Genomic DNA, 72089 nt, shown 5'->3' with positions numbered 1-72089 from the left:
AAAAGCTCCCAAGGGAAAAGGGCACGGACCATTGTGAAACAGTAACTTATCTTAGCCAGCAAAATGACAGACACGAATTGTTAAACAGTAGCAACACTTTTTTCTTACCCACATGCTCTGAATTTGATGCTGGATACATTTTGACTTTATTTTACTCAATTTATTTTATTGACTAAATTTAATTTAGTTTAAAACTAAACTTTAAAACCAAGTAAACTTTATTCATTGAAACAAAAAATAGTAAAACACCGACCCAAAATGTTACTAAAATTCATGCCATATTTCATTGTCTTGTTCATACGAAATCTCTTACAGTAAAACTCGGTAAATAAGTTGAACTTTGAGGTATACCATGATCTCGATGAATTTTTAAAACTCAACCCACCTAAATTGTTAATTTTTTTACACAAATTATTAATAAGAAAAAAAATATATACCCAAGATTATATGAATAACCCATCCAGAAAAACAACTGAGTAGAGCAAACATTCGCTTAAGTTCTCATTTTGGTCTGGAAAGTTTGATACTAACTTAATTGGACGTAGACTTATGAAATTTTAAGAATTATATAATTACAATATATAATAGTTAAATTTTTTTAAAGATTATGAAAACTATTATATATATATATATCAAAATGTAACAGTATAAAATATATTTATAATTCTAAAATCATAACTAATTTTTAAAATTGAAAGATATTTTTAAAAACAAAATTATTTCCTAAAACCTAGTTTAAATAAAAATATATATTAAGTAGGTCATAGAATAAATTCTATATTTGAAAAAGAAAAAGTAATTGAAGAAGCAATTGTCTTGCAAAAGATGAGTCAAGGTCTACATCGGAATGATTATCAATCAGTGTTTAGATATTATTGTTTTGTTAAAACAATCCAAACTGCAGTAGTCCATGTGAAGTATTGCTTATCGAATCATTTAAATCAAGCTAAGAGTATGCTCTTCATCCTTCGTCACATTTTATATAAAATGATCAATCAACAATCACACGCAAAGAAATTGTAAATAGTTATAAAATGACTTTATGTTATCTTTTTTTAAAATAAAATTATAAAATTATGGATCCGATAATTTTCTGTTTTCAAATACAAATTTAAATGAATGCGGATTTAATTGAAACGTCTACTGTAATGTAAAAAAGGATTGCTAAAGACTACAAAAGATGCCTTTAAAATTATGAGAGTCAAGACAATATTTAAATTCAAATGTAATATAATTATTTATTTTATTTTATTTTATGTGTTAACTGTAATATATAAACTAAAATTTTACAATTAAACATTTCTAACATTCGACTGTTAATATAAAATAATAAATTTATTTGATATATCCTTTACCATAAATAATTGTGGAAATTATTTAATTAATTTGAGTTTGAAAAACCTATTTTGAGCAATATTAAAAGTAATGAACTATATTGTCAATAGTAATATAATATTTTTAAATGATGTAATACATGCCGCGAAATGTAATACATATTTTAGTAAGTTAATCTTCATCAAACGTTTTCAATTTTGGGAATTCAAATAAAAATTACAACTGATTGCATATTTTGATAATTGTTTAAATTAGCATTCAATTAAGTACGTTAACTAATCATATCAGTACGAAAAGAGGATTTTATTAAACTTTATTCTAATTATCAAATTTTTTACTTAAATATTACTTTTATTTATAAATCTCTTAATGAAATATTAGAAAAAACTTATTCAAATACTCTCGTATTCTTTTTCTACGGTGACGAGCGATGGACTCTGAAATAAATACAAATATTTTTCTTAACTTTCTAAAATAAATAATAAGACTGCACTCATTGACATACAGATTCTGATTGATGAAAACTAAAAAATCATGAGGTTATAACAAAATTGATGATATAATAATTAAATAATTATAAAAAATAATGTAAAAGAAAATGAAGCCCACAATAATTGGTCCCAGCAAATTTCATATTTAGTAGGGATGGCCCACTGCCAAAAGTATGCAAACATGGCCAAACACGAAAGCTGGAATGGTTGTACGAGGAGATTTGGTATGAAAGATAGGTATGTTTTATTCAAAGAATAAAATAAGGAAATCATTTGTGTCTCATTTCATACTTAGTTTTTCTCTCCCAAATATGAGTCACGTGCTGTTCTTTCATAATTCTAAATTAGAAAGTCCATTAACTTTGTTTTAATCAAGTTAAAAAATAATGACTTAATAATATAGGATGACAAAGGGTTACTAACCTTACTTTAAAAAATATTTTTAAAGTCAAATCAAATTATTTACTGATAAATGTTAATGTAATACAAATTTGAATGAGCTGTACCAATTAAATATTATAGTATTTTTACCTATTAGATGTTTGGGATTCTTTTACATCCCTACCCTAATCACACTCTAAGCTTATATAACAAATTGTTTTCTCCCCATAAATTGATCCAATTGAAACCGAAAATTATGACCTTGTAGAATTGAGGCTTTTATTCAAACCAGCAACGATAAATACAAAATTCATTTATGTAGATAAGAATAAGCTTTTTGTGCAGTATTAGGATAGGTAAGATAATAAATGCAAGAAGGAAATTAATACGAAAGGAACAACATAGAAAACGAAACATAAAGTAAGGCATGATTGTGACCCAGACAACTATCATTACCTTTGTAACGAGATGTCGAATTGTATTTTTGTAGTACTACTTTATTTTTTCTTTTATCTCTCTTACTTTAATTTTAATACTGTTTTAGCTACAATTTTTAAAGCATATATAATTTTTATTTAACTTTTTAATATACTTAATTAATGTATTATCAAGAAATAATTTAATTAATTAATTAAAGTATGTAATATTAAAAATTAGACAAAAATATGAATCTTTTAAAATATAGAGACTAGTAAAAAAAAGTAATACAGTAGATGATGGGAAAAGAAGTAAGTGTGAAGTGATGAAGTGAAAAGAAAAGGTGGGTTTCAATTCAAGATTGCGTTGAAAGAGAATGTTGAAAAATAATGCAAATTTTGGGTCTGCCATTATCACGTTCACATTGTACATGTAGAAATGTGAAAGATTGGTTTTACCAAGAAAAAATGTACCCTAGAATTAGGTGTCTGGAATGTGATGCCGAAAACAAAAGATGCGTCCACTAATAAATCAAGTCCAATCAGAAGATGTTTTACATAACATTTATAAACTATAAAGATGAAATATTTTATAATTTAAGTTTGATATCGTGAGACTTCTTTTTTTATTTTAAACTCTTAAAGAGAGGTTGGGCTTAATTATTTAAGGGTCCAAGTTCAGCTTATTTTGGACTCTCAAGACCCTCTCACAGTCACTTACTCTTCATTCTGCTACTTTTATAAAAAATAGTCCTCTTTGTTTCTCTTATGCTAAAGCAGAAAGCTCTGTTAGGGCTTGAACAAGTTCCTTGATTTCTATAGTTGAAACATCTTTCTACCATGTAAGTTGATTCCTTCCCTTGCTTCCTTTTATTTTCAGCTCCTAAGTTCTGGTCCTACCTTAATCTCTATCAAATCTAAGTTCTTTTTCGTGCTCGTGCGTTTGTTTTCAGCTCATTAAGCTGTTATTGGTCTTGGTTCTCTTCTACCAAGAGTTCTTAAGAACGTTTAGCTCCATTTGAGGTAAGGAAAACTAGAGTTTATGTTTTTTTAAAGTTATTATGCTTTCTATATAGGCATCAGATTTATGTGACAGAAAGCACCTTGTAATTTAACTGTTGCTGGACAAGGGGCATCATTTGTGTACTTTTATTGGTATAATATCTGACTGTATTTAATATTTATCCTTTTAAGGGTATGTTGTTTTCTGTACATAGTTTCCTTGGTTGAAATTTTAGATGTTGATTGTTGCCCGCATTGAATCATTGACATTAGATACTTTTATTTATTTGTTGAGATTTTATTCATGAAAATAGTTTGCCTTTGGTCTCAATCTCTGAAGACTTGGGTTTATGTTGAAGTATGAACTAAGTAAAATTGTTTTTTTTTAAAACATCTGTGGATTGATATCTTGTTTAAATTATTCTTTTATTGAAAATTTCCCCTGTGCAGGATTTGTAGAAAATAATTTAAGGTGTTGATGCTTACATTAAAAATGGCATGTCCCTTGACAATTTTCATATTGCATCGAGTACATTTTATGTTTTGTAAAAATTAAAAATCTAGATAAAAGTATAAATGTGAGGAGTATTCCCTTCTGGGTAAATTATATTTTGATTAAATAATTTTTAAATTATTATATATGTAACTATTTTCACCAGAGTAAACTAGTTTGATGAGAACATAATGCATTGTTGTAAAAGACATTATTTTGTTGCAAGTGTTATCATGAATCCATACATGTATTGATTTTCAGACCTGTTACTTTTTCCTTCATCTCATAATTAGTAATGTCTTTCCTCTCCTAGTAAAGGTCAATATATATATATATATATATATATATATATATATATAATAAATAATAAATATTCTTTTAGTTTTCTGATGAAATTTTAATCATTTTGTTACATTTTAGAATACCAATATCTTTGATCCTTGTATAAGAATAAATGACAATAATTTTTATTCTCATTATTATAAAAGAAAAATGTTTATTTTTAAATGTATTAATTACCAATTACCAATTTAACATAATTTGTTCAAAGTCTTTCACATGCAAGTTTAACAATGGGTTTTAATTTTATATGCTACTGTCAAATATTATTAAAACTATTTATATATTTGTAAGTTTAAAACAAATGACAGATTTTCAATGATAATATATGTTTTTTTTAAGTCATTCCTATGAAACTCAGGTAGGAGACGCTGTGTTGACTGTTGTTTGTTTCATGATGGTTTTCTTTAATTTTCCCTTACTCAATATAGATGATCATGCTTGTTTGTATGCTTTAATGAGATTGATAATGAAAATGTTAGTATGGAAAGCATGACTTGTTTTATGGTTGGTGGTGGAATGACATGAAAATTGAATTCTTGAGATGGCATGTGGAAATTTATTGGTAAAAGAGTTTCAAGGGAAACTCTTGGTAATGGTAGTTAGTGTATACCTTGATATAGAAGATGTCTAGATAAAGGAAGGTATCATGAACTCTAATAATTGTTCACGCTCACATAGAGCAGAATGATTTATGTGGCGAGAGTGACAGGAGGTCCTAGTCTTGGGACATATTGGGCCTAAGACATTAGAGGATTAACCCTGTGTGTGGTTGGGTGATAACCCCTTGCGTCTAAACTCTGCAGAGTTTAGAAACAACACAGGTGCATACTTCCTTTAGAATTCTATATCAAGAGTATGATCCGGATATTGAGTCATAGAGTCTTGCAATTGTTTGCTTTCACATGATTTGGGTGCCTACTGCTTTGTTTGATTATAACCTGTTTTATCATTTGGTTGCTTGATAACATGTTAAAATATTTTACTCTAGCTTACCCTTTCATTTTTGTCTGTTCTTCGCTTTGCTTTCTCTTTTGCAGTGATCACCAATTTATTGGTGTGAGCAGATGTGGAAACCCTTGGGTTTAGGGTTTAGGACTTAGGACTTAGGGCTTAGGGTTTAGGGTTTAGGATTTAGGGTTTAGGGTTTAAAACATAAGTATAATCACTTATTAGTATTAGAATAACTAATTATATATAAATAAAAATATAATGTAATATTTAAATTCATAATGGAATATTACGTTTAGAAATATCATAGACGGAACATGTTTATCACTTAGGTTTCCAAAATATTTTAATTTTATTTTTTATATATATTTATATTTTTTTAAACTATATTCATATATTATTTATATATTAAATTTTGGAAAGTTTGTCGTGTTTTATTATTATTTTTATATATATAAAAATCAATTTGATAAATTGGTTAGATTTTTTTTTCTTTTCTGACCATCAGGTTTTTTCACATTAAAGTGAGAGTAAAAAAAAAAATAAAAATAATGAAGATTGAAGATTAGAGAGATTCAGGGGCGGATGTTTATGGGGGAGGGAGAGGCCATGGCCTCCAAAAGTTTTAAATTTTTTTAATTTTATATATATATATATATATATATATATGTATTAAAAATTTATTGAATTTTTTAAATTAGATAATATATTTTAGGAATTGATGAAAATTAAATTATGTATTTTTTTTATTTTTTTATAAAGCACAATATTTAGTGTCAATAGATAATAAAGAATAAAAATATTTAGGTTTAATTTCTCTTTTGTTGGTTCCTGGTTTTGTCAAAAAAAAATTGATATTAGAATTATATTAATTACATTAACAAAGCAAATCATTCATACTAAAATTCATACTAAGTGTTTCAATTTTAATGAAAGAATTATCGACTCGTTTCAAGAAAATTAAAAGACCAAATTATTAGTTTTTTAAAAATTCAAGACAATTTGAGACTAAAAAAATTGGAAGACCGACTTAACATTTTTAAACGAAAACATAAATAAAAAAAGTACTTAAATCACATATTTATTAAGATAATTTTTATTTTCCTTCTTATTGTCTTTTTAGTTTTTTTCACAAATTGTAATAATCTCTCATTCTCATATATTTTCTTTTTGTTTTTGTAAGAAAAAAAAAGTTACACACAAACTCATTATTTTTGTTTTCATTTCTCAATTATCCTCTTCTTTTATTGTCTCTTGTCTCACTTGATAATGAAAATATTTTTTTTATCTCATTAGCTTTTTGTCTATTATTTTTTATGAATATAGAAAAAAAAATGTATCAAGTATTTTTTCATAATCGATTTTTTATTGTAACTTAACTATAATATATTTTTCTTTTAATAATTATTTGTCTCAATTTTTTATTAAATTATGATAAATTATTTTTTAATATTGTGTACAAAAATATATATTGATAAAAAAATAAAAGAATAAATTCATTATTAAAAAATGATAAAAAAAGAAATTATTGATGAAAACAAGATAGATTATACTTCTTAACATATTTTTAAATATTATACTAATGATCAATTTGTTAGTAGAGAAGCCATTTTTTAAAGTATTATACTAAACTAATGACGAAATATAATGATCTCAAAATTATATTACTTTGACTCTTCCGACATTTTTAGTCAAGATTCGTCAGTGATTGAACACATTATCATAACATCTCTCATGAATCAAGTTAGTATCTTATTTCTCCTACGATGTTTCTTTCAAATTATGTTTTTCCCAAATTAATATGAATCATAATTATGATTTCAGATATTAATTTTACAAAATTGGCATGAACCCTAATTATATTTTCTCCCAAATTAGTATAATAATTTAGTAATTTTGTACTTTCAATTGCATATGCAGATATTTGTAAACTTTTATGTATGTATTTAGACTTTTTTACGAATTTAATTACACGTAATGAATTAATTGAATAGTCTTGAATTAGAATAAAAATTAGATTAGAACGTTGTGTGAATCTAATAGTTATGAAGAAAGATTTAAAGAAAAATGTTATAAAAGTAATAAATTTTATAAAATAAAACTCAACTAATAAAGATTTCTACTATAATTTAACTTTTTAATAATCAAATAATCTAAAAATATTTATAAAATCATTTCTACTCTTAAATAATATTTTACATCCTCACAAATATAAAATTTATAAATATTTAAAGTAAATAAACAAAAAATATTTATTTAATATTTTTACATGTTCATCCTTTTTTTGTTGTAAATATCATTATATATACAGTGGGCCAACTAAATTGTGCGTCAGCGTCCTTCTACCAGCCGCCACCCTTGACTCTCCATTTCACTTAGATCTTTATTTTAACAATGCATATAAAAAGGCATTCCTAGATAATTGTAGACTTAATTGAACCTTGAGCTAAGATTTTCATAAATCTGATAATAAAATATGGATCTTGTAAAAAAAGAAAACTACCTTTATCACACGGAATTCAAATAATCACATTACTTTAATTGTATCAAGGAATAACATATCTTAATTAATATTATAATATACTAGCTAATACTAAATTATAATTATTAATTTTGAATATCTTTCGGTCTATACTAATACTAAGGAAGGAATGAGACATAAATTTAATTATATTCTAATTAAGAATTCAAGAAATAGTTTCAACTTAGTGTTGTACTCTTGGATTGAGAATATATTATAAGAGGATAATTTATTTTTACATAAAATTTATATTTTTAATTTTTTTAAATTGGTAATTTATCAAAATTTCGAATTTATTTAATTCTTTTTTTATTCTATATATTCACAATTCAAATTTGATTGGGATGTCATCGATTTGAGTAACATCGAGATTATTGGGTATGGTTCTAATAAATCTGGATCCATAAATCAATTCATATATAACATTGCTATAATAGTAACCAATATATATTTATAAAAATGTCATCTCTCTCAATTATCATGATTATGGTTACTTTCTCCTCTTTTGTATGCAGTGTCATTATAACTAAGTTTAGAACTAACTCACCATAGGCACACAATAGTTTCATCTATATTTATCCCAACTATAAATAACATAATCTTACGTTAGCGCATGACGTGTGTCAAACATGACATGCGTAAGTCACGTGTCCATGAGTTGGTGTTGGTGTCCATGACAAGTGCCTTAAACTATTAACTGAAAGTATAAAGAAATTTAATGTTATTAATACTAGAACCTTTCAAGGTTGAATAGATACACTGAATTGAAAGGGAAAAGGGTGTGACTTTATTTTGAATTTAATTCAATTCTAATTATTTAGATTGATATAAGATTTTTTAAAATAAAATATAACACTAAAAACAAATTAAATTTACCTACTGTTAATTACTTGCAGATTTAGATATGTAGGTAAAATAGATATTTAAAAATATTATAACTAAGTACTAATATAACAAATATAATTCCAATAATTTTAACGTAATAAAATAATAGAAAAAAGCGTGTGTACGGAGAGTATAAAACTTCTAGAATATTAAAACTGGTGCACATAGAGTGACAGTTGTTAGCAGTGAATGAATGATGAGGAACATTGGTATGGTACTGCCATAATCACACGAATGAATAAAAAATAAAATATTATGGCATCTTCACCGTTCCCACTACATAGTTGACGTCAAATTCAACGAGTAAAGGTGGTCATGCTTTTTTACTTTTTAACTTTTGAAAGTGTTTAATATTTAGAAATCCTTTTAAATATAATATTTGGACAAATAGCGAAACAAAATCAACAATTAATATATATTGTTATATTTATATGCTCCATAAGAATATAATGGATGTAAATATGAGATAAGCACATAATAGCTTTCCCACAAGTGTTCATAACCAACTAAAACCACACACTTAAAACATTAAAAATTTTACAGTTTTGTGGAACATTATTCGTTCATAATCCAGTCTTACTGATTGACTATGATATGACAATTTGTACAGCTAACATGAAACTGATAACTAAGTATGCATCAGAACTACTGTAGGTGCTGTTATCCTTGAGAAGAGAAATAAGTTACGTAACCGGCTCATTATCTGGCGGATGTCAGCAGTGTTGTACTTTATGACGCATATTAAATACAATACGATAAATATTCGATAAGTTAATTCGTTTATTTTAAAAATAATATAATATGATAAATAATGTAGGTATATTAAAATATATATAATAATTATTAAAAATATAAATAAATATATTATTGTTGTCGTATAAATTTAATATTAAATATATAATATTTTATTATCATAAAAGTATTATTATTTTATAAATTAGATATTTAATTGATAAGTATCGAGAGAGTATCTTAAGTATTAGACACGAATATGTGTTGGACACAAATACGTTATCTAAGTTGAAGTATCTGTATATTATGGGTTGTAGGCCATGAGTTTTGGAAAATTGACGAATCACAAACAAAAAAACATACAATAGGAACTTTTCAGATTTTTTGAATTTCATAACTAGCAAGAAAATACTTCTCTTTATAGAGGAAGTAAACCAAGACAACAGAAAAAAAAAAAGAAAAAAAGATAGAGACGATATGAAATTCAATCAATTATGCTCTTTTACTTCTCTTCTCTTCCTCTCAGTTTTGTTCAATCTGATAACTAAAAAGTTCAATTTAACGAAGGGGAAATATAATTTGGTCAGATTACTATTGCATTTTGTAACACTTTAGTTACTAGATAGGTTAAAATGTTGCCTACTGAGTCTTTAATAAATTTATAGTCAATTGAGTCCTTAAAATATTTTAAAAGTTTTCAATTGGGTCCTTGTAGTTGGTTGTGACTATTAACTTTGTGATGTAACAGTTAGTTTGCATTGTCACTCTTCATAAATTTCATCCCATAATATTTGTTATGAGAGGATCTGATCAAGATATATTTCAAAATATTTATTGTATTTAATTTTTTAAAAATTTATTTTAAAGTATAAAATTACAAAGTTTAAAATATAAAATATAAAAAAATACAAAATTACAAAAAATATAAAACATGTAAATGTAAATTTATGAAAATTAAAATAAAAAAAATGTAAAATGTAAAATTACACAAATCAACATATTACAAAATTCTAAATTATAATTTATAATTTCATAATAACGAAATTATAATATATATATATATATATATATATATATATAATTATAAAAATATATAATTATAAAACTAGATACAAAATTAAAAAATTAAAAAATTGTGAAATTGTGAAAATATGAAATTACAAAATTATTGAAATTATCAAATTATCAAATTGTAATTTTTTTTTGGAATTTTACAATTATATATTGCACACTTTTTATTTTATAATTCTATAGTTTTATAATCTAATAATTTTTATATTTTGTAATTTCTGTATTTTTTTAATTTTAACATTTAATATTTCACAAATTTATTCTTTAATTTTATAGTTTTATAACTTTGAAATTATAAAATTGTAAAATTTTGAAATTATAAAAATATGAAAATACAAAATTACGAAATTATCAAATTGTAAATTTTTTATTTTTATTTTTTTGTAATTTTACAATTTTATATCTCACAATTTTATTTTGTACTTTTATAGATTTATAATTTTATAAGTTTATAGTTTATAGTTTTATAATCTAATATTTTATAATTTTATATTTTTTTTTGTAATTTTAATGTCCTATATTTCACAATTTTTTATTTTCTATTTTTATAGTTTTATATTTTGAAATTACAGAATTGTAAAATAACAAATTTACAACTTCATCATTTTATAATTTCATAGTTTTGTATGTTAATAATTTCATAACTTTTGTACCTAGTTTTATAATTATATAATTTTATAATTTTGTAATTATGAAATTATATATTTTTGTAATTTTAGAATTTTTTTATTTTTGTAATGTATATTTTTTAATTTTAATTTGTTATTTTTTTACATACTTTTACTGTTACATGTTTTATAGTTTTTAAATTTTTTTTAATCTTTTCTAATTTTCTAATTTTAATTAAAGTTAAAATAATTTAATTACAACAAACATTTGTACTAGTGAAAACAAGACATAAAAATGCGATGACATTTTTTTAATATTTGAGGAAGTTTATGTTTCGGTTTTATAGACAATCAAAGCATATGCATTTTTATGTCTCGGTTCTATAGAAAATTGAGGCATATATGTCCCCAAATTTTTTTGCTTTCCTGCTATTTTCAATTTTTAAAATTAAACACATAGTTTTATGTGTCGGGTGGACACTTCATTGAGGCAAGTAGTATTTTAGGCCTCGGTCCAATTTTAACCGAGACATATGTGGTTACATTTATGCAGCAGGTGCTACTTAACCGATGCATATACTTGTTTATGCCTCGGTTTAAAATCAACCAAGGCAATAAGCCTTGTTAGTGTTAAAAATAGAATCGCGCACTGTTGGAGCGTCTTTGCGTGGTGCAGCAACATTGTCTCCTTTGTTGCGTTTCGTCTCCAATAGTTGCAGAATGCGCATGTTCTCTTCTTCCACGCAGGTTCCTTTCTTTCATTGTTGCAGAGCATGCATATGCATCCCTTATTCATTGTTGTAAAACGCGTGGAGCTCTGGCGCTGCCTCTATTGTCGTCATTCATGCGTGAGTTAGGGTTTGAATTTAATGGTGAAGTTACGGTGGCCAACGGTGGTTTGCTATTGAATCGTTCTTGTACATGCGTGGTGGTTGGTTGCAGATTTGCGACGAGAAGGTATGGTGCGTGAACTTAGACTTGCTTCGTTTTGCAAATGTTGCTCGTGTGGAAGAAACGTGACGGTGGTGGTTTGTCTCAGGTGGATACCTGCAATGGTGATTGGTGTGAGTTTCTCCATGTGTGTGGGCATGGTGGTTGATGAATCATTTTTTGGTGACGCGACTGCTGGCGTCAATGGTGGCTCATTTACATATTCTGCTCACAGTGCCTGGATTTTGGTGGCCATTCAGTTTTTTTTTTTTAATTTTTAAGGCATATTATGCCTCGGTTGACTTCGAAACTGAGGCAGTAAGGGTTAAATATGTCTCGGTTCATAACTGATGCGTAAATGAATTATTTTTTACCTCGACTGGATATGTCTCGGTTCTTAAATCGAGGTCAGATGACCAAAATAACTGCGGCAAAAACACTTGCCTACACTAGTGTTGGAAAGATCTGTCACCACACTCTCTTGTACTAAAACATTATGTAATAATATTTATGGAGAGTGATAGTGTAAGATAACTGTCACATGAAAAAGTTTAACATTCATAGTCATACGTAACCGTAGGTACTTAATTGAAAGTTTTAAAATTTTAAGGATTCAATAGACCACAAACATTTAGTAGAGACTCCGCTGAAAGTAGACTCAAATCATAATTAAGTTTATTTTTTACTATTAAAATACTGTCAAATAGATTTAATTTATAGACATTACTATTAATTTATTTTCTCTCTCAATTTTTTTACCAATTAATTCTTTTTTTCTCCCTAATTAAAATCTTCTCTCAAAATTTTATGCGAACTAAAATGTTAGACCTAAACTCAAAATCCTTTCCTCGAAACTCTACACAAACTAAAATTCCTCTCAAATCTTTCATCACTACCCATCTAGGAATCTAACTCTGTTCATCAATCATCATTGTCGATCTTCCTTAGTGTTTTGTTTGAGATGGTCATAATTTGATTTTTCGTCGTAATTCAACTTGTTATCGTGACTAATCTTGTTTGTAGATGCTATCTTCATTTTTTCTTGTCTTATATTGTTTTAGAAGATTTGACTTACTAACTTACCGGTCAATTGGATTCGACCACCGTGAGGACGATGATAGAAGTCGATAATGTATTTTTTTTGTTGATATCGTTGTTTTTGAAGCTAATATGGTTGGCTTCATACTTAAACAAATGTTTTTTATTTGCCATATTCAATGTGTCAATTGAAAAAATCAGGATCAATAAAAAATATAAACTTAACTAATTTAACAGTAATTTAATCAAACATGAATAGCGTTCACTCGTTCTGCGCCTCTCTTTTTCTGTATATGCTGGACACTATTAGATTAAATCAAAACATTAAGCAGATAAGATCACCAATAAATGACGTCCTTTAATATTATTATCTTAATAGTATTCTGAGTCAACTCTTGCTCCTTCCATTCCATAGACCTAACTTCGGTCTTCCCAAAACATGGTTTTCTAGATTTTTGATACATGTATGTTTCATAATGGTTTTTCAAAAGTGATTTTAAGGGATGATATTTGTATTTACATTTTTATTATATTTGATCACAAGCAAGGTTCTACGGTGACACTGTGCAACAGCAAGGGAAGGATTATGATATCCATCTACAATTAGTACAATCACTTCTAGATTAAAAAGAAAAAGTAAATAAACAAAAATTACAGTTCACATGTGCCTCTGATGATGAAGGTTTTTTCATATATAATAAATTATTTTAAATATATAATCCATGAAGTTTTGGTCAAAAGATTCAGAAGAGAATTGGTCACGTGGTAGTCAAACGCCAGGATTAAAAAAATCATAATGCTTGTTGGAGTTTCATATTCAATTAAAATAGACACTTTAAGTAATACATTAGTAAGACAAATTGATAAATTTATTGTTTTGATGTTTTAACATTAAGGTTTTAAGTTAATATGGGGTTAGATTTTTTTAGGCTGTTGGTATCTGACACATCGATGAAAATGTCGATCTGGTTTTAAGGTTTTAGGTTAACGATGGTAATGGATATTTTTAGGCTGTTGTTGTCTGACACATTGATGAAAAAGTCAATCTTGTTTTTACCATTGGAGAATGATTGCATCATATGCACTGTGTAATGAACTGTGAGAAACAAATTAATAAATAAATATTTTTAATGGGAAAAGAATACATGAGGGCATTAGAGTTTGGATAAGAATTTTCTTTGTGGGGCCATGTTCTTTCTATGTCTTTTGATCATTATAGTGAAATCACAAAAGGAATTGAAGTGAAATCCAAACTTAAAATCCAGGACAACCAATGACAAAACTCAATAAAGTAATTATAATATAGCAATTATTTTATGCACTACTACATTAAATTTTAAGACTTTTCACAACGAAACAAAACTGAAGAAAATGAATGACATTATTCCTAATGTCTAAACTCAGTAAAGATAAGATGGTCAACATTTTCTTTTTGGATCAAATCAAATGTGTGAACGAGAATATACTCAAACTTTGTCTGCCATTAAGAATTTAAGACCCTGATCTAAATGTATCTTATGTGAACCTCAGCATAATAATTAATTAATCAAATTTCACAGAAGGTTTGTTATACTACTGACATAATTAACTAAAGGTTTTGCTCTAGGTGATGAAGAATCACAAAACGGATTCAGAAAAGTAAAAGATGACTGCAACACAATGATTTATCTTTATCATGATTGCGATTTATTCTACATTATGACATCAGCATTGTGGTAATGCACTTTATGAACTAAGTGTTTCAGCAAAGAAAAAGAAAGAACAGAAAAAAGTTGTAAATTTGCTAGAGACGTAATGTAATAAAAAAAAAAGGAAAATGAAATAAGAAAGGATAAATATCTACCGTATACACTGATTGTAATGGATTAGAAACAAGATTTATTTATTCATTTTGATTTTTTTTTCATAAAAAATGTTAATTTAGTTTTTTAATTTTTTAATTTTAATTTAATCTTGACGTATGATAATTAATGCAATTTATTTTCGATTTATGATAATTTATATGATTTTGTCATGATTTTAAAAAAATTAATACAATTTAATCTTTTTACTAAATTTATTAAAATAAATTAAATTTTTTTTATCAAAATTAATATTAGAATTATCTAAATTATATTAATAAAACAAATCATTCTTATTAACAACTTCAATTTTATTAAAAAAAACATTAATTTATTTCAAAAAATTTATCAGAAAAAACTAAATTACATATAATTTTTATTAAAAAATTAAATTATATCAATTTTTACATATTAAAACCAAAATTAAGACTACAAAAATTAAAGAATCAACTTAACATGTTGAATCGAAAACAAAGAAGAAATAAATAATTAAATCAATAAACTAAGACAGAAAAAAATAATATCTATTGAAATCTTGAAAGTGGGATTTTTATTTATTATAAAGCGAACATTGAATTCTATACAAGAATAGTAAAAAGTGAATTGAAGAAAAGAACAGAAGAGAATATGAGACGTGTGATGAAAACGCAATTGCAATACATGTAGAGGAGAAAAATGATGAGAGAGAGACAAGAGAAGAAACTGAGAAACCCAGAATACCATCTATGCCCTCGTTTTAAATACACACGTGGAATGACACGTGGATCAGTTTGAGCTATCCGATTAGGCTCCCATTTCCTTCTTACACAGATACACGTGCTTGAATCTAATACGTTAACGAAGCAGCGACAGTGACAGAATATATGTTTCTTAACCCATACTCTAACTGGGTGGTTTATTAAATTTGGAAATAAATTTTATTTTTGAAGCACCTTTATTTAAACCTCCAACTTGGTTTGCGTTCTCAGAATCACTTCATCACTGTAATTGTAAACACAGAGACAGTGAGGAAGCTCGGGTCGGGTTGGTCAGTGGCTGAGACGAAACCATGGAAGGTGAAAACGGAAAGGGCACAGAGGGAACAGAGCCCTGGCACAAACCCAAAGAAGGGAGCATCTTCCCTAAAAAAAGAAGCTCTGTGAAGGAAATGATGGTCCAGAAAATGAAGGAGGTGGTGGTCGATATTGTTGAGTCCACGCTCAACAAAGCTTCGACCAAGGTTTCGCCGGCACGTGAGGCGTCTGAGACCACCCACGAGTGAAACAACTACTCTGTATACACCCGTTCTCCACAATCCTTTTTGTAATTTTATTCATCATCTTTACTTCATTGGTTTAGTATATCTCATGTATTGTTTTGCCGGTCGAACCGATCCAGATGCTCTAGGATTCTAGTCTTTTTTTTTCGTTTCTTTGTATCTCACTTTATTATCTGGGTTTAGGTGATCGGCATTTACGTATCCATGTTTTATGTTCTTAACACGACCTACTTTTTCTGCGTACCGTCTTCTGTTCTGAATTTCTGAGCATTCATTGTGGTCAGTCGCATAAAAAGAGAAGCAAAACACTATTCCCCGTTTGTTGTGGGGCTTGTCTTTCACGAAACATTTGTTGTTGAATGAATTGAATTAAAGCACCTGCCATAGAAACAGAGAATTTCGGGAAACAGGACATAACCAAAATCTCAGAATCTAAGTATAGTAGTGTGGGTACAGTTAACTCGATTCCGGTGAACCAGTTGGACCGGTTTAGCTGAACCGGATATGTGATCAGTTATGTGAGCTGTCACTGAATGGAGTTACTTTTTTACAGTTAATGTAGTTTAACTTGCCGAACCAGTAATTGATCGTTCAAGTTAATTGACCTTTTATAAATGTAGATGTGAGTGGCGGTATGAGACGGAAGATGGCTCACGATTCTGATTTGTACGTGCTGACAGTAACGTGCTCTGCGCGGAATCCGCGTAAAAATGTAACTGTAGTACTCTACACTTTTTACTTTTTTTTCTTGGTACTATGATTATTTCGCATGAGAATTTACTCATTTAAAGACGCTTTATGAAGTGATCTAAACTAACTAAAACCCTCTTTGCCCTATCATCACGTTCAACCCTTTTTTCAATTTTAGGATAAAGCAGTTATCCCAGAGTGAAGAGACAGAAAGCGAGGTAAAATACCTCTTTCGGTGTCTAAAATAAGTTAATGTTCCAAAAAGTTAATTAATGCAGAATTTGGTCCATTTCTATGATTACGTTTCCCCAATCTCGATTCCATTTATCTTTCCTCTTTTCCAAGTAGTTTTTTTTATCCTTACTTTTGTAGCATCTAATTCAGCGAAAGGAAGATAGAGATAGTGAGCTAGGGAAAGTGGAAAATTGAAAATTCGATTGCCGGAGAAAGGCTAACAATTCTTTACCCTCTTGAACCCAAATCTAAATCGATTCCACACAAATTTCTGAGCTCGGGGTTTATGTCCTTCAAAAGACAAAATTTATTAAAAATGGTAATAATGTAACATCTATATCTTGTAATAAGAGTGACCGAATATTGCGCATCATTAATTCGTTTGGAAATTTTCCATACATAAGCGAGTGGTCGATTGTTTTTGTCAAATGTCTGAAATTTGTCTTTTCTGTTGACTTCCATGGAGTTTATTAAAATGCAAACTATATGCTAAACATGTTAAACAAAAATCCATGTAAGTCACAATTTTCTTTATTAACAATCGCATTAAGGAGAATCACGATCACATCACTCATACGTTAACTCAGCTATATATTTAAAGATATACTTAATCCCAAACTAGAGTTGAATTTGTATGTTTTAAGATTGTCGTGTTTGGTGCACTTCATTCCAACTCAACCCAACTATGAATAAACAAAGAGTAATTATATATTGATCAATAGTCATCAACTATTCGTATGTCACATAATCTTTATCACATATTTTAAACAGACCCCAGAAGAAAAGGGGAAAAAATCAAGCTACCGGGACAAACGAATCATGCAAACATCATCATTTGTATAAACAAAACAACCAAATCGGAGTTGTGCCACAGAAAAAGAGAAGGGACTCTGTGTTGTGTTGGTTTAGAATGTGTAATGTGTTCTTCAAAATACCTCAAAAGATGAGAAAACAGGAATTAATGCAAGACACAGATTGCAAGAGAAATCTCTATTATTGGTTTTTCTCTTTAGTTTAGCTTAGAGAAACACCATCTGTTGAAAAGTCCACAATCAGTGAAGATTCGAAATTCAGTATTCTAATGGAAACAAAATATTAGAAACTTGAATCGTGTTCACACTGACCGTAGACAATTGAGATAGAAAATAGATAATAGATAGTTTGATAAAAAAAAAAAAAAATTCTCTCTCTCTCTCTCTAATTCATATTAATGGAGCAATCCTAACACCTAATCTTTTGGAATAAATATAGAACTGAGAACACATTTTTAATTCAGTTTTATCGACAACTACTTGTTTATGATAATTCACTGTATTAACAAACAACATGTATTCCTACTAAATTTTTCCTGATTTTAGAATGGAGATCTTCTATTATAAAAAATGATAATGATGGTGATGGTAACTATAATTAGGTATATGTGTCTAGTTCAAATGGATGATTTTGTAATATATTGAAATGATTTCAGCATATTTATTATAATATAAAATACATCACAAACTTGTCAATTGGGCGTGATCTTTATTAATTAGGATGTAACCGATAATTAAGATAATGGTTCGCAAGAATTTGATTTACTGTTTGTAGGATTTGTTGACGTGACCTGGAGAAAATTCAAAAGAGGCACATTTGACAAAGCTAGAATAGAAAGAAAAAACAGCAATGAAATCAACCACTAATGTATGCAACACACACACAACACACACACATAATGGTTCGCAAGAATTTCACACACACACACATGTGACTCTTGTTTACTCGAAAAATTTTCGTACATGATGAATATTAAATATGGATTCTTTTACTAAATAAAGTCACCCCTAATGTGCTAATACTGTTTAAAACACTCATAAATTATTCGAATTTTTTTTTATGAAATAATACTTATTTTTTTATTGTAAAACTTTAGTTTTTTAATTTTTGTAATTGTTTATTTAGTTTTAGTGAATGTGCTATTTTTAAATAAACAAAAAAATGTAATGTAACTTTATTAACACATGTTAAAAAATTAAGGTAAATATGTTTTTCTTTTAAATTATATTTTTATAAATTTTAGAGGTTGACAAATCTGTATGAGATGCTTTAACTTTTCTATTTTCAACTTTTTTAATATGTAACTTTTTGGAGATTTTTTGATAAATGTTCTAATTTTTTTACTGACACTCGTTATCATAATATATGCAATATATAACATATATAGGTTTTAGATATAACATATATAGGTTTTAGTAGAGTTTCTATACGTGAGTGTAAATCTCACCTTATCAAAAAGTTTTATAGGATTAAATTCGATTTTAAACTCATGAAACTAACCTTATATCTTTTAAATGTTAGTGAGAGTTGTTGAACTCACAACCTCTCCCATCCTCCCTTCCCACTTTTACTACTAAATCAACTTTATAACTCCTCCCATATAGGAAATATGTGGTTTTGATCTATACGATGTTGTTTAATAGTAATAACTATGACTTATTTGGTATAAAAACATGTTTTCATACAAATTATATTGTGCTTCTTAGCTAAATGTTGTGTCATAATTGACACCTAATTAAGCTCTATTATTGTGATTTATCCAATCGTGCACTTTCTTTTATTCATGTGTATCGCACGATCATAGTAGATAGACAACCAAAACACAAACAATACACTACACAACTCCAACACTTAGAGTTATTCTATTTACAAAAAGTAAAAAATCTTGGTCAATAATGAGTGTACAATTGTATGATCACAAACAAATTGAGACTAAAATTCATCATCTAAAAGCCACATGCAAAGAGGAAACAAGCTGCTCCCAAAGGAAAAATTGTAAACATAAACTTACTTTAAAAAAGAAATTGATCGGTGATTTATGAAGTACTCTTCTTCTTAATGATCAATTCTACTATCTTTAATCTTTAAAATATGTAGATATAATTAGAATTTCTAAAGAGAAGACATAAAATAGTCTTTAGAAATAAATTTTAGAAAGATAATTGTTTTTATAAAATAAACTTGATTTATTGGAATTATATTTATGGTATCGATATTTTATTAATAAAATAATTGAGAGTCATCTTTGTTAAAAAAATAAATAAATACTACTATTAAACTATTTTTTAAGTCTTCACATTTTTCTTTAATTTCATTTTTATACGACAATTTTGTATTTTATAATAGAAGAGGAAATGCTTTTTAAAATATTTTCATTATAATTTTTAGTTAAATAATTTTATGTGGTAAAATATGTTTTTGCACAATTATTCTCCTTCTAAATGTGTAAGTTCTCATTTAAAACAGTTAACACACACACATAAAGATTTATTTAAAAAAAATATATAAATACACATGTTTTCCACACGTGTTTATGCTAATACTATGAACTAGAATTATAAAATGATTGAATTGTAAAAAGTGGACTTGGAACTTATATCTAACTTTTGACAAAAATGATTCTTTTGAGAAGTTTGATCCACAATAATAATTTTAGCAATTTCTGAAACTCACTGTCTCGCACTTCCACGTCTAGGAAGAAAAAAAAAGTGAGGTAGGTCCCACTCGCGACATCACTTCACTTGCGTTGCGATAAGGAAATGTGAATTTTTAGCATGCGTAACTCTGACCATTTGAATTTCATTTTGAAAAACACTTTTTTTGACCCAATTTCTCCACCTAGAATATCTTCTTAAAACATAGAATTTCTGCATATCAAATAATTATTTTTCACTTATAATACATATATTTATTACAATAAAACTATTAACAGCCATTTTTTATATGGTTGGTGATCATCTTAAATTAAAATAAAAAAAATTCTATCTAAATTACTAAAAATGTGTATAAAAATAGGATAGAGATGGCCCACTCCATCCACTTGTGTTTGAAAGGAATGAAGAATCAATCTATTGAATTCAAAGGGAACGAAACTACCACTTTCCGTTCTTTTATAACGTAAAAGACAAAAAGATGCACATCATAATGCAATACCGTTTAATAATTACATCTTCTTTCCTTTTCAAGTTTTGGGTCTTCCATTTCCACATGTGAATTGAATGAAGACAGTTTATGAATCAACCATTGCTCACGCCAAGGCCTTGCTTTTAAAAATTACAATTCATCAATTCTAATTTTAATAAATATCTCTCCACATAATCTATTTTCATATACTCATTTATACAAAAAACTTTCATCTTCTCACTATCAACTATGCAAAAACTACGTAAATGCTGCCATTAAGGAAGGAAGATACTGGTTTTTAATGAAATATTCCCACTTTATTCGTATAAATTCTTTCAAGAATTTCTCTCACCATACAACAACAATCTTCAATTTATAAAAAATATATATAATTTATAAAAAAAAAAACTAAATTAATCATGTGTATATTTAAAATTTTAAAGAGTTTAAGTATTCTTGCATGTGTATAATAGAATTGAAATTAAAAGTAAATAATATTAATCTGATAATTTTTATAAATGTTTTAAAAACCTGAAATGTAGTGGGTCCAATAAAAGCATATTCCGGCGTCTTTTGTGATTGATGACAGAAGAAACTGACGCATCACCGTGACGTTTCATTTTCGCGTCACTCTTCACCATTTCTCCCTTTTCAATTGGATCCAACTTATAAATATATTTTAACTTTTATACCCAACTTAGTGATATACTCAGAAATCAATCAATTAATCAACCAACTATTTAATTGCAATTTAAGTATTTTAAACTTTTATACCCAACTTTTATGAAGTACTTAAAAGTCAAACAATTAATTGAAATTCAAGAACCTGTATCAAATGTCTTGACTGCTTTAGCATATAATAATTTTATTAAAAGAATTAAAAAAAAAACAAGAATACAGAAATAAATATAAAAATAGGATAAATTATTGAAGATGAAGTAGACATATAAGTAAATTAAAATCCATAAGAGAGAGGAAACTTTACTTTACTAAACTGATTTATAGAAATGTAATTAGAAGGAAGAAAATTGATAAAAGGAATGATGAAGAAACGTGGCACAAACACAACAATGATATTCGTTTCTTTTCTAATATTTTGTTCGTTACTTTGTATAGAATGTGAATATTGGAGTCGATACTTTAAGCTTTTTCAGTTGAGTAACTTAAACATATTATGGATAAAATAAAACCTTTTCTGCATTATCTTCAAGTTCAGGAGTTGTTGTACTTCACCAATCATTATGTCCATCTTTCCAAAACTATAAAACTATTACTTAGTTTTCTTATCTTCCTCACAATTTAAACATCTTTCCACAAAAGTTTTTTTCCTTATATTGAACTTTCCTAAAAAGTTCTAAGCTTATATTTTTAATTAGTATTGGGAAAAGAATTTGACTAAAGGTAAAATATATAATCATTTTGGTTGATATAAATTAAAATTATTACAATAATGTTGATGGTTGGTTTTTCTATCAATTTTTTAATTAATATAAATTGAAATTTTTGCTCAATTAATATTGTAAAAAATAATCTGAATTAATATTACTAACTCTTTTAGTGATGAAAAAATTTGAATGCGCCAACTCAAATGGACATCATATAAAGTCACAAAAATGACAACAAAATATACGAGTTAAAGGAAACTCTTTCAAGTTTAAGCGATTAAATTAAGTTCTAAGATATAGATAAGGACCATGCTGAAGGGTTAAATTATGCATGGTATAGTTTATTTATTTATCGTTACCAAATAATGGTTGAAAACACAACACAATGCTGGGCCTCGAACCCTTTTCCCATCTTGAAAAAAGAAGAAGACAGAGATAAGTTTTTGAGTAGGGGTTTCTTCTTGCACCCCCAATATTTTTTTCTGCACCTTCAAAGTTGTGTGCTGTTCCATTTTTGCCCTTTAAAAATTAAATTAAAATTACGAAATAAAGAAGAGAATTAGGTAAAAGTAATAATTAAGCAATTATAAAGTTACAAAGTTTTAATATTGATGGTTACTTATGGGTACGTGTCAGTGTTTAGAAAAAAAAATTAAAATATTTAACAATATATTTTAATAATAAATTCAAATAAAATGCAATACTTAAATTCATAAATCTCAAACAAATTCAAATAAACAATTTAAATATGGTTGAATAACAGTTCACAGATAAATCAAATATTTTTAAATCAATTGATAAAGAATAATCCATTCAAAATCAATTTATTAATAATATTTTTTTTAATTTAAATTAGAGTATAAAAGGTAATAACCGTATATGATACATGTATCATTCTCTTATTGAACGGATATAAAAAAAAAATAATAATCATACCCAATATCCATAAATATCTAATTATAATGTCTATATTTTACCGTTGCAAATTTTATTTGAAGATACCACTTATTTTTTGACATTCATGTGTGGAACCAACTTCAATTCCTGATTTAGCAGAGATTCCATCTGCTATCGCACGTGATTGTATTTGGTAAATTTATATTGCTGTGTGCACAACACAAACTCATGATGCCCTAGGGTTAAGGTTACTTAGCCATTAACCAAACCAAACGTTGTTAGTCATGGCGGACAACCAACGTAGCCTGTACAATAAAATAATACAGTCCTATTTGGAAACTTTTTGGTTATTACTGCAACCATTAATTATTTGTTTAACGTTTCCTGCGTCTCTTTTAGTTTCTTCGTTCAACAAAGTCCCCAGTTATGGTTGTCCATCAAATAGACAATGAAAACGAAAAGAGGTCCACATATTGATTCAAGAGTAGATCACATATCTAAAATATTTTCTTGTTAAGATTGTCATTTTGTCAATTCCTGCGGGTCCATACAAGAAGGAACGTGTGATATGTTTGATTGGGATCTCTTCGTTTTGAGTAGAATCGTTTACGTGTGGTCGCAGTAGGGCCATGTATTTCTTTTTACAGTTTTAGTAAATACGATGTGGTCGCCAACCTTATTTTTTCACCTTATCTAACTTTAAGAAAAATAACCTGTTATAGAAATTCACCGTACATGATCTAAATTTGTGTCCTACTATTTTTTTTACCATGAAACCGTCACAACAATATCTTGTGGCAAAGGTTCGGTGATGGACTTTTTCAGTAGATCACACTTTTCCGGAAAGTTGCTGACAACCTATTCCTATATATAACTTTTTTTTATGTTTTTCTTCAAAATATGATTTTTTGGAAGCATGTACACTGACAAGACCAAATGGGTATTTAATAGACGTTGTGAAGTTTCATAAAACCACAATAATAAACAGACTGTGTTCTAATACTCGTACAAAGTAAGAACGATCAACAACGTAAGAATTCCAACAAAATTTAATGCGCGTGCAACCAAGACATGAGGAGAACATGTACTGAAGTCGTAACATGGTAGAAGAGACAGACAACGAGTGAAAAAGACAGATTCGACTCTGTTTTTTTTTTTCTACATTCACATTGAACGTGCGCATTGGTGACCCTACATAATTAGACTAGGAATTTACTCGGCAATATTACTATAATCGAAACTTTTCGCGGATACTTCGTTCGTGATAACCTTTGGTTCACAACTTGAGCACCCTCTGCTTATTTATAAGCGCGGTTAAGCAGTGCACTGAATACGAAGCACTCAGAAATACAAACCCAGAGAGTTATCAGAGAAGGAGATGGGGATGAATCAAGGTGCAAGAGTGAGCAACAAGTTCGAGACAACGATGAAGAACAAGAAGAAAGCGTTTGCAACGGTAATTCCAGCTCCAAGGAAATCCGTGAAGAGAATGGTTTTTGAGTCCTTGCTCCAATTTTTCCTTCGTTTATTTTCGTTTGATTCAAGAAAGAAACCCAAGTAGCCCAAGACCAACGAATCACAAAGAAACCCAATTGATGGAATTAACTAAGATCAACGCATTTGTTTGCAGTTAGGAACTTAGTGCTTCTCGTTCTGCACCATCGTCCAAGATCTCGGATAATGCTCTGTATTTGTGCGTTTTCTTTTGTCGTTTGATTTAGTTTTAGTAGTTGTATATATATATATATTAGCAATTAATGTTTCAGATTCCGTCATCAATTGTTTCTTTTGTTCTTCTTTCTTCCCTTTGGAAGCAATGTTTTAAATGGAGGTTGCAGTGGTGATGGTAAAAATGTTGCGATATTGTGAAAAAACCCTATTGAGAAGAGTAGCACCCAAATAACTGTTTGTTCATGTGATGAGCACACACAGAAGCAGAGAAACAGAGTATGTACGAATTGAAGCGCACGTAATCGGAAACTGGCAAATCAAATCTAGTGTGTGATGACAGAATCCTGCGACATGGGACATGAATGACGTCACTTCACGTGGCATAATCTTGCATGTTGCCCACATACGGAAAAACGTGTGGGGTCATGATCGATATTCACGTTGGAATCTTGATAATTCCTTTTTTTGGGATATCCACAAGACTTTTTGTCGAGGTGCCTAGCCATTCGAGGGAATAAAATCTTATGTTCCAAGTACCACTGATACAAATCACAAATCAACCACGTCTCTCTGCTCTCTTTATAAACTTTGAGACATTGAAATAAAATAATGAAAGAAACGGTGAGAGAGATGGAAGATGTAATAAGATGTATATAGTAAAATAATTTGGATAAGTTATGGATGATAAAATTTGAATGTTCTAATGTTGTTTATGGTTATGAGTTTTGGACCTTTTTTACTCTTACATTAAGTTATCGCTACACTTGTTTACTATTGTTTTACTTATTTAATTATTTTTTATTCACTTTTAATGAAACACTTTTAATTGAGAAATTACAACTATTTTAAATTATTATTTATTGATTGGTTTTTAAAGGAAAAATAGTTTAAATGATTGAAATATTATGAGAAATGTATGTGAGCAATTAAAGTTTGAGATGTCAAAATCACGTATAACGTAAATATGCGAAATAAAATTTCAGTTAAGACTAATTGGTTTAAATTTTATAAGAACTTGTGAAATTTAAGGGTGGAATGTCTACGTCTTATTATTGATTTGTACTATAGGTTTTTAAGAAAATTAGGTACTAGTTAAGTTAAGGGGACTAACTTAAGTAAGATGCATGACTTTACATTGTTTAATTCCCACGAATAAAAGCTACTAAATTCACATGAAATGGACTTTTGCAAAAAACAAGAAGAGAATGGGTAGGCCAACCTTTTAACAAAAACAAAATTGTTTTGAAAGATCTTAGGCCCAATATATAAAATAATCCTCATACTTACTATGTACATCTTCTGGTTTACTAAATACACCTGAATCTGCAATATATATTTTTTCCCTTCAAATGTTCACTTTTCGCTGCTTTTTCTTTTGGTTAAAATACCTTTTTTGTCCTAATTTTCGTTAAGTTTTTTCAAATAAGTTCTAATTTTGGTTTTGTGTTCAAATAGGTCCCAATTTTCGTCAATTTTGTTCAATTGGGTCCTTTTTTGCTAACACCGTTTAAATCATTAACGGCCATGAACAATGACTGCCACGTGTCACTTCGTGGTTTTTTCGAATTTTTTTAAAATTTTTTTGAATTTTTTTTAAAATTTTTTAAGAATTTTTTTTAAATGTACACGTGTCAACCTATGAGCATGCCACGTGTCACTTCGTGGTTTTTTTGAATTTTTTATTTTATTTTTTTTGAATTTTTTTTGAATTTTTTTGAATTTTTTTTAAATGTCCACATGTCAACCCAGTAGTGTGCCACGTGTCAAAGTCAATATTCTATATTCAATTTGGTCCCTATATTTGTTATTTTTGTTCAATTAGGTCCCAATTTTGATTAACATTAACCAATTTGGTCCCTATTGAAGATGTGACCAAATTTAATTTTTATTTCAAAGTTATAATGATGTGAATTTTAATATATTATATAAAAATATTTAATAAAAATGTGAATTTTAATATAAAAATTAAATTTGGTTTTAATTTGGAAAGGGACCAAATTGGTTAATGTTAACAAAAATTGGGACCTAATTGAACAAAAATAACAAATATAGGGACCAAATTGAATTTAGAACATTGACTTTGATACGTGACACGCTACTGGGTTGACACGTGGACATTTTAAAAAATTTTTAAAAATTTTTTAAAAAAATTCAAAAAAACCACGAAGTGACACGTGGCACGCTCCTGGGTTGACATGTGTACATTTAACAAAATTTCAAAAAAATTTCAAAAAAAAATTCAAAAAACTAAAAAAATCAAAAATCAAAAATCAAAAAAACCACGAAATGACACGTGACAGTCACTGTTCATGGCCGTTAATGATTTAAACGGTGTTAGCAAAAAAGGATCCAATTGAACAAAATTGACGAAAATTGGAACTTATTTGAAGACAATCAACATTATAACTTATTTGAAAAAACTTGACAAAAATTGGAACAAAAAGGTATTTTAACCTTTTCTTTTCTTCCTCATTAGCAAGTTCTATTCCTCTATCATATTTCAACTCCTTCTCCTGTTTATGTTCAGGTGTCTTTTCCCTTTTCTTCGTTCATTTTCTATTTTGGAATTTATTTGTGTTGTATACTAAACTTTATTCAAAACCAAATAAATGTTGCTTTATTAACATTACAGGTGGCATTAAAACATATAGAAACATATTTTAAATAGCAATTTAAGTTTAAGTTTGAATATTATATTAACAATTAATAAAAAAATTAAATAATAAACATTTCTTTTAAATGTAGAAATCTATTATTTTAACATTTTAAGTTAAAAATATTATAATGTTTTTACAAGAGATTTTTTCTTTTCCTTGCTGATAGGGGTGACAGGTTTGGCCCGGCGGGCTAGTCCACATGCTCACGAAAAAACGCAGGACGGGGTTAAGGTAGTAAGTCTGCAGGCCCGCAGTGGTCCAGCTTGCAGTCCGCACGGGCCGGCATGCAAGTCTGCATAAAAAAGAAACTTGCACTTGTGTATATTGTTTACTTTTTTTATGGACTCTTGCATTAACTTTTCAAATTCTTGTATAATTGGAAAAAACAAGTATTATGTATTTTTTAATGTGCTAAAATTTAAAGAATACATTGTGCATGTCATAGTATGAATATGATGAAAATGTTGAATTATCAATTTATCATCTAATTTCCCAAAATCTTTACTTAATTTTGTGAACATCTTAAAGTTTTCCAATTTTTAAACATTGAAAGTTTTATTATAAAAATTAAATTTTTTTTAAAAAAGCGGACCAATCCGCGGACCCGCGGACTAATGTTTACAACCCGCATAATGATGCGGGACGAGCGGATCAGTCCGCATTGTGCAGACCTTATGCGGGTCCAACCAGCTCGCATTGCCACCTCTACTTACCCACAGTGAAATTATATGAAAACAAAAATATATAAATATTTGGTAGAACGATGTGACATAAGCTAAAGAGACTTTTTCTTTGTTATTGCGCGATGACTTTAATTTAGATTCAACGAAGGTGACTTTTTACTCATCAGAAAATTAGTATTAGCTTTTGGTTTGTTTGAGGGTAGAAAAATACATTAGCAATTGGGAAAGGAAAATTATACCACAAAATAACCAATCCAACACGCCACTACTATATTTTACGTTATCTCATTTCTAACTTCGATTTCATACTTGATGCAATATATTCAGTTATTAGATATTTATTGTCGTACTAAAAATTATGATAATAATAAATAAGTCTTCTATAATTTTAATCTAAACCAATTTTAATTACAACACTATTACGAATATAATTTAAATAAATTTGTAGATATTCGATAACATTTATTAGGTAATTATTGATAAATTTCATTTACTAGTTTTCATATATACCCAGACAATGTGACAATGTACGTTTTGAAGGAATAATTGAATAGATACAATTAAAAAAATCATAATAGTTAATTTATCTTAAATTGGAATTTGATATTTCTAAAAAGTTAATACCATCTTATATAAATATAAAAATTTGTAAGAGAAAATGTCATAATTAATAAAATGTTCATTGTATTTTAATTTCAAACACTTAAAATTTAAGAAACTAGTTTAATAAAGATAAAAAATTGTTAAATATTTATAAAATTTATTATTGATCAATAAAAAGCCCATCAATGAGTAATAATGAATTTCAACTTAATAATAAAATTAAGATATTAATTATGAGAAAAAAACTTGTTTTTTTATTATTCTTGTAGTTCTTGAATGTAAAAAAAAGAGAAAAAAAAAACTTGTTATTATTCTTACATTAAATCGTGTTAAAGTAAATTAATTATTATATATAGTCCACTCATTATGTGGAGTAGGACCCAGTTGGAAGTTTCTTGGTAAAATTGGTGTAATTTCATATCCCTATTGAACTCAACAAAAATAAGGGCCTTGTCTTTAATTGTCTAAAATCTATCCTTTGACCACAAGATTTATTTTCATTTGACTTCTACCACTAACGAAGTTAAACAAATAATGTTCACATGTTTCCATAGGTTGACTTCGGCTGGTTTAGTTATTTATTAAAAAAGGCTTTGCTTGTTGAGAATTTAATGAAAAATACAAAATTAGATTTTATTTACCACAAATATCAAAATCGCTTATTATTAAAGACGTCATATTTTTTGTTTCTGTTTAAAATTTAGTACAAAAACAACTCCTCAAATTATTGCAAATGGAGTTTTTCGTAAGTAAATACCCTGGTAATATTATATAAAACAATATTTTTTCATGGAGAAAAAATAAGCAAGGGAGCTCTTGACATGTTGCAGATGAAACCTAATATAATAGAAAGGTCAAAAGGAAAGAGGATTTGATTACAGACAAACATGAAAAATCATTAGACATAGTTGACAACACCAATCAATTTAAAATATGATTAATCTTCACACCACACGTGGTTGAATTTTTCATCAAAGACAGAACCTGTTTGATAAAAACTAAATATATATAAGATTATTCCTGGAAATGGCCACTACGTCAAGATCGGGAATACGAATGAGACCTGTATCTATTCTCGTAGCCTTTTACGTCGTAAATATTTGTTTTCTCTTCATTAGAATTTTATTTTTGTGAAAAATTGTTGGTTGATTTTAGACGATTGATCGAGTTTTACTGAGAACCCGTTTCAAGCATATTTGATAATTCACGTTATAATTTTTTTTTTTTTTTACTTTTTATTATTATCTTTTTAAATATTTTAGATTTATTTAATAAGATTAAAAGAGATAATTATTTGCTTTACATATGTAATATCTTGGTAGAAATATGATTTTTTTAAGGAGAATATCAATAAATTTTGATTATCAGAGTTATTATCAAGAAGAAATATTGATAAAGTTGATTACTCCAATACAAAATTAACTACAAAAGTGCATAAGAGGCTAGTAAGAGGTAAAAAAAAGAACCAACCCTTTTAAAAAATAAATACTCCTTCTGGGTAAAGATGTCAAAATGGGATTCAACTCGTGAACTAATTCGGCTCATCACGGATTCGAACCAGGTTGGGTTGAGAAAAATTAACTTTTTTTAAAAGTAGGTTGAACTCAACTCGGCTCACTTAACTCACGGGTTAAACGGATTGAGGGTGGGTTGACTCACTTAACCCACCAACATTTTTTCACATTTTTTTTTATAATTATTTACTACTCCTAATTATATAGGTTCGTAATTTCATATTTTTAAATGCTAGAATATTGCTTAATAATATTTGAATAGTTTGATTGTTTAATTATTGATTGTTAAGTTATATAAGTTGATACTTTAATATTTAATTATTATCTTTATAATAAATTACTCAAACAACCTTCTTATAAACAAATTTTTCTAAATTAGCATGACAAAAATGTATAGTTTTTTCATTTATATTTTATTGAATAACATGACAAAAACTTTGTAATATTAATCTTGGATTATATGGAAACTTTCTTGGAAACTATTCATCATATATTGGTGTTGTGTATGATGAAGACACTAGTTCTTGATTTTATTGTGATTGTCATGGGTTACTTAAAAATTATTCAAATATTTGAATACTTAAAAATATATATTTTTTATGTGGGTTGGTGAGTCAACCCACTTAACCCACCAACCTATGGTGGGTTAAACCGAGTTACAAAATTTCTGGCTCACCATAAGGACTCACTCATTTTTAACCCGACTTGTGGTGAACCAACCTGTGTGAGTCAGATTGCCTCACTTTAACATGTCTAGTGTTGGGAAACTCATTTGGCGGTAGAAAGAACAAATAATTTTTTTTGGAGAAGGACACTTGACATAAAAGTAGAGAAGATAGGAACGCATTTTGTAGATTGAGGTCGAGGGTATTTATATTCATTCTTACTATAGTATTCATAATGTTGATGAGTACTATCTCCTGATTCATGAGGGTTGGGTATAATGTTAGACATGGATGTGTAACATTTAGTTATTAATAACTGTTGCATGTGACATCAATTGTTTCATTGCCAGAGCCAAGTGGGTCGAGTCATAATTGAATATGGCGCTTGGGTTGTTACACTCTTAAGTACAAAGAGTTGCGTTTAACTAATGATGACTATAGCTTTTTACCAAGTGGTAAATACTCAATCCTAACAATTAATATCAGCGTCAAGGTCACGGGTTCAATTCTTAGTGAGTAATGGTTAAATGGTAGATTTTTTCGGTGGGTACCATTTTGAAACCAAACTGAGTATGTTCCGAGTAATTAAACCAAGTTTTTATCATATATTGCATACCATATGTTTGATAAAAATACAAAAAAAAGTTTTATTTTTGTTTTTGTAAATATTGTCTAGTTGACCTATGAATTGTAAGAGTTGTTGAAAATTTCTTGACAAAAAATACTCAAAATTTTCACTTTATTACTTGTTCGACTTTGTACACTTATCAATTATATAACAACATTCTTGTAATAAATATGATCTCTCTTATTTATCGATATTGAGATTTTGTTTAATGATATGAAATAATCATCTGTCAGACTCATTTAACATATTGTACTTCCATGACATTCTAGATTAATCATCCGTCTTACGCCAAAATATATCAACATTAAATAAAACAAAAATCAATAATGTTTGTAAGATAGTTGTCTTTATTTAGACACTACCACAATACCTTAGAATCGAATGGTAATTTTGTTTGTTTTATATTTATATTATAATATAAAATAAATAATAAAAAATAATATATGTATGCAGATAATTATTTTCATTAATGTTTTGTTAAATTAAGTATTATTAAAATATATAATATGTAATTAGTCAAATATATTATGTTAAAAAACATTCATTTTATTTTATAAAAAAATTATGTTTGAGTAACGAAAAGTTGAATGTTAAATAAGTTATTATTATATGTTGATTTAATAATAATAATAATAATAATAATAATAATGCAATAAAAATAACAAGAATTTTAATGATAGAAAGAAAGTCATTAACTATCTAAAATATCTTTAAAAAGATACATTAAGTATAAATAAATAACAATTATTAATAAAATAAAACTTTAGCAATTAAACATCACTATCATTAGTATGTATAAATAGAAGTTCTAACAGTTTTAAATAAATTTATATAAATCGACATTTTCACAAAAATTCATCTTCTATGGCAATGTTGAAGATGTACCTCAAAACAATTATTAGTATAATGGATAGTTAGGATATTCATGAGAGAAAATATATTTAAAATATATTTGAAAACTATATTAAGTATAAGTAAACAATAAATAATAAATAAAATGTATAATGAGTACTAATAAAACAAAAATTTAGCAATTAAATATGAGAATGATTAATATTATAAATGGAAGTTCTAGCTAAACTTATAAAAACTTGAATTTGTAAATTCTTACAAAACATTCATTTTCTATATCAATCTTAAAAATGTACCTAAAAAAATTGATATGAATAACTAGAATATTTCGGAGAAAAATAATGTTACTAATTATCTAAAATAATTTTGAAAATTTATAAGTACAAGCAATAAATAAAAAAACACGTGTATTGAGTATTAATAAAATAAAACGTTAGCAATTAACATATAAGTATAAGTTATAACTAAACTTACAAAAATAAAATTACCATTCTCACGGAAGAATTCATTCTATATGTCAATCTTTTCCTGAAAATTAAAATTGTTGGTATAATAAAATAACAAAAATAATATATATTTCGATGATAATGAGTTGCATTTTTTTTATAAGTATACACATATGTATTTAAACGTTAGTATAATGGTATGAAAGCATGGTGTATTGGTCCATTTATATATCATGTAGCCTTAGCACTTATTTTCTTCTAATTAAACTATGAATTAGGTATGAAAGCATGGTGTATTAGTCCATTTATATATCAGGCTTAACACTTCTCTTCTAATTAAATAATAATCTGCTAAGGTTAAAATGATCCAAATGACAAGTGGAAGAATATATTGTAGGAATAACTAGGAACGAAAAGTATAACAAATAGAAGTCACAAAATTTTTGGATCATTTACTCACTAAGACAAAGCTTCTCTAGCTCTAATGTTGCTAGTAGTATTATATCTTTTGTAAATTACAAGTAAATTAATTAATATTACATATAGTATATCATATTGCAGTAATAGTTGAAGTATCTTTTATATATATATATATATATATATATATATATATATATATATATATATAAAGACTGGTAATATTTAAATAATTAATATATTTTTTGCATTTATATTGAATGAAAAAAATTAATGTTGAAGTTCTAAAATCTATTTTTTGCATTTATATTCAATGAAAAAAATTTAATGTTGAAGTTCTAAAATCAACAAAAGTAGAAGATGGAGTTAGACCATGTATTCACCAAAAAGATAAATGAAAAAAAAATTAAAATACATTTGTAATTAATTAATTATCTTAAGCACTTTCTAATTGTAGAATGTAGCTATTCAGGATTAGGGATATCAACGGGCAGGTACGGTAGGGGTAGTAGCTCCCCCATACCCTATCCGTTGGATAAATATCTGTCCCATACCTGTATCCATATCTATCGGGTATCCGTTATGCGGGTACTCGTCTATTTTTTTATATCCGCGGGTATCCACGAGTACCAGCGGGTATTTGCAAAATTATTTAAAAAAACAAATATTTAATCATAAATTCAAATAAAATAAAATAAAACATATCATTGTCATAAATTTTAAATAAAGTTCAAATAAACTCAAGTTGATACAACTCCAAATAATTGTAAAAGTAAATATAAAATGACGTTCAACACAATAAAAATTCTTTAATTAGTGCTTTGATCAACAAACTCACTTTCTCCGATTGATTCCTGAAAAATAAATAAAATAAACAAATAATAAACCTCAATTGTCAGGTACCAAGTATTCTTATTTTGATTCCATCATTTGACAATAATCATACCATCAAAGTCATTGTCTATATAAGGTTTGATGTATATGTCCAATTTCAAAGAAAGGAGAGAGAAGAATGTCAAGGGGGTAAGTTTAGCGGGTACGGATATCCACGGGTACGGATACTATGATACACGTACCCGCTCCGTTAACATGCGGGTATCAAAAATATCCGTACTCGCGGATAGCGGGTATCAATTTTTAATATCCGTTTTCTACCCGTTGCGGGTTTTATCCGCGGATACGCGCGGGTACGAATTTTTTGACATCCCTATTCAGGACATCAAGAAGTAGAGAGATATTATCTGGGACACTGTAAGTCATTGTGCAATCAAGAAATGTGTTTTGAACCATCGATCGAAGTTTATGAATGGTTAAATTTTATAACTATGGTGTGCATGTCGAAATGCATTCATTGTCTTTTACATGGATGGTGTAATAGATAACTGAATTTGACAAAACTTAAAGAAAATAAGGATTAATGTGTATTTTAACCTTTTAAGTATTAGTAATAGATTCTTTTAACATTTTTTCTTATAGATTTTATTTGTAGAAAAATATATTATATATGTAAATCGTCAAAATTGTAAATTTTCACAAACCAATCAAATATAGAACAAAAACTAAAAAAATATCCAAAATTGAAAACTTATCAAGCAAAAAAAGGAAAAAAATTACAAAAAAAAAAAAACAATTATTTATTAGATTATGTATCATATTTTAAATTTTATTTTAAAAATTGATCTTCCGAACGGTGTATAAAATTACAACGGTACTTTTCCTCTTCTGTGAAGATTTTGACTTACTGAAACATCTAACAAGTAGAATATAAATTACATTTAGTGAACATGGGAATTTTATCTTGTATTCCTACAAATCATAAAATAAAATAGACTATGATACTTTGACAAATTTATTTTTGATAAAATTTGTTTTTTAATACACAACACACTATTCTCTTTCAAATTACATCAAAATTTCTTTTATCTATTGAAGTGTTGTTACATATGTATTATCAAAAGATTGTTAACAAAACTTTATTAAAAAATAATTTTTCTTTTTTCATAACGAAACAGAAGTATGTTATGTACGTCGAGACCAAAAGGAAGAAATAAAAAAACTAAATGTTGAAATGTTGAGAATGCTCAGCTTTTCTTGATGGAATCAAGTTGAGTGTTTCAACGTTTACGGAATATAATATTGCACTAATGCATATCAGCTCCCTCGGAGAAACCACTTTATTAGGATCTAGAACTACATTTTAGACATTCCCTCACACTTTTCTTGTTATTTATTCCGCGGAATTTTATCCTACTTTTGGTTCTGTCAAATAGACATATACAACAGAGTACAACGAATCTATTTGGTGAAATTTAAAGGTTGTCATGTCGTCAATTTCTAACCGGGCCAATAGAAGACGCGTTTACTGTGATAGAATCAACTTCAGTAAGATGAAACTTGACCACGCTTCTTAAAATTCTCTTAGAAATAGACATTCATAACCTCCATTTAGCGTTAAACAATATTTTAACTAAACTAAAATTTTCTGAAGAGGACTGTTTAAACTAAATTGAAGTAGTATAATATATAATATGGAAAAGGGTGATTGTTGCTACTTTTTCCACATTCACATTGAACCTCAGCGTCGCGACCCCACTCAAATTAAATAGGAATTTACTTAGCAACATTAGACTATAACTTATAGAAGCTTTGATATTTCCATGATATTTCCCTGTCTTGTCTTTTATGTTGTGTCGGCCCATAGCTAGGAAACATGTGGTCTATATATACGCAGGAAGCAATAGGGTTGTTATAGAATCGCAGAGAAAGAGAAAAAGAGAGTGTGCGTTGTGAATGAGAAGACATGGGGAAGAATGGAGATGCTGCAGAAGTGAGTAAAATGTGCGAGGCAAAGGTCCGGAACAAGAACAATGCATCGGTAATACCAGCTCCAAGGAAATCCGTGAAGAGAATGGTTTTTGAGTCTGTCGTTGACTTTTTCGTTCGTTTGTTTTCGTCAGGTTAGAGGAAGAAACCCAAGTAAGTAGCCATGCTTCCAAATGAAGGTGGTGGAACAAATGAACACCAGACGCCTTTACCGTACTTTATACTGTGCTGCAAATAACTTCAAATTTAAATTACAAACTTAATCAACACATGTATTACTTTAGAAGTGCACTAATATGTTTTATTTATCGAATCGATTTGTTGCAAGTTTTGTTGGGAAAGTTTTGTGGTCAAATTTAATTGGAGACAGCTAAATATGGTATGTGTTTAGTCTTTGAGATTACGATATTCTTGATTATTCTTATTTTGTAAGTCCCGGGAGAGTGAATATTTGCAAGTATTTCGATGCTCAAGAGAGTGATGAAGGTGTATGTGATACTTTTAGTAATAGCAAAGAGATCATGATATCTTTTAATGATATTGATTCATCTTTATATATCTACTCTCATGAACTACCTTTTAAGAACATTTAGATTTTTTCATAGATGTTAATGAATAGTATGTTGTAATTGTCATAACATTAATTATGCATATTATTGCCTTGTCGAAGCAAGCTAGTTCTTGTGATGTTCGGTATTTTCAGCCTTTGACGTCAAACTAAACTCTAACATCATATCAAGTGACGTCAAATTGACATCGGGGAGTAAACCGAAATCCAAGAACGCCAGTTGTTTTAGAGATTGACTTCCCTTAACGACACATTCCTTAAAACTCCAACAATCAATTAACGTCATTGCCAATTAAAAGTAAAATGGCTTTCGATGTCTGACGTTGCAATAACTGACATCAAAGGATGTTGACGGTGGTATAGTTCGACGTCCTTTGACATTAGTTATTGTAGCGCTAGACGTCAAAAACTACTTTTTTTATACAAAAAAGTTTGGTCTGTATTTATAGTTTTTCCATACCTCAAAAGCATAAAATATTCTAGAACAGTTCAAAAAATTTACTAGCACAAATTGTATGTTAAAAGTAAAGCTATAAACACAAATGTAATTATTAACACTAAAGTTGTCAAAACTAATTACAATTAAGACAAGGTTTCATAATCAAAATTTTGTCCTAGAAAGTTTTCAAGCAAAGTTCTAACTCCATTGTTCCAGTAGATACGCTATCCATTCATGTCTTATTTCTTGATAATGTCATTTGTTACAGAGGTGATGGATTCTCAAACTGCTGAAAAAATAATACAACTTCATTATTCATGACTAACAATAAGTTTAATGTGATTTATAATTTGTGAAAGGTATGTATATTATTACCTCTATCCAATTATCTCTAATTGCAGCTCGAATGATGGTTTTTATCCAGAACATGATGTAATAACCATATTTTCTCGTGAATCTTCCTGCTTATTACACTAAATATGATAAAGAAAATAATCACATATCAAGGTCATAAATTAACAAGCAAAAATTATTAACTTTGACATGCGAAAATTAATAAATTTAGGATGAATGAGTTCTAACATATGAATATAATACTTGAATTTGTTGTATTCTAGGCGATGGATGAGTTCTAATATTTGAATATAATACTTGAATTTGTTGTGTTCTGAACTTATTTATAACTAATAAAATTTTGGAAACAAATATAACACTTTGTAACATGTTTAACAAATTAAGTTTAATATTTCAATGCATGGAAGAAAAATAACAAGTAATTAATCAAATAATTAACAATATTTCATAAAATATTACTTTCAATAACACTTACCCATTAATATAGAACGCAAAATAGATCTCTCATTTTTACTCGGTCATATTAATAACATATTAATAACAGAATAACATGCTTAGGTATCATAAATAATAATGGAACCTCCACCAAACTACATCTGTCTAGAAGGAACCGACATCAAACTTATCATTTAACTATAAAACTTCACCAATATTTTTTACGTTATTTCTTTTCTTGTACATACGTTAATTGGGAGACATTATAACCATTTTTTTGTGTTAGTGTGCGATCATGCCTGTACTTATAAATATTAACCCTAAAAAGCTAAGTATTGAGAGGGAGAAGGGAAAAAGTTGAGACCTAGCTAACGTGTTGAGTTAGAGTGTTTTTTACTTTTTATTATTCACATATATTTAATTAAATGAAATTTTACATTAAGGGATTGGGTTCACGAATCTGAAAACAGTTCAATTTTTCTGACCTTCCTCAAATTTTCCCCTGAATTTCAACTCTTGCTCCTAACTAATTGTTAGGAGTTGTGGAGAAAAAGAAAATCTGATTTTTCCCTATATTTTTTCTTGGACATACGCTTCACTCCTATTTCTGATAAAATATCCGTGGAAAACAGAGTACTTAGTTGGGGTATAAGATAGTTATATATATATATATATATATATATATATATATATATATATATATATATATATATTAAATAAGTTTACTGTCGAAATTATTGTTGATAAATTGTTGGAACACAAATATTAGCTTGTGGGTTTAACGTGGAAAATTTCGTTGCAAAGTCTCACACGCTCCTTTCTTTTTATTGGCTGAATTTTGACTTTTAATTAATAATTGAGATGACAGCACAGATAGAAATCATAGGCGGTGTTTTAGTTGGACATAAGGTCTGCAGTAAGACACGACCGCAGCTTCAAGGTTTAGTCAACCTGGAAATGGCAGCATCATGTCAAAATTATTGTTTTTTTAAACAATAATGAACAAAAAATGATATTTGATTCAATGCTGAACTTTAAGTTTACATTATGCACATCTTTCTAATGACAGTAGCCTATTTATTCATAAACCTTATGAATTTCCTACCAGTTTTCACTCAATTTTTTATTATTTAATAAACATTAAAAGACGTATGGATTTTATTTTTAATTTCTCTTATAACCCTACATTAAATAATTTATAAGTTTCTACTGACAACAGGGCCCTTGTCTTTAATTCCGTGAAGTCTTTGGTTTCATGAGAAAATTGACGGTCATTGACTTGGAGCACTAATCAAGTTAAATAACTCATAACCACGTTTGTTTAGGTTTTTTTTTTATTTTTATTTCTTTCAAAAAAGAAAAAAATGATTTTCATTAGTTATGGAAGGCGTTTACTTTTACAGTTATTTATGAAGAATAAGAATTGTTTTTGACTTTGTACAATTATGGGAACCACTTATTATAAAAAAAAATCATCTGTCATAAATGTCATCAGAAACCATCTAATTCTAGATATTATAATATATATATATATATATATATATATATATATAATATTTTTTATGTCTAAGATTAAAATAAAAAGTAATTTTATAAGATTTTACTGATATTACTTTTTCTATTATTTTAGACAAATATTTTTAATAATAAGAAAAACGAGATTATGATATCAAACAATAAGAAAAGATTACAAATTTAACAGTATTACTCAATATTTTTAAAACATCCTCTTCTGAAAATACCAATTCAACTCGACCTACTATGGCGTATGAAGTTAAATGAGATTATTTATTTAGCACTTAAAAATATAATTGATATTTTTGTCAAGAATTTATAATTGTTATTAAATATTTTCCACATGACATTACACATTATATTTAGCCAATTATTGTAAACTAAATAAATTATGTGTTCGTGTATATATGAAAATTAACTATTTTTAGATGCTATATAGATTTTTGTATGTTATAGCCACAGGGTCAAAAAAATCTTATCTAAATTTTTGTACATGAAAAAATTAACTATTTTTAGATGCTATAGAGATTTTACTTCAAATAACAATTTATTTTTTCAATTTATCAATATTGTGTGTGTGAAACCCCTTTTATTTCTTCTTTTCCTCTATTTTTCTAAGTTAACTACTCTCACCAAGCGTAGATGCATCAGCACACTACACTGAACAAAAACATACTCCATCTTTTCCTCTTCAGTCTACTCCTCTCAAACCCTCACACTCTACTACAATTCTAACCCCTGTTCCTCCTGCAAATTCAGTTCCTGGAAGAGAAGCCCCTTGTAGAGCTCCCACTGACCTAGCTTCCAACTCTCTCCCTCACAGTAAGTGTATTCTTCCACGTCTAACCTTGTTTTTCTCCGAATTCAAAAATCCAGCCTCTGTTCTAGAATTGATAAGACATTCTCGTGATCTTGTGTTGGAATGGACAACCCCTCTAGGTTGAACGGAAATTCGGAGTCCCTTTTGTTGAGAAGGTACCTTACCAAGCTCAAACACCATAGAAAGGTAAGGGAAGCTAACCTTGGTCTTAAAATTTTAGAGAGAAACCTATTTGGATGACTTTGATGGTTTGATTAGGTGGTAAATTGATGTCTGATCGGTATAATTTGTTGTGTGTTGAATTGTATGGAAAAATCTGGATTCTCTGCATGTGAGAAATAGATTCGTAACCTGGTATTTTCGCCTGAGCGAGTGGTTCTCGCCTGAGCGAAAATACCAGGAAACCCACTGTTGATCCTGAGCGAAACCTCGCCTAGGCGAGCTGAAGTCGCTTAAGCAAGAGGCCTCCTCGTCTAAGCGACCCAGTTTAGCCTGAGCGAGAGTTCGCCCAGGTTTTTTTGATTTTTGCCACTGTTAGGGTCTCGCCCAGGCGAGATTGACTCGCCTAAGCGAGATAGTCTCTCGCCTAGGCTAAATCGACTAGCTTGAGCGGAAATTCCTGCAGTGGGTATGTGATGTTATACTTTAATTGGTGAAATTATATGCTCGAAAGAGAATTTGTGCAATTAACTCCTTTTGTGAATGGTTTGGGTTGCTAATGCTATTTATGGTGAATATGACTATCATGAACTGTGAAATGATGTGTATTAAATGGAATTTCAAGGGAAATTCTGAAGAGAATGTTAAAGTGTGTGTAAGGATGTGAGGAATCCGTATTGGCTGGTATCCTGAAACTCCAATAATCATTCATGCTCAGATAGAGTAGAATGGATTATGTCGTGAGGAGTAGCAGGAGGTCCTAGTTTGTGGACTTGATTAAGTCTTAGACGCGAAGGAGACTTACCCTGTGAGTGGTTGGGTGATAACCCCTTGTGCTCAAACTCTGCAGAGTTTGGGAACCTTCACAGGTGCAAACCACCAAGAGCTCCAATGTCACTTACACAATCCGGATATCGAGTCTAGAATTATCTGTTGAGTTATGTGTTTGTGAATGATTTGATTATGTGAACTATATTCTTTTCTTTCACTCATTTCAGTTAGCTTACCCTCAATTGTTTATGTTGTTTCCTTGTGTATTCTCCCTTGCAATGATCACTTACTACTGGTGTGAGCAGAGCCAAAATCAGATGCAGACCCTCCTCTCCTAAACAGGAGCTAAGCTTGATTTGGGAAATAGTAGTAGTAGTACTCTTTTGAATCTGACCTTGAAGATCTAAGTTGTATGAATTAACTCCATTGTATATAAGTTGCACCCTTACTTCAGGTCCTTCTTTTTGTAATATGGCCAGCTATGGATTATTGTAATTCACCACTTTATAACTGCTTATCCGTGCTATCTGTTTTGCTGAATCCTTTTGTGAATGTTTTATTTAGTAGTATAGAAACGATTAAATGGGATGTTACATTTTGGTATCAGAGCGGTGATTCCTTAGGGTTTGTAGGTGTGGGCCTGCTTAGTTTCTGTTGTGTACTTCTCAAGAGCGTTTGGTTTAGTTTTAAAAAAATCGTTTGCTAACCTGTTGGTTCCTCTCTTGGTGTGGTTAGAGCTATGGCGCCTAGACCTCCCCCTCCTCCTATTCCGAACCCGGATAACTCTCACTTAGTGGGAACCATCGAGGTTATGATAGTAGCCATGCAACAACAGAATGCTAATATGGTGAACCAGCATAACCTGGCATTGCAGCAGATGGAGTCTGCTAGGTTAGCAGCGGAGGCGACTCAGCAGAGGCATTTGGAAGCCCTACATCAGATGGGGGAAAACCGCTCCGCAGCTGGATCTTCCCAAGCTCCACCACCGCGAGTACAAGAGTGGAGTTTGGAGGATTTTCTTCAACATCATCCATCCCGCTTCGATGGCAAGACTAGCCCTGATGACGCAGATCAGTGGATGAGAGACATGGAGCGGATTTATGATGCTAAGAGGTGCCCTACAGAGAATAGATTAGCATATTCAGAGTATTTGCTTGCTGGAGAGGCAGTCCACTGGTGGTCTAGTATGAAGATGATGCTGGAAGACAACAGAGAGACTGTTACCTGGGAGTTGTTTAAGAAAAAGTTTTATGCTGAGTATTTCCCAAACAGTGTGAGGTACGCCAAAGAGGTTGAGTTCTTACAACTAATGCAAGGGGAGATGTCAGTATCTGAGTATGCTGAAAAATTTAAGCATTTGGGAAGATTTCACACCTTGAGGATGGCTGAGGATTGGCAATGTAGGAAATTTGAGAACAGATTGAGGGGTGATCTCAAACTCATGGTGGCCCCTCTCTCTATCCAGGAATTTCCTGCTTTAGTGGAGAAATCAAGAGTGATGGAGAAGCTGAAAGCTGAAGTTGAGGCTCAGCAACGATCCCAGTGGAAGGTGGGAGGACCATCTGGGTCCGTGAGCAGACGGGATGATAGGAGGAAACCGTACTCCAGGCCTCATCCTCAGGAGCCTAGGAGATTCTTGCATCAGTCACAATAGTCTCAGCCTTTCAGACCGCAGTGTTATCATTGTGGAGGACCTCATCTGAAGAATGCTTGCCCTCAACTGGTAGGCAAGAGGACATGTCATAGATGTGGCCAGGAGGGTCACTTTATCAGGGAATGCCCCATCAGCAGGAGTACAGTTTCTAGACCCCCGACACAGTCTCAGTCACAGCAGGCGCGGGGAAGTACACGGCCTCAAGCAGCCGGCCGAGTGTATGCCATGACGGGTTCAGAGGCGATTAGATCAGGTAACCTCATCATCGGATCTTGTGTGATTACGGGTAGGAGCTTACGTGTATTATATGATTCGGGGGCGACACACTCTTTTGTGTCAGAATTGGTAGTGGTAGAGTTGGGTCTTCCGGTGAGGGAACTCCAGTATGACCTGGTGGTGTCCACGCCTGCTTCTGGGTTGGTCAGAACCTCGACAATGTGTGCAAGGTGTTTAATCGAGGTCGAGGGACGCAAGTACAGGGTGAACCTTATTTGTTTGCCTTTGGAGGGGTTAGATGTGATCTTGGGAATGGATTGGCTATCTGCTAATCACATTCTCATTGATTGCAATGAGAAAAAGGTGTTATTCTCTGACTCCGAGGATGAAAACATGTTGATGTCCTCACAACAGGTAGATCAAGCCATCAAAGAGGGATCTCGGTGCTTCATGATCCTGACTCAGCTCTCCGTTGAGAATGGGAATGGACACTTGGAGACGCCAGTGGTAAGAGAATTCTTAGATGTTTTCCCTGAGGACGTGCCTGGCTTGCCCCCTTCCAGGGAGATAGAGTTCTCCATTGATCTGGTGCTTGGAGCAGGACCAGTATCAATCGCACCTTACAGAATGGCTCCAGCGGAGCTCGAAGAACTGAAGAAACAAATTGAAGAGTTATTGGAGAAACAGTTTATTAGACCAAGTGTGTCGCCCTGGGGAGCGCCTGTGTTATTGGTCAAGAAAAAAGATGGTAGTTCTAGACTCTGTGTGGATTATAGACAACTCAACAAGTTAACCATCAAGAACAAATATCCTCTGCCAAGAATAGATGACCTGATGGATAGTTACATGGTGCTGCGGTGTTTTCCAAAATCGACCTGAGATCGGGATACCATCAGATTAGAGTTAAGTCTGATGACGTACAGAAGACTACTTTCAGATCTAGGTACGGGCACTACGAGTACGTAGTGATGCCTTTCGGTGTAACTAACGCCCCTGCCTTATTCATGGACTATATGAACCGAATCTTCAGGTCGTTTCTAGACAAGTTCGTGGTGGTTTTCATCAATGACATCCTGATATATTCCCAGACTCTGGAAGAGCACGCAGAGCATATGAGGATAGTCCTGGGCATCTTGAGAGAGAAACAGTTGTATGCAAAGCTGTCAAAATGCGAGTTTTGGATGACCACAGTCCAATTCTTGGGACATGTGATCTCAGCCCAGGGCATATCTGTAGACCCCTCCAAAGTGGAAGCTGTGTTAAAATGGGAGCGTCCCAAATCAGCGACCGAGATCAGAAGTTTTATGGGATAGGCAGGCTACTATAGGAGGTTTATAGAGGAATTCTCTAAGATCACGGCACCTTTGACACAGCTGACCCGCAAGGATCAACCCTTTGCCTGGACCGACCGATGCGAAGATAGCTTCCAAGAGTTGAAACAGAAGCTGACCTGCGCCCCTGTGCTAATAATCCCCGATACCAGTAGACCCTTTGAGGTCTATTGTGATGCCTCCTACCAAGGGTTAGGATGTGTCCTGATGCAAGACCGGAGAGTAGTTGCGTACGCCTCAAGGCAGTTGAAGAATCACGAGAAGAACTACCCCACACATGACTTGAAGTTGGCAACCGTAGTGTTTGCACTGAAGATCTGGAGACATTATTTATATGGTGCACAATTCCAGGTCTTTAGTGACCACAAGAGCCTAAAATATTTGTTCGACCAGAAAGAACTGAATATGAGGCAGAGGCGATGGATGGAGTTCTTAAAGGACTTTGATTTCGAGTTATTATACCACCCGGGGAAAGCGAATGTGGTGGCAGATGCCCTAAGTCGAAAGACAGTCCATGCATCTTATATGATGGTCAGAGAGTTGGAATTGGTGGAACAGTTCAGAGACATGCAGATACAAGTGACCTTAGGAGAGGATGTCATTAGATGCAATCACCTAACTGTGTCTAGTGATTTTCTTGGCCTAATAAAGGAGAAACAACTATCTGATCCCAGACTACAGGAAACAGTGGGGTTACTTGGTACTGAGAAAGCAAACTTGGTACAGGAAACAGTGCCCACTTCCTAACTGTAAATTTGAAGATGTCCATGGCAAAGTTGGCACAATTATATATCAGTGAGATTGTGAGGTTGCATGGGGTGCCATCTAGCATAGTCTCCGATAGGGATCCACGGCTCACATCCCGTTTCTGGCAGACATTACAGAGTACCCTGGGAAGCAGGCTGACTATGAGCTCAGCATATCACCCCCAGACAGATGGCCAGTCCGAGAGGACAATTCAGTCTCTCGAGGATCTCTTGAGGGCATGTGTACTTGATCATCTTGGTGCATGGGACGAGGTTTTACCCTTGGTGGAATTCACATATAATAACAGCTTCCATGCAAGTATTGGCATGGCGCCCTATGAGGCCCTCTATGGAAGAAGATGCAGGACTCCCTTGTGCTGGTACCAAGATGGAGAGTCAGTGTTGGTGGGACCAGAGCTACTAAGGCAGACCACTGAGAATGTCAAACTAATACAAGAAAGGATGAAGGCATCACAGAGCAGGCAAAAATCCTATGCAGATCAGAGGAGAAGGCCTTTGGAATTTGCAGTTGGAGACCATGTTTTCCTAAGAGTTGCCCCAACTATTGGTGTGGGAAAGGCCATTCGCTCGAGAAAACTATCTCCCAGATTCATCGGTCCATACCAGATTCTGAGGAGGATTGGGCCAGTGGCTTATGAGATCGCCCTGCCTCCGCAGTTGACCAACCTTCACTCGGTATTCCATGTTTCTCAGCTCAGGAAATATGTGCCTGATCCCTCACATTTACTCGAGGCAGAGGAATTGCAGATTAGAGGAGATCTTTCAGTGGAGGTACAACCTGTGGGTCTTGGGGATAGTCAGACGAGGCAACACAGAGGGAAGTCCATCAGTCTAGTCCAGATCATCTGGGACAAGAGAACATGTGATTCTACTTGGGAATTAGAAGAAGACCCGAGAAATTCATATCCACACCTATTCTCGGGTAAGACACAATTTTTGGGACGAAAATTTTTGTTGTTGGAGAGAATGTGAAACCCCTTTTATTTCTTCTTTTCCTCTATTTCTCTAAGTTAACTACTCTCACCAAGCGTAGATGCATCAGCACACTACACTGAACAAAAACATACTCCATCTTTTCCTCTTCAGTCTACTCCTCTCAAACCCTCACACTCTACTACAATTCTAACCCCTGTTCCTCCTGCAAATTCAGTTCCTGGAAGAGAAGACCCTTGCAGAGCTCCCACTGACCTAGCTTCCAACTTTCTCCCTCACAGTAAGTGTATTCTTCCACGTCTAACCTTGTTTTTCTCCGAATTCAAAAATCCAGCCTCTGTTCTAGAATTGATAAGACATTCTCGTGATCTTGTGTTGGAATGGACAACCCCTCTAGGTTGAACGGAAATTCGGAGTCCCTTTTGTTGAGAAGGTACCTTACCAAGCTCAAACGCCATAGAAAGGTAAGGGAAGCTAACCTTGGTCTTAAAATTTTAGAGAGAAACCTATTTGGATGACTTTGATGGTTTGATTAGGTGGTAAATTGATGTCTGATCGGTATAATTTGTTGTGTGTTGAATTGTATGGAAAAATCTGGATTCTCTGCATGTGAGAAACAGATTCGGTACCTGTTATTTTCGCCTGAGCGAGTGGTTCTCGCCTGAGCGAAAATACCAGGAAACCCACTGTTGATCCTGAGCGAAACCTCGCCTAGGCGAGCTGAAGTCGCTTAAGCGAGAGGCCTCCTCGTCTAAGCGACCCAGTTTAGCCTGAGCGAGAGTTCGCCCAGGTTTTTTTGATTTTTGCCACTGTTAGGGTCTCGCCCAGGCGAGATTGACTCGCCTAAGCGAGATAGTCTCTCGCCTAGGCTAAATCGACTAGCTTGAGCGGAAATTCCTGCAGTGGGTATGTGATGTTATACTTTAATTGGTGAAATTATATGCTCGAAAGAGAATTTGTGCAATTAACTCCTTTTGTGAATGGTTTGGGTTGCTAATGCTATGTATGGTGAATATGACTATCATGAACTGTGAAATGATGTGTATTAAATGGAATTTCAAGGGAAATTCTGAAGAGAATGTTAGAGTGTGTGTAAGGATGTGAGGAATCCGTATTGGCTGGTATCCTGAAACTCCAATAATCATTCATGCTCAGATAGAGTAGAATGGATTATGTCGTGAGGAGTAGCAGGAGGTCCTAGTCTGTGGACTTGATTAAGTCTTAGACGCGAAGGAGACTTACCCTGTGAGTGGTTGGGTGATAACCCCTTGTGCTCAAACTCTGCAGAGTTTGGGAACCTTCACAGGTGCAAACCACCAAGAGCTCCAATGTCACTTACACAATCCGGATATTGAGTCTAGAATTATCTGTTGAGTTATGTGTTTGTGAATGATTTGATTATGTGAACTATATTCTTTTCTTTCACTCATTTCAGTTAGCTTACCCTCAATTGTTTATGTTGTTTCCTTGTGTATTCTCCCTTGCAATGATCACTTACTACTGGTGTGAGCAGAGCCAAAATCAGATGCAGACCCTCCTCTCCTAAACAGGAGCTGAGCTTGATTTGGGAAATAGTAGTAGTAGTACTCTTTTGAATCTGACCTTGAAGATCTAAGTTGTATGAATTAACTCCATTGTATATAAGTTGCACCCTTACTTCAAGTTCTTCTTTTTGTAATATGGCCAGCTATGGATTACTGTAATTCACCACTTTATAACTGCTTATCCGTGCTATCTGTTTCGCTGAATCCTTTTGTGAATGTTTTATTTAGTAGTATAGAAACGATTAAATGGGATGTTACAGTGTGCATGATAAATTTGTGTAAGTAAAATGTATTTCTAAATTTACATAATTTAGTATTATCTTATACCAACTCCTTAATATATTAAGATATATTTTTACCAGAATATAATAAATAAAAAAGAATGTAAATGCAATTATTTTTTAATAAAATCAATATATAACATGTTATTTAATCATGAAGTACATTTTAGTTTTTTTTTTTAGAAACATGTGTTTTTATCTTTTGTGACTTTGAGATGTGTAATTAATGTATATTGAACCATGTTTTAATTCAAATATATTATGATGTGAATAGTCAAAATATATTTTAATTCAAATATACCTTTTAGAAATGACGTTAATACTTTATAACAAAAACCTAATTGATGTAATTTTTTAAGTTAGGATCTAATTGATATTCTTTTAAGAGTTTGGGTATCAATTGAGATACCTCTATTAAAATAGAATTATCTGAGTAATTAAACAGGTTTTTAAGTTAATGTTTTTTGAATTCTTATTTTTTTCAAATATTTACTTAAAAAGTTATTCATTGATTAGTCTTTGCCAGTGAATTTTTGTGTACATTTCAGCTTTATAAACTTTTATATTTTATAAACTTTGCTTCGCCTTATGAGTTTTTTTTTTTTTTTTTTAATCTTGTTATTATGTGAAGTGAAGCATAATTAGGAGAGAGACCTAGTATTTTCATTTCTTATTATTTTACCCTTCTAAAGGTAGATTGACTTAAGATCCAAGTAAAAACTTTTATTTAGTGTGACTTTTAATAGATTTTTCAAATATAATTATTATAGATATTTGAAAAATACTTAAACTTTATTTATTTTTTAAATAATTTGATAGATCTTTGATAAATTGAATTTATTTACAGAATTAAAAATCTTAAAAAGAATTATAAATTAAAAAATGATATATTTTTAATTATTAAAAAAATTAATATATATATATATATATATATAACTTATAGAATAATTTAACAATTTGAATATTACTTGCTTTAATTAAAAGAAGTTTTTCAAAATTGAAAATAATAAAAAGTTATTTAAAATCAACCGTATTTCAACGAAAATTAAACAAATTAATTTTACTATCTATTAAAATATAAATGTTTGATGAAATTAATTACGACAAATAAATAAATAATTCTACATCACAAAAAAACTTAAAAATTAAATTTTAAATAGAATTATAATACATTTTAACATAAATTATTTTATTAATAAATAAAAAAAAGTCTTATTCTTATTTTTGTTTCAGTCTTCCCATTATTGAAGCACGCGTCTAATTGGGCACATGGACTTGAGTTGCTAATAGGAAATAACCAAATGTAGAGACTTAAAAAAAAATCTACTTTGATTATGTGACAAAATCTATTGTCTGAATTCCTTCTATTTGGTAGTTTTGAAAATTGCTTCCTGCACCCAATATTTGTTTTAATTATGTTCCTATCTTTTTGTGTTTTATTTAAAGCTTTGTCGTTCGTTGAGACCAGACTTGGACAACTTACACGTGTTTTGGTGTGGGGGTGAACTGGTGGTGAGGTTCTCTTGAGGTGGTGGCCATTTGCGAAAATGAGACGCTGCTGTGGTTGGTGAATATGGGTATTTTCCTCATTGGGAAACCAAATTCGGAGGAGGATTCCGAAAAATATGATCCGGAACAGGGGTGGAGTTGTACATTATTTTCCAGATTATTATTTTCGGAACTGTGGTATATAATTTTGAAAAATTAAATCCGTAACAGTTGAGTTGAATCTAGTATACTGTAATGAAGTTTTGAAAAATTAGATGCGCACGGTTGGGTTGAAGCCACACCAAGAAATACTTCTCTGTACCCCAAATTTGTTTTAAATTCTTATTTTGACTCGGAAGTTCTTTTTTCTCTACAAAAGTCCATATTCAGTATTTCTTTTATTCTTTTTCCTATATGCCGAATGTCAACATACAATGTTCAATTTTATTCTATCAATGTTTCGAAACTTTAACTTTTTTTAATTATCAAATATCGACATCTGGTATCTATATAAAATCAGATGTCAAAATTAGTTTTTACATATATACCGAATGTCAACGTTTAATACATACATATAAATTTTTTTATTTCTTTTATTCTATTTTTTTTACTGTTAATTTTCTTAAAATTTTATTTTATTTTAACTTTTTAATTTATTTAATATATATGTTTAATTTATTTTTATATAATATATAAAAGATAAATAATATTTTCAAATGAATTAAATTAAAAATATTAATTCTTTAACAAAAAAATATATATATATATATATATATATATATATATATATATTAAAAAGAAACATTTTTCAAAAAATTCTTTATCGAATTTTCATAACATTTGTTAAATTATTTTAATTAAATTTATTTTAAAAATTTATATATTAAAGTAAGAGTAAAAAAAATTAAATAAAAATATAAAATAAAGAATAAAATAAACAGAACAGCAAGGGAAGCTTTTGTATTCCATGTGTGAACTTCTTTTTTGTATGACCGATGATGAAAAATGAACGTGCCATTTTAGTTAGGTTCTTTTTTAATTTTTTTAAAATACATTTTAATAATGAGTTAACATGAAGCAATTACAAAATAATATTGGTAGAGACCGATAGGGATGGCAACGGGGCGGGGCGGGGACGGGTTTCGCTATCCCATATCCATCCCCGCATAAAAAATTCATCCCCATCCCCATACCCAAACCCAACGGGTATCAAACTTTTTTCCCATCCCCATCCCCATCGGGTAACGGGTATAATCTCGTACTCATACCCGTACCCGTGTTCTAACTACTTTAATATTAATTTTTATAAAAGAAAAAAAATTACGGTAAAGAAAACATAATATTATGAAATATTAATATTATGAGGATTTTCTTCGATGCCAAATACCTTAAAATAAATTATAATTGTTTACATTTTATATTAGAATACCAAATAAAATTTCATGTGAACCAAAACATTTATTAAATTTGCAAACTACAACATTGATGAACTTAGTTGATAAAATTAAAAAATATTTCAAAAAAATATAAAAGGAAAACAAATATTCAAATTAAAATATATTTTAAATGTTTGTTTACTTCAATTTTTTAAATTCTAATGAATCTCTTTTTTATACACTAATAAAAGTTATAATATATTACTTGATCAAAATGACACAAAGAACAAATAATAAACATAATAATAAAAGGAAAACAAATATTCAAATTAAAATATATTTTAAATGTTTGTTTACTTCAATTTTTTAAATTATAATGAATCTCTTTTTTATACACTAATAAAATTTATAATACATCACTTGATCAAAATGACACAAAGAACAAATAATAAACATAATAATAAAATTTTGACATAAATTTTGTATCTTTTGAACTTCAATATATGTTGGATAGTGACAAAAAAATATTCATAGCAATTACATTAAATTTTTATATTGTAGTAAATAAAAGTTATTTATACAATTAAAGTGAAAAAAATTACAGTATGATTAATAGTGAGTTATAAAATAACAAATAATTAGATAGAATATATCGAAATATTATTCTACATGATGAAAATAAACAATAAATAAAAATATTAAAAAACTAACAAATGTGTGTTTTAGAAATAATTTGAGAGATTATCGAAAGAAATCGTACAAAGGAAATCAAATGTATAATTAAGGTATGATAAGATGAAAAATACCTTAGAGAACTAATTATTAAATTATGTTTGAAGTGGTTAAAATTAAATAGAAATATCATTAGTGACCAAAAAATTTGTCATTAAATTACAAATAAATTAGTAATTAAATTGGTCACTAAATTAAGTACCGATTCGATCATTGAATCGGTCACTAATTTAGTCATTGATTCAGACAATAAATCAACTACTACCACCAATGACGAAAAATCAGTCACCATTTCATGTTTTTCTTGTAGTGAATTATCATATACTATTCCTAAATATCATTATATATATATATATATATATATATATATATATATATATATATATATATATATATATAATTTTAACCACTTCAAACAGAATTTAAAGTGAAAAAATTACATTATGATTAATAATGAGTTATAAAACAAAAAATAATTAGATAAAATATATCGAAATATTATTCTACATGATGAAAATAAAAACAATAAATAAAAATATTAAAAAACTAACAAATGTGTGTTTTAGAAATAATTTGAGAGACTATCGAAAAAAAACAAATCAAATGCATAACTAAGGTATGATAAGACGAAAAATATCTTAGAGAATTAAGAAAACTTTTCAAATATCAACATATATACTTAATGGTTGAAAAATAACGAAAATTATTTTAATGAAAAAAAAAGAGTTCTTCAAATTAAACAAAAATTAATAATAATAATAAGTAAATAATTTTTTTATATTACCCTAAATTGAGAGTATAAACATTCTCATGTGAAAGAAAAATTTATAATAAATAAAAATATTAAAAAATAATATAAATATTCAAATGTGAGGCATAATTTTTTTTAATTAACATACATCATTTTAACATAATTACATAAAGTTATGATAAGATAAAAAAATATATTGGAGATGAGAATGAGTTTCATGACAAATGAAATAATTAAAAGAAATAAAAAATAGAAAAAAAAAATATATATATATATATATAGGGGTTACTTGATTAATTGTGAATATTTTAATAATTTAAACGAGAATGGAGATATGGCGGGGACGGGTATTATGGCGGGTATATGTACATCCCCATACCCATCCCCATACCCAACTGAAAAAGTCGGGGATTCCCCATACCCGTACCCATACCCAGTCAATGCGGGGATTCCCCGTCAAAACGGGGACGGGTTCGGGCAATACCCACGGGGACGGGTTTATTTGCCATCTCTAGAGACCGATGAAATAAAAGTTACGAAATTTTTTTTATAGAAATAGTATATTTTATAATTCAATAAATATCAACAAAAATACTTATTTTTAGAGGAAAATCATTTAGCCGTCAATCCAATTAGATTTAAAATTTAAAATGTACTCTATGAGAAGTTATTATTCAAATATTTTCTTTATAATTTATCAAATTTTAATCAGGTATATATATATATATATATATATATATATATATATATTCTTAAATTTTTTTATAACAATTTTTTGACGATCTTTCCAATATCAGTAAGGACTTTATTGTTTTTGGGTCATCCTCTAAAAGCTTATAAGTTCACTAATTTTATTTAAAATATTGTGAGTTTAAATTTTTATGTTAAATATAAAACAAAATAAGAAAATTAAATAATACATGAAAAACCTCATAAATTTATGGCCAATATTCATAAACTTAGTATCAAGATTTTGGTTGAAAATAATGTTAATATTTTATATGGTTTTTACTCATATCTTATTATAATTAAATTTCGCTAATAAATCTCCTTTAAAAATGTTATGTTATTATTAAATATCTAACGAAGTTTCCTCTAAAATCTCGGTAATAATATCAAAGCAAATAATTCTCAATGAATAAGTTTCAACACAGTTATTTCTTAACTACATTTGTTAATTTTAAAATATTTTAATAATCATACAGGGTGCTAATTTAAATTTTTACTATTAACCACTTAAAAAGGACTTTTTCGTTTAATTATTAAAATAATTATTATAACATTTAACCAACTTAACATGTTTGACAGTCTGTGATTGAATAATACGTGTATTATCTAATCTTTTTCAAAATGTTGATGTTTCTCAACATTTCAATTGCATTATTATTTAAACAATCATGAAATAAAAGAGAACATAATCAAACAATTATGAATACCATGTTATACAAAAAGAAGTTACAAACATAAATATAATTAATACAGCATACACGAATTATTCATTAACAAAAAGACATAAAATTTTAAACATCGATGTTATAGAAAATCTTTTAGCTAATTAATAATCAGGAACCAAATACATATATACTCAGTTCATTTTAAAAAATAATAATCCATTTGAATATTATCAAATTTGTAAAATCGATATTAAAGAAAATAAAATGTACTCATGTCACATCGTAATAAAAAAACATCAATAATGGAGGATAATTTAAGAAATTTTCATACATTCTTTTAGCTGAAAAACTCACTGTTGGAGAAGGAAGGTGGAGATAGGAGAAGAACAAAATGGCAGAGAGACTGAATTGGCACATGTTTCTTATCAACTAAGCTACGTTCAAATACGTTACTATGCAAATGCAATGCATCCGTAAGTTTGAAACTCAAAAGAAAGAAATAACTTTCCTTTAGTGGAATGTTCTTAGATAAAAATGAAAGTCGGTGTTTTCTGTTTTATAAAATTATTTTACCTTTATTTAATGTGAGATTTTTAACACATCTCATATTATAAGATGATGTTTACACTCACATATATATTATGAAATTGTTTATATCTTTATTTGATGTAAGACTTTCAACATTTGAAAAGATTGAGAACTTGATGGTTTTTTAACAACTCTGATATCTAGGAAGTATTGATAAAAAAATTATACAATTAGATTTTCATTGCCGATTGTTGATAGGTGTTATCGACAAGAAAGAGACATTCAAATATCTAGGAAGTATTGATTAGAAAATTGTATAATCAGACTTCCATTGCTGATAGGTGTTATCAACAAGAAAGAGTCCCATTGCTGACAGACGTTATCACCAAGAAAAAGATATACAAGAACAAATGATGAAATCAAGAGTTAGGAGAAACAAAACTTATTATGGGTGAAACGACAAAGAGAAGGCAATGACGAAAATGTGTAGAAGATGTATTTTATCTAATATTATATTAGTGTTTAATAAAATACAAGTAAAAAAAGTTTAAATATGTAAAAGAAAGTTTAAGAAAACGAGAAAAATTTAATTTACATAAGTGAAAGATACTTGTAGTATATAAAAAAAAAAAAATACAAACATCAACAAATAATAACATAATAAAAAATCATAACAGAAAATTATACTATAAAACCTAACAAACTCATAACAAAAAACTCAAAGATATCACTAACATATTCCCTTCTCACTTACTTTTTGGTCCCTCATTTTCTACGGCTTTAGTAATATTAACTAAAAGCTTGACCCATTCACGTAAACTCAGTATTCTTTAGGCAACATCAGTAATATTAAGAAACCTGTTTCATTTATACGTACCCTTCTCATTGTATTATTGATATAAATATCAACTTAACAGTTCATGTTTAAAGTTCATCATCGTTAATCAATCATAGTGTTCCAAATAGGTATTATTGGTTAAATATTTATCAGTTTTGTACATAATTCCTTGTTTACATAAGTTAATGTATTTTTTTCCACTTCAATTTCTCTCTCTCGTGGAATATCATGCTTTAAATTATGCGAGTGCATTTTCTTAAAAGCGGTTACATAAGTTAACTCATTATTCTTAAAGAATGACATAGAATAAAAAAAAAAAGTCCATGTTCATAAACAGTGGCGTGTAATTGGGTTGATTCCTCCTGTGTACAGGGCAACGAAACACTGCTACCGCGTTTTGTTTTTGTTTTTGTTTTTAAATATTATTTTTATGTTTCTAATATTAAATAATCGACGTAAGCTGCTACATGTCATGGTTAGTTCGTCATAGTTTTAATTATATGTTTACTGTGGGTGGTGTTTTTCAGTCCAAGGAATCAATTTTATGACACTCAAAATATAAATAAGGAATGAAAATTTATTTACTCATAAAAATGTATTAAAAGTGGTGTTTTATTATGTACATTATACAAATATGACACAAAATGACCAATCGAAAATATTGATATTTGAGAAAAGTGAGTAAACATTAAGACAAAATAACAGTAATTTAAAATGATTAAAACAAAAAGTTGTTTATAACTTAGAATACTTTTGGGACAATGCCAAAAATTAAACCATTTTAAAAATATATTATATGCATTGTCAATTGTAAAAAAATATAATTTTATTAAAATGGTTTTAAGATAATTAATTTTGTTTGAATAGAAAAAAAAATGAAGATGAAGAGAAAAAAATATTGGAAAATAATTAGTTACAAATTTTCCCATAAAAACATATTTTTTTTTCAGAAAGACCACCTTTTACAAAATGAAACTATTGTTTCAAACACAAATTTTATTTTATCAACAACTTCATTTCTAAAAACGGATATAGATGAAGTAAGTGAATAAAAAGAATGAGAATGATATTTTGATAATTCTATTTTATTTTATAAACTGACGTGACATCTTTTAAAATTTTTAAATAATTTTAAAATATAAAACAATTAAAATATTAATTAAAAGATATTACCTTAAATTATAAAAAAAGAATTGTAAAATTTAGTAGTTAAAAAATAATTTTAAAAAGAAATGTAGTCGAATAAAATAAGGTTTTGTTGTGTGAGTGAGGAGTTGGGCTTGTGGTAACTCCATTCACATTGGTATTTCCTTTAGAAGCAAATGATTATTTAATTAGAGTGGGTAGTATTTAATTAAGTCCCAGGAGTTGGCATTAGCGTGTGGGTGGGAATGAGAGGGTTGAGGCTGTGCTGCGAAGGGGTTGAGTATGAGACCAACGTGGAAGGTGAGGCAAAGGACAAAATCATTGTTCCTAGTAAAACAGAGTCCTTCCACAAACCCAGGGAAGCAACTGTCATCCCTGCAAAGAGAGTTTGTGTCAAGAAAATGATGTGCTGTTGCTTTCTCCGCTGCATGTGTCACAACTGCTCCAAAACCAAGAACACCAACCCTCACTATGGTGCAGGTAATCCTTTCACTTTGCTTTTTTCAGTTATGCTCGTAATCGAGGCTTAACTGTTTTCATTTTTGTCTCATTTGTTGCAGCCAATTATGGAAACTAATAATCAAAGTCCACTCTCTGCAACTGGAAAATGAGCAGTGATATGGTAGTGGGGGAACGAAGATTGTTGTCTAATGCTTCATGCTTGAATAAGGAATAAGAGTGATTATGTGATTTGTCTGACATCATTGGAACTTTAGCATTTGCAAACGTTTTGTGTTCGTTATTTCACAGTTAAGGAAATAAAAGTAAACTTCTTATTTTACTGTGCTCAACATTTTCATACCCTTTTAAATTTGCTTTGTTGAGTATGTTTCCCTTCATTTACTTCTAGCACTGTTAATTCTACCCTTATTAAAAAATGTTAATCACCCAATATTTTTAACACGTGTTCTGTCATAATTATTACAATTCATGAAATTGGGGCGAAATTCTTATAATAAAATTAAAATTTAATATTTTGAATTTTGATAAATTTGGGTTAATAATATTAAAATGTGTCTCTAAAATGATCCAACGCGCATTATAAGCAAAAAATATTATCTTTTGACTACACTAAAACATTAAGATACAAAGTCCTGTTTGAAGGACTATCCAATAAATCCAAAGAAAAAAGTTTTTTTAACACCATTTAACAACTTTTATAAAAATAAAATAATTTTAACAAAAGATTATTTTTATATTTTTAAAAGTAAGAAAAAATGAATACTAATAAGAAATAACATCAAATGGTAATAGAAAGAGGTGTGATATAAAATATCGATGTAAATGTAGGGTAACTAAGGGACCGACCAAATTCCAGAAAGCCACAATCATCTCAGTTGAACCGATGCATATGATTATCATATAATAAATGCAAAGTATTGATTAATTTTGTTAATTATTTTGTTATAAAACTTGATTGATCATTCAGAGAAATCTCTTAATTTTTTTTCTATTGACGAAACTTGTCTTAAAATCTCGTATAAGATATCCAAATTAAATTACCTAGTATATGTATGTTCGTAAAAGAAGCATAACTTGTGATAGATGGTGAAATATAATATTAAAGACGCTGCTTTTTTACTTCTTTTTTTTTTCTTGGGAATCTGGGTTTGTGGTGGGATTCCTGACATGGTTTTGATTCCATAAACTCCATTTTCGAGTGGCTCATAGAGGATATGACAAGAAAGATCAAAGTTTTGATTTGATTCTATTACGTTTTGATGCCGAAGCTAATAATGTGAAAACCTAAAATCCATAATGAGGAACGAAAGAAGTCTTTTATGCTGTCATAGCCTTGCATGATATGATAATACAGGCGTTTCTCTCCATCTTTAAACAATAATTAATAATTTACTACGACTTTTATTTGTCATTTTAAGAACGTGTTAATCACGCAAATTTCTAGAACCTGTACCTTCTTCGATAAAAATAGTATTTTAGATATTATTTTAAAGTATACGTTTTCTTAACTAACTTTTGTTGTCCCATAAAGCAAATTGATCGAGTAGTCTGGACATATTCTTATAATAGATTATACAGCTCAAAATATCGTAATTTTTTTTTAAATAAAGAAATTTAGGATTAATTAATGTTTTTAGTTTTTGAAGTTTAATCCAAAATTGGAATCCGTTCATGTTTGAAATTTTAATATATTTTGGTCCCTAAATTTTAAAAATGAATGAATATAGTTCTTTTAATCCAATTACGTTAACATTTTTTGATGTGTCAAGCGTGTTTCATGTTATTATTAGAGTTGTTTACACTATTTGACACATTCCCAGTTTAAAATCTGCTAGAAAATGCGTTTGACACCTCGAAAAAAAAGATAACGTAATTGAGTTAAAAAAACAACATTCATTCATTTTATTTATTTCTAAAGTTTAAAGACCAAAATATATCGAAGTTTCGGACAAGAATGAATTCCAATTTTGAATCAAAGTTCATGGACTAAAAACATACTTAATTCTTTAATTTAAATTATGTAAAAATGGATTTTGGAACGAATAAAATTGGGTTTACATGTATCAAAACAATTGAGTTTCAAGTTTAATTTTTCAAACTTACCCATATATAACTTCGTCATAAGATTATCTTAAAATAATTTCAGTCAAAATGTATATTTAAACTTTTACTTAACATATCATATAATTTGTTAGTAATTATCGACAAATACGTATTCGTTAATAAATATCTAACGATAATTATTGACGAATTTTGGTTATCAATTAAATCTGTCAGTAAATGTTGATGGTCTATTTTCCTTTTTTATCTTTTTTTTTCATCTTCTTTTCCTTCCTCATCCTCATCCCCTCCACAATTGATGCCTCTGACTTCTCCTTCAACTCTTATCACCACATCATAGAGTCTTCGTGCCATCACCATCATTATTGTGTTTCATTTTTCTCCTCCTCTTTTTTCTCCCTTGATCCTTCCTTTCTTCTCTTATTTTCTCACCCACATCTCTTTAATATTTATAAAAAATCATATCAGACTTGACAATGAAATTGTCGCATAAAAATTACAAATGACCGACAAAATTTACTTACATAATTTATTGTCAAATATGCTACTTAAAAAATATTCATCAATAATATAAATTATAATTTATCGATCAAATTTTACTTATAAATTCATTACAAACAAAAATATATGTCAATTATTTAAATTCTAAAATCTATTAATAAAATTTATTAACAAATTTAATTTACCAAAGAATTTATTTGGTTGATAAAAATTTGTCAATAATTATAAAAAATTCTTATAATCATTATATTAAGATATTAAGTAAGTAGTTTATCTTATTAAATGTAGAACTTCAAATATTATTAACTCTTTTAATGGTTGATGTTTATAATAATTCAAAACGATTGACATTGACACGATGGTAGTCTTTTTCTCTTTAAGACTATTTTACCTATTTATCATTGTTTAATTTATGATAGTATTTTCAAATAGTTTATGTAATATCTAAACAATAAATAAAAATCATAATACAATACTTTTAATATACAAGGTATTACATTTATAAATATTTTCTTTTACTTAATATATATATATATATATATATATATATATATTACAAATAATTATTATTAGAAATAATAATAGATAAAAGAAGGCATTATAAATAATAAATATAATAATAATACTAGTACAATAATGATAAAAAAAAATTAAAAATAGAATAATATAAATATGTTAACAAAATAATATGGATATTTAGATATTGTATATAATGTATCTATTATAATAAATTATAAACATATAAATATAACAATTATAAATATACAAGGAATCAAAATTAATTAACTTTTTACAATTAATTAAAATAATTATAATAAAAGTATTACTACAAGATAATATATTTTAAATAATAAAAATATCTTATAATATCTATAACATAATATATGTATATATAAAATTACTAATAAGTAGGGTATTTTATAGTTAAAATATATAATCCTATATTTAAAAGTAACTTATATTTTATATGTAAAAAATTTATGATCAATACTTTTGTGACTTATATTTTGGAGATTTAAATGAGTAAATTTTATTCAAGAAAATATATTCTTGAATTATTGTTCTGATCATGTGAAGCTCGATTATCCTTATATAATGTTCTCACACTTGGATTCTTAACATCCTCTAATCTATAGAGGGGTTTTTATTAGGGAGATACAACATTAGTGAAATCTGAGTCCAATCACATCAGACATTGATACCATTCTCAACCCAATGGTACTCCACTTTCTCATTTTTACCCAATGTGGGACTTAGACTTAGACTTACACTTATATTTCCAACAATCTCTCTGAAGGATGAGTCTCTTCCACCACATTGGTACACTTGGATTCTTAACACACACACACACATATATATATATATATATATATATATATGTTTAAGTTTTATTTCATATTATCTTTATGAGGTTTGTCTTACTTTCCTATTTTAGGATTGTGTATAAAAAATAAAAATTTATAATCTCATCATTGATGACTATTTCTAATATGTCTGATCCCTTCTTTGTCGATATCTTAGTAGTCTTTCTGGGAAATGCATGACAAACAAATGCGGTAAATAATTCAAAAACATTTCAAGTAACGAGAAATTCTACTATCACCTTCCTGATTGCTTCAAATGCATTTGTTATCCTCAAAAGACAAATTGGAGTCACTTTTTTTTTATCTAACTCCAATAGTTCAAGTAAATCATATCCATATCCTATTTTCTCCAAACGCTTGAAGACTAATGTATGAGGAAAGAATTCTAGCTAAATATTACCCCTTTCTCTTCCGGTATAGAAAATATAATATGAACTAAATGATGTAAAATATAGAATCCATACTTATTGTAAAATAAGTTAATTATAAGTTGTATGGTGTGATATTGAAAAGAAAATGTGTAATTTCTAATATATCAATGTTAGTTTTCTTTTAAAAGAAAATAAATAAATAAAATACAAATATTTAACTATAATATAATAAAAATGGGTAAAATAGTTTAATTTTAAGGATGTCACAGTTTATCTCTAAATGAAAAAACTAAATATAAATACTTAAACATAAAAGGAATTTAAATCCAAAAAACTACTTGATTAGCTAAAAAAATATTAAGATTTAAGTATTATATAAGTCATAAAATTCAATAAAATTCGTAATGTCGTCATTTCTTAAATGATAATGTCTACAAGGACTTGATTCAATTGACGTTAACTTTCTATATATAAACCTTTTCGTAGCATAAATTATAACATATAATATTTGTTTTAAGTACAAAATATTTAAACAATAAAAAAGTATTTTTTTCATTTAATAGTAATACATTTACTTTTTTGTATCTTTTTCTCTTTATGATTTTACCAATATATCATTTATATTATTGTTGTTGACCTTTGCTTGGGCTTCATTTTCATCACTATGATTTAAACTCTGAACCATAATCCGTGATCACTGTTGTATTCTCATATCATCATGGTCGTTATCATGACTATGGTGAAAATAACTATTATTATTTTATATTATTAATTATAATCACTATTATCATTATTATCGTTGTATTGTTTGTGCAGTAAAATAATTCTACATAATTTTTAAATGTAAATTGTATATATGGATTTCAAAATCAATTTAGAAAAAATCATTATTGAATGTCAGTTACAGATTGATGTAAAATATGTCAACTTATAGATCGATTATCACTATAATATAAGTGATGTTAAAGTATCCACGTTCTGTTCTGTCTATTGTTGATATATAAAGTGCATATTTTACTTTAGTTATTATCATACTAATGTTGAAGTGTATAATTTTGTTAATGTTCGGTGTATTTCGAGAGTAGTCCCAACTTGCAAAATAAAACTTTTCATGCCTAAACACAAATATAATTTAAATTTCAAAACCATCATAAACAAAACATCACATCATAAATGAAGAAAAAAAATTACAATCTACAAACTTTAAAACAAATTTAATTTCCTAATACCATATTCCATGTAATAAAAAATCTAAAACTATTACATGTTTAATTATATATTTCTAGCTTTTAAAATTTTGGTTGTACGTCGATTACTAATGTCATTGATGATCTCCCTCTTTTTCTCCAAATACATGCAATAAAAAAATGAATTATAAATAGAGTATGATTGTACGTGTACATTCTAAGCTAATAATATTATTTTATCTAATTTGTATTATAAGTTACATTCGGTACATGAGGTAATAATAACCACAATTACAGTTGCCAAATTTCCTATCGCAATAAAATAAAATACCATATTGATTTACTTTTTAAATTAATTGAATTAAATTTAAAATTGTATGAAAAAATTATATTACTTTATAATCCAGCGTGATTCATCGCTTACTAGAGTGTTTTCCATCATAAAATTACTTTAGTCTTGAAAATATTATTTATTTACGAGAAAAAATAGATAAATATTAGCAATAGTTGAACCACGAATTAAAATTTTAATGAAAACTATAATAATGTCTATAAATAAACTTACAGTTTGATCAAAATAATAGTTAAATACAACATTTCTGAAAATAATCAACCACGATGGTTAATTTTGACTAAAATGGGTTGGGGTTGGGCAGTCTTAACCTAAGGTTAAACCTGGTTGGGTGGGATCTGTAACCTGAAATAGTAGTTGAGTTAGCCAAAAACGTTGTACCATTACACCAAATAGAGTTTTAGACCCTACCATTTCTTCCATACATGTCTCAAAGGTCAAAAGCAACAACGAGGAAGAATAATATGATAGTATCCACTATCCACCACCATGTGTTATCCAACCGTTACCCAACGGAACCTCTCCCCGGTACCCAAATTCAAATAAACACTCTGAAAAGCAAAAGACCAACAAAAAGCAAAAGACATTCATTCCCTCACTTTCCCTTCATTTTCAAATGCTACTATATCAAACTTCAACTACTCACTCCCTTCTTCTTCTTCTTCTTCCTCACACTACCAATTCTACTATCTCCTTTCTCGACCAAATGGGTTGCTGCGTAAGCAAATGCAGACCCGACAACAAACCCTCCCCGGAACAACATCAAAACCAGTTCAACTTCAACCTCGTTCAAGACAAACTTGCTCCACCACCTCCCACCCTTTACTCCTCAATCAAAATCTCTCCCTCCCCTCCTTCTCCAACCTCTTCCACTTCCTCCATTTCCTCCTTCACATGCACCACTTCCAACACCATCTCCTCCGCCTCCTCCCTCTCCACCGCTTCCTCCTCCTTGAGCTCCAAGGACAGGTCCTTCTCCAACGACTTCCTATGGTCCTGCTACAAGGACAACCCTCACATTACTCGCATCAACTCACTCAGGGAAGCCTCTCTCTCCTTGATGCCACCCACTAAACCTAGACCTCATCATAGAAAGCTTACAAACATAAACCCATCACCACCTCCCAAACCCAACTTGCTCACACGCAAGCAGTCTCCACCACCACAATCGTTTTCTATGCCCCAGAAGAGGGTTCGCTCAAACTCACCAACGAATCTCGCCAGGCAGAAGAGTTTCCGGAAGGACACGGAGAGGTCTATTACTGTTAACTATGCTTCCGACATGCACAGTAGGATTCTACGGTCACCCTCTCCGAGCAGAAGATATGTCGGAGACAAATGTGGGAGTGCTAATTTGGCAACGGACAACGTTGTTTCTAGGCGAATGATGAACGGTTCCAAAGTTAGTGTTCCTGCGGTTCATTCCCATCATTCTGGTTTTCCTTCAACGAGGAAAGAGAGTGTTAAAGCAGAGAGTCCACGAAGAGTACTTAATTCTGCTGGTTTAAGGAACAATGAGACATGTACTTTCGGGGCCGGTTCTAAAGTTGATGAAACTGTGGCTAAGGATGTGGTTTCTGACCATGACATGGACTTAACTCTGATGGAGGATATTAACAACCCTCTTATCTCCTTGGACTGTTTCATCTTTTTGTAGAAAGCAGTTTGTTCTACATATTCATATATTTTGGTGTCCATATAAAGTTCCGAACCAATTTTCTGTTTCTTTTTGTATGTTTGTTTCATATTTTTAGTTTTTTGATTGATTGATTGTTTATTTGTTTGTTGAATGTTGAACACATTCATAACTACCCTAGAAGTTTCAAAGGTTGATGAAATTCTAGTTTTAATCATTTAGATATAAGATGAAAAACACTGGTGTGTGTTTTCTTGCTGGTTTGGTTTGGTTATGTTTGAGCATAACCAGAGAGTCGTGTATAATGTAAGACTGCAGTATATCTAATATTTGGGATGTGATTTACATTTTATCATTTAATGTTTTTAATATATATATCAATACGATGACAATGTTGTTCAAATTAGACTTGATTATTTTATTATTTTGTTTATAATTTTATTTAATTAGTTCAATTTATTTATTTATTTTAAAATTTGTTTATTCTTCCAATCTCGAAAATCGAATTAATTTTATTATTTCCTTTTAAAAGAACCCTTATTGCATGTAACAATCTCAGTTCTTAAATATGCGTTAATTTCTTACCTTTTAGCTGAAAATTTTATAATGTTAATTAGAAGAAAATGATAACACATTGATGTAAATTTATATTGATGAAAAGTCATATTCGAACTGTGTAAAGGATGAAATTAATCTTTTTAATGAATAAAATTGAATAAGTAGTTAAACAAAAAGATGGACTTAATTAAACAATAATTTAATCTTTGAACTATTAAAAGTGGGTTACGAAGTACGCAGCCTTGGAAGAGTGGTAAAGTGGTATTGGCACTACCAAACACCTCTAGAAACATGGCCAGAAGAGTTTAAAGCACCGTTTTGGTTGATTTGAAAATGATCTATATTTTTTTTTATAACCGCACTATTATATCCAATTAGTTTTTGATAATAAAATATTAAACTACAAAGATAATATATAAATTTGAATATAAAAATGTTAGAGACGTATTGTAGTCTTGTAGAAGTTAGATGGGATGAAACGATCGTTAAACAATCGTGAGAATTTTTATCTATCGCTGTAAATTTGGCAGAAATTAAGTAAATGACCAAAACTGTATGAAAGACGATTTCATATAGTGACTTCCAAAAGGGATTTTTATTTTTCATTTTTTTTTAATTTAAACCAAAGTTGTGATTAGTACTTAAATTTTATTTTCAAATTCATTTAGAAGTCATGTTTAAAAATACATTTTTTTTTAATTTTAAGTTAAAGTATACTTATAAGTATGACTTTAGAGTTTTAAAAAATATGTTAAATTTGCATTTTTAATTTTTTTAATTTAAATTATATAATTTGAATTTTGTTCTAATTTATATTAAATAATTCTCTTTTATGTAAAGTAATAGTGAAGCATGAAGTTAAAATGAATTTGGTGAGCTTAAATACAAGTAAATAACATGTTAAAAACATAGCAAAAATATTTATTAGTGAATATGTAAGAATGTCTTTAGTTAATTGTTGAGGTTTATGTTTCAATTTTTGCTGGGTGGGTATTTGTTTGTGCTAGGTGAATGGTCATGAGAACATGCGCGCGCGCGCGTGTATATATATATATATATATATATATATATATATATATATATATATATATATATATATATATATATATATATATATATATATATATATATATATATATATATATATATATATATATATATATATATATATATATATATATATATATTCATGATTGTGTTTATTATTATTATTATTATTATTATTATTATTATTATTATTATTATTATCTTCTTTCTTAGTTGTATCATTTGTCATTTGTATATTTATAAAAAGGATTTTCTGTTGTGTTCACATTTTATAATTTTAATTTTATCCTTTATAATATAATTATTCGTTAAATTTTTATAAATTAATCATTACTTTTACATGGTTTTTATAAAATTGTCTATCTTCTCTTATTTTTTTTTCATCAACAATTATTTTCTCCTCATTTCACTTTGTTTTTAATACATATAAATTTATTTTGTACATTAACTTAATAACATTATAACATCATCAACTACTAATATAATATCATGTGTATTTTGAAAATACGTACACACAGGCGCACGATAGCACTTGTGTTTACACTAGTATAATATATGAGGTGGACGGATAATAATTTAAGGATGATGTTGGTGTAAAACTAATGTGAAAAAAGAATGAGGATTAACCTTCAGCCATTATCACTATCACAAGAATCCTTAAATGTGTTTTTTCGTTTCAATCCTTCACTATCTAAACTTTGGATGGTATAGTATAATGTAGAAGATAATAGATTTTATGACCCAAAGCATAAAGCATATGTGAAATCTATAGAGCTCTTTCTATCATAGAGTAATTTTCATAATAAATTGTTGCCAATTATATGAGATTATAGTATCAAAATTTATGCAACAATTATCGAATGGATGGACAAATAGACCACATCTATGAAAATAATTGACCTTGTGAATATCTCATATTATCCCACATCTCACATATTTGGAAAATTTTTAACATTCTCCCACTTGATCCATTTATCCCATTATCAATCAATACAAAAAACTAAATACAAGGATTATGGTGACAAGTCCTCCATTGAGTATTATCTCTCATGTATCATAATATATCAAGTCTCCTATCAAACTCTTAATTATAATGAATAAGCCATATGTTTATTCTGAGTTAAACAAAATTTCTCAAAATAAACAAATATGTACATAACCAAATGAGAAAAAATTGAATAAGAGTTTTATCAAAGTAAAAATAATAATTGTCACAACATGGAACCATATCCCATTTGCGCTACATGTTAGTGTTCACAAGTAGGAAAAAGTTAGAAAAGAATTATACTTTATTAAAAGCATGAGAACGAGTTATTTACCTAACATAAAATCATAACTAAAAGATATCAAAGATATCTCTGACACTAAATGATCCTTAAAATTCTTTAATGGCATGCCTTTAGTCAAAGGATCGATAATCATCAACTCAATACTTTTATTAAAAGAAACATCCAAAGGTCCAAATCGCAAAATAAAAATTAAGAATTACGTTTTTATCAGAACTAGGAACACAAGATACTTTTTCTAAACACAACATAAAACCATTGCTTGAAATCATAATGCATGTCCCAATGGCCTCCACATGAGAACTCATCTTGCTTCCTAAATAGATGCAATGTTCAATTTTCATTGGTCTCCTTAGGTTTGGCATACCCTATATGGTATTATAAACATGGATTGTAGTTTTAGAATCAATCCACCATGTGTTATGTTAATACTAGTTATATTAGATTCATAATAAACAAAAGCAAAATAATTACATTTCTTCACTAGCCCATCCTTAAGCTTTGTGCAATCCTTCTTCATATGTCCCTTCTTTTACAAAAGAAACACTTGGAATCTTTCTTTATAACTGACTTAGCTGATATTTTTTCATTCTGATTAACTTGATTCTTCTTATTCTTAAGAGGAGTAGAGAAGCTCACCATTTGACTTTCCTCCATTAGCAACCTTTCCCCTTTTTGAATACACATGGTCACTAATTCATTAATAGACCACTTATCCTTATGTGTGTTATAAACAATTTTAGAAGGAACATATTAATGAGAAAAGTACACAAAACATAATGTACTAGAAGGGAACCTAACGACATGGTAACCTCTAAAGCCTTTAGTTGAGTTGCAATGTCCTTTATGTGCATGATGTGATCACACACTCCCTTAATCTCTAGTGAACTCTAAGGATAAAAAAATACATGATGATAGTGTTGGCAAGAGATGTAACAGATGTTATGAATTGTTCATCAATAATCTTTAGTAAATCTCTCACATTGCCATGTTGATCAACAAACTATTGAATACCAACAAAAGGTTGATTTTTATTAACGTCACAAAGTGATAATTTAACCTCTTCCACATATAAAATATTGAATATCAGCAAAAGGACGATTTTTATTAACATCACAAAGTGACAATTTAACCTTTCCCACCTTTTATATAGATCAACAACATCTAGTGTTAGTCTCAGTAATAACGATGATTCTAGTTTTCTAATAGCATAATCAATGTCCATCCAACCCAAATGGAGAAGAATTTTCTCCTTCCAAAATTTATAATTATCCCCTTTTTAGTTTGGGAATACCATGATGGATATCAGAAATATTCACATATTAAGAAACTGCAAAATTTTTAAAATTCATGCTTATTATCGTTATTTGAAATTATAACAAAATAATGTTTTTTCAATGCAAACATGTCTTAATTATTGAATCTTATGACATAAAACTTATTTGTGGGTCAAAGTCATACTCAAATAGACTCACATAACCAAATGATAAAACTATTATGTTTTACCGATGCAAACACGTCTTAATGAATGAAACTAGTGACATAAAACTTGTCTGAAGTCTTACTCAATTAGACTCACAATACCAAATGATAAAACTATTATACTATTTGTTTTATCGATGTAAAACACACGTCTTAATGAATAAATCTAGTAACATAAAACTTGTTTACGGACTAAAGTCTTACTCGATTAGACTCATACACCAAATGATAAAACTATTATACTATATTACTTTCCTAAATTGTGGTGGATAATTTGAGAAATATAATCCAATATTTCATACTAATTAATCATATAGATAGGTAAGAAAAGTTGTGTGGGTAAAAATTCATCACATCACATATAATTAATTATAATTAATGTTTATTATATGATTATAAATATCAATCGATCAAAGATGTTATGGTCATTCTCTAACTCATTAAAATATATTCACCATTCAAACATATAAATAAATATTTTCATCAACATTATTTATATGCAATCAAAATAAATAATAATATTCATTATATAAATTAAATATACAACATATAATTTATATCAACATATATTATGTACAAAACCTATATTGCGTACAAAGCCTCGTAGTACATACAAAAACATATATACATATATTATGTACATAACTTATAATATGTATAAAACCTATATTACGTACAAAGCCTTATAGTATATACAAAAATATATATTATGTACAAAACCTATAATACGTACAAAAACATATATATTACATACACAACCTTATAATATATAGAAAATATTTACTACGATTTTCTCCATCTTTATATGAAAAAGTTCCTTTATCAAAAGGATTTAAAAGAAACAATCGGATATCAATCCTTTGAACTCATACATATTCAAATAGAAGGCATTACTTGACCATCACACAATAAAATATTTCACGTTAAAATATGAACATAAAAAAATTGTATACTCCTCATTATTTTAACCTATTTTAACAAAATAAAATGTGCATTTTTAATCCATCTCTAACCTTAAAATAATCAGCACACTCACTGTCTAAAAAAATAGTGTCAATTGTCATAAGCAAGTGATAACGTTTTGCATTAGATGAGTAAACAGAACACATCTCAGATTCCTTTGAGTTATTTCGGCAAAGCCTCGAAAGGCCGCAGTGTCGATGCTCCGAAACCTTTTGTAGCTGCAACTGCAAAGTCCAACGTGGTTTAGCGTCACCTCATCAATAGTGACATATCCAACGCCGATAATGTTAGGTTTGACATCAAACATAGAAAAAACACAATAAATAATCTAAAAAGATAACCACGACAGATCCAAAACAAGCAAATATAAATCTAATGCAGAAAAGTAAGTTACATACGAAATATTTTGTATGTAATTCATCAAGAATTACATACGGAATAATCCGTATGTAAATTACATACAGATTTTAATACCTACGAAAAATTCCGTATGTAAAATTACATACGAAATATTTTCCGTATGTAAATTTTCAGACGCCTGATTTATATACAGATTTATTTTTGTATGTAATCCATAGATAATATCTAATTACATACGGATTTTGTTCATTACATACAGATTTTATCCATAGAAAAAATCAATTTTTTTTGTAGTGACTCTCACGAGAATCATTTAATGTGCTTTTTGATTTCAAACTTTTACTCTTTAAATGTTTGATGATACAATATACTGTAGAAAATAGCAGATTTTATGACTCAAAGTAGTGAGCACATGTGAAATCTATAAAGAGTAATTGTTATAATAAATTGTTGTCAATTATATAAGATTACAATATCAAAATTTATACAACAATTATAAAATTGATTGACAAATGGATAATCTATAACAATATATAAAGGGGATTTTCCTTTTTGTGTCCACTTTTCAAAATACCGATTTTACCCTTTAAATATAACAATTTATTAAATTTTAAAAAATTGACCGTTACTTTTATAAACTTTTTATAAAATCAGATGTCTCTACTTCTTCTCTTCTTCTTTATTTATCAATGATTATTCTTTTATCTGATATATTTCACTTTATTTTTAATAAATATAATTTTAATATATATTAACTTAATAACATTATAATATTATCACCTACTAATATAATATCACGTATTTTTAAAAATACACACAGGCGCGACAGCGCCTGTGTTACGCTAGTATATATAAAAATAATTGACTATGTGAATATCTCATATTATCCCACATATCACATATTTGAAAAATTTTCAATAATTGGCCAATGAAAAATGAACTACAAAGTCAGATAAAATTATTCTTGATGACGTGATTATAAGAAATTATTTGTTGTACATTACATTATTGTTATTTATTACTCTCGGTATTTATAAACTGACACATTTGTTAAACTTGTGTATATGATGGAAAATATTTATAAAATTTATGAAATTCAATTTCGTTTAATTCAAAATTAAGATTTGAGATGACTGATCTATATAACAAGTTAACATTTCATTTTAAGTCTAACATGCAACTATAATAATAAAAAAGAACAATTACCACTAACTTTCACACTAAAAGAGATGAACCAATTTTAAATAACCCAAACAAGTGTTTTTTTTATATTAAAATAAAGATCATAATTATGTTAATTGATCTTATAGCCAATAAACATGTAGTATAATAATTCCTTAAATTGTGAAATTACTTTAAAATTGATCAAAATTTATTTCAATTTATTTCAGTTTTAATTTCCATAAAAGATAACTTCAATTATTTAGGCTTCAAATCCTTTATTTAGGCTGAGTTGATGACCTCAATCCTTGTAATAGAGATTTCTAAAGCTAAAAACTATATGTGTGTAAGCATGTAATTCCTCTTTTGATTTGTCATATGCTTTATAGAATTATGGTATTGTTGTATAAAAACCGAAAATTGATTATGAAAGATTCTTAAACCTTATAAATTAAGAATTTTAAAGTTTCTCATATCTTTCAAGAAAATAATAAATATTTGTTGATAATTTACCAATATTAATTTTGTCAATAGATTGAATTATCTATAATTTAGTTTTTTATTTTTTTTATTGCTCGTTTTTATTTTTTTTTAGAAATCTTTTAAGCCTCCCGGAGTTTAAATTCTATTAGTTGTTTGAAGGTTAATTTTTCTTTGCCTAAGTTTTTTATTTCTTTATTTATTTTCTTATTTTTATAGAGATTTTGTACTGTGGCATGTTAATTAGTGAAACTTTACTTAGAGTTTTAAGGGATACCAAAATGATTTTATTAAACAAAAAACCTAAATTAAAAATATTTAATTTCAAATTTATCTAAAAAAAAAGAGTTAAAGTTGTACTTATCCTTACAAAACACAACATTGG

General features: G+C 28.9%; 1 protein-coding gene and 1 long non-coding RNA gene across 2 annotated transcripts; both read left to right on the top strand.

The window, feature by feature from the left end:
* The first annotated feature begins 36269 nt into the window (after nucleotides 1-36269).
* On the top strand, nucleotides 36270-36947 carry LOC114164615. Its single transcript, XR_003599578.1, has 2 exons — nucleotides 36270-36445; nucleotides 36528-36947. It is a non-coding gene; the product is annotated as an uncharacterized LOC114164615 (long non-coding RNA).
* Nucleotides 36948-63322: 26375 nt separating this feature from the next.
* On the top strand, nucleotides 63323-64710 carry LOC114164306 (uncharacterized serine-rich protein C215.13). Its single transcript, XM_028048917.1, has one exon. The coding sequence runs from the start codon at nucleotides 63348-63350 to the stop codon at nucleotides 64386-64388; it is 1041 nt and encodes a 346-aa protein (XP_027904718.1). The 5' UTR covers nucleotides 63323-63347; the 3' UTR covers nucleotides 64389-64710.
* Nucleotides 64711-72089: the final 7379 nt, after the last annotated feature.

This window comes from Vigna unguiculata, chromosome 9 (assembly GCF_004118075.2).
Source record: "Vigna unguiculata cultivar IT97K-499-35 chromosome 9, ASM411807v1, whole genome shotgun sequence".
Taxonomy (NCBI): Eukaryota; Viridiplantae; Streptophyta; class Magnoliopsida; order Fabales; family Fabaceae; genus Vigna; species Vigna unguiculata.
The sequence above is the reverse complement of the archived record's forward strand: the minus strand, read 5'-3'. Positions and strand labels throughout refer to the sequence as shown.

Coding starts and splice junctions, on each gene's coding strand:
- LOC114164306 (XM_028048917.1), top strand. CDS start 63,348: ATGCTACTATATCAAACTTCAACTACTCACTCCCTTCTTCTTCTTCTT.